Source organism: Mobula birostris, chromosome 13, assembly GCF_030028105.1.
Source record: "Mobula birostris isolate sMobBir1 chromosome 13, sMobBir1.hap1, whole genome shotgun sequence".
NCBI lineage: Eukaryota > Metazoa > Chordata > Chondrichthyes > Myliobatiformes > Myliobatidae > Mobula > Mobula birostris.
The window spans coordinates 75,438,593-75,510,681 of NC_092382.1; the positions used below are offsets into that span (position 1 = coordinate 75,438,593).

The 72,089-nt window shown below is 46.2% G+C and overlaps 1 long non-coding RNA gene across 1 annotated transcript; it reads left to right on the plus strand.

Annotated features, from left to right (window-relative positions):
• The first annotated feature begins 5,449 nt into the window (after positions 1 to 5,449).
• On the plus strand, positions 5,450 to 16,626 carry LOC140207008 (uncharacterized). The gene is made up of 3 exons (XR_011888453.1): positions 5,450 to 5,549; positions 8,157 to 8,293; positions 16,538 to 16,626. It is a non-coding gene; the product is annotated as an uncharacterized lncRNA (long non-coding RNA).
• The last annotated feature ends 55,463 nt before the right edge of the window (positions 16,627 to 72,089 follow it).

The following is a 72,089-nucleotide window of genomic DNA, read 5'->3' on the forward strand; positions in this document are numbered from 1 at the left end:
GTCTTATTCAGCCTGGAGAAAAACATGAAGGGAATTCATGCAGGTGTACAAGATGATGAGAGTCATTGATCGTGTGGATAGCCAGAGGCTTTTTCCCAGGACGGAAATGGCTAACAGGAGGGGGTGTGGTTTTAAGGTGCTTGGAAGTAGGTACAGAGGAGATGTCAGAGCTAAGTTTTTTAAACAAAGCGTGGTGTGTGGAATGCACTGCCGGTGACGGTGGCGGAGGCGAATACAACAGGGTATTTTAAGAGTTTCTTAGATTGCTAAATGCAGCCGGTAAAAAATAGAGGTCTCTGAGGTAGGGTAATTCTGGACAGAGTCCAGAGTAGGTTACATGGTTGGCACAACATTGTGGGCCGAAGGGCCTGTAATGTGTTGTAGATTATATGATTCTATGAAGTTCAAGGGAAATCTCTTCTCCAACGGAATGGTGACTAGTTGCAACCTGTCATCACAGGGAGACTGAGAGCGGAGCGGCAGAGATTGGTTTTAAAATACTGATATGGAACAGAAACATGGGCAGGGACCAGATGGGCCGAGTGACCTCTATAGTGTACATTGTGAATGTGGCAGAGACAGGAAGTACCTGAGACACAGGATTTGATACAGAACTGATTTATCTTTCACAGATCCAGAATATTAAACACCAGTCTAGTTTAAGGCTAACATCAGCAGAACGGACTCCTCCAATGCTCAGTGACCAGGGTTCAGTCCTGGGTGCGATGAGCAGCCACAAGAACTGCAGAATCTGACAGTAACAGTCCCTCATGAACCTGCAGCTGCCTTCAGTCACCGCGATGATTAAACATTTGACACAGAGCTGATTTGAACTTCCTCCCTGATGTGAAGTTGCTGGTGTTGCAGCAGCTGGGATAGTTTAGTAAAACTCTTTGCTCACTCCGGACAGAAATGTAGCCTCTATTTATTGTGAACTCACCGGAGCATCACAAGGTGGGTTAACTGAATGAGTGTCTTCGCACACACGGAGCAGGTGAACGGCCGCTTCCCAGTGCGAAGCTGTTGGTGTATCTGCGATGGCCGACTGAATCCCTTCCAAAATGAGAGCCAGTGAATGACGTCACACTGCTAGAACGTCATGGCAATGTATCCAATCAGATCACGGACATGGACACGTGATTGGGCTCTCCTTGTAGCGAGTGGGGCGCTGTCTTCTCCAGCATCTCCGCCTCCACATTCAAGGATCGGCGGCATTCAAGCGCTGGTGAACTGACAGACACAGCGGAACTAACGTGATGTTGTGTTTGAGATTCCTATACACAAGTCCTTTGAATTTTCTGCACTGTTAAAAGTTTACAAACCACGTCAGTGGGTGAAGGACAACATTTTAACTCAGATAATTTTAGTCCCCATGGTGCCTTCCGATAAAAACACTGTCACAACTCAAAACAATTGGAGGAGCAAGAGTTCATTTTCTGACTGGCTACAGTGTCGGCATCAGGCACAATATCAAACTCTCCGTTTCTCTCACTGTATGAAAATGGATCATTCCTCCCCTTCATCCGTCTGTGACTTGGCTCAGTTTGTCTGTCTCCTTCGCATTCTGAGCATGCGCCACACACCCACTACGATCACAGTTTATTTACACGGCTGCGACTAGAGACCTACGGCTGTGGCTCAAAAGAGGGGAGCCATGGAGTCATCAGTAGCTAGCCATCTGGACACAAGCTGGGGTCTGATCAGCCCCGGCTGGATCACCTGGAGGAGGATGTATGATGTTGAAAGACCCGAAACACCCGATGATTCCAGGAACATCACTGAAGATGTGTCCAGAAACATCGGTAGATGTATGTACACAGCAGATTATTATGACCCTCCTGGAGTTGATGGTGGTATATTCAGAGTCAGTAATGTTATTGAATCTCAGGAGCAGGTGATTAAGCTTTCCCGTTGCAGATCGATAAACGGCCGGTGGTGCGTGGCTGGATGAGTAGGTCGTTTTCAGACTGGAAGGGGGTAGCGTTTGGAGTACCCCAGAGATCAGTCCCTGACCACAGTTGTTCACAGTTTAAAGGCCTGGTGGAGGCAGCGAGATGTGAGATGTCCCAGCCTGCTGGTGACACAGAAAGAGTGGAGGTGGGGGAGGGGATGCTATTCACATGCAATTTCGTAGCTTTGCAATCAGTACGTAGTGCACTGTGGGGCTGCAGTGGCGGGATCCATTGCTGGGATCAGTTTACAGTCACTGTGGTCTGTGAGGATTTTGTGAATAAAGCGCCATTCTCCAATTTAGAATCTCAGGCCGGGGAGCAAGGGCTGTCGTTTGTATATGACGCCCCCACTGTTGATGTAGACAGGAGCATTACATCATAGACAACCCTGCGTTGATGTAGACAGGAGCATTACATCATAGACAACCCCGCGTTGATGTGGACAGGAGCATTATATCACAGACCCTGCGCCCCCACCCTCGACTGGTGTTGTAGACAGGAGCATTGTATATGTAAGTTGTATTTATGGCATTGTGATATCTAGACACTATAGCCCTCCACGACCTCTCTATCCAGGCCTTTCAATATTCGACTTCATTCGTAAATTTGGCCACAGGGCCATCAATACTGTCATCCGATGCATTGGCATAGAACGTAAACAGAAACGTTGCCAACACAGACCCCTGTGGATTTCTGGGGTAGTAATCTCAGGATTACTGCCTGCGCCACGTGCTAGCGATGTAAGAATAGCGTGATCAGGCGTATTAATGTGTGGCTGAGAGACTTGTGTAGGGGGCAGGGCTTCATATTCCTGGATCATTGGGGCCTCTTCCGGGGCAGGTACGACCGGTACAAAAAGGACGGGTTACACCTGAACCCAAAGGGATCCAATATCCTAGCGGGCACATTTAATAAACCTGTTAGTGAGGGTTTAAACGAATTTGGCACGGTGAGTGGGTTTGCAGCAAGAATGTCCAGGTTCTGAGGTTCTTTGAGTGCATGGCCTGCTTTTCCGACGCAGGGAAAGTGTAGGAAGTGTCCATGGAGGGGAGGCTTGTTTCTCTGATGTTCTCCGCTCTCCAACGTTCTCTGCAGTTCCTTGCAGTCATGGGCAGAGCGGTAGCCATACGAAGGCGTGAAGTATCGACAAGAAGCTCAGAGACCTCGGCCTTCACCCTGCCTTGTGTAGCTGGATCCTGGACTTCCTGTCAGATCGCCGGCAGGTGGTAAGAGTGGGCTCCCTCACCTCTGTCTCTCTGACCCTCAGCAGTCATACGTGCAGGGTTGTCTCCTTGGCCCCTTCCTTTACTCACTGTGCACCCATGACTGTGTCGCCACCCACAGCTCCAAACTGCTAATCAAATTCGATGACGACACTACATTGATTGGCCCAATCTCAAATAGTAACGAGGCAGCCTACAGAGAAGAAGTCATCACCCCGACACAGTGGTGTCAAGAAAACAACCTCTCCCTCATGGTGACAAAAACAAAGGAGCTGGTTGTGGACTGCAGGAGGAATGGAGACACTGACCAAATTCAACATTTCCAAGTCTGTTATTGACACAAAATTCACATTTTAATATTGATCCTGACACAATGTATTTTATATATTGTTAATGACATAAAACGTATTTATAGATCGTGACTGACAGAGAATCGTATAATCTGTGTTCCGTGTGTTATCTGAATGTACTTGCCTGTGATGCTGCCACAAGTCAGTGTTTCTCTGTACCTGTACCTTCCCGTACTTGTGCACTTGGCAATAAATTCAACAGGACCTGAGAAAACTCAGTGAGATTTGATTAGTGATGATCATCTTGGCAGCTTGGTAGGTCGAATGTATGAGACAGTACACTGTTAAATGCAAAACCCTGAACAGTGTTGATGATCAGAGGAATTTAGACTAAAAGTTCATCGGTCCCTGAAAGAGACTGCACAGATTGATTGAGTGGTTAAGAAGGCAAATGGCGTGGTTGTCTTTATTAGTTGAAGCACTGAGTTGAAAAGTCGGGAGGTTGTGTTGCGGCTGTTACGAGCCTGCGGTCGGACTGTGACTGTGTCTTTAAGAGCGCCGGAGTGAGGAGGCGGGACTATGACGTCAGTCACAGGCTGACGGCGCTAACTGTGGATTTAACCATAAGAGAGAGAGAGCGATCTGCAGACAAGCAGTCGGCCGGTCTAAACAGAGAGAGAGAGACTGGAAAAGCTGATAGCTTCAGTTTGTCGCAGCTGAGGCTTGGAACTCTCCTATGCCCACAAGAGTGAGTTGATCATCGGTACACGGAACCACAACGAATGTGTGTGGCTATCACTTCCTATAATCCACAGGAGATCAATCCAGTGTGAACTCTGTTACTGCTGGTTTGTTTCTAAAACGTTACAGTTCGTAACACAGCTTTATAAAACTAGTTAGACCACATCTGGAATGTTTCATACATTTCTGGTCGTCCCCATTCTCGGAAGGATGTCGGAGTTTGGGGAAGGTGCAGAAGAGGTTTACCAGCATACTGCCTGGATTGGAGGGCATGAGCTATAACGAGAGGTTAGACAAATTTGGATTGTTTACTCCAGAGCGGAGCAGTCTGGGGTGGGACTAGATAGACGTTTATAAGATGATGAGAGGAATAGTCATATTCATAGTCATACGTTATTGATTCCGAGGGAAATTGGGTTTCGTTACAGTTGCACCAACCAAGAATAGAATATAAATATAGCAATATAAAACCATTAATAATTAAATAATAATATGTAGTTTATGCCAGATGGATATTAGTCCAGGACCAGCCTATTGGCTCAGGGTGTCTGACCCTCCAAGGGAGGAGTTGTAAAGTTTGATGGCCACAGGCAGGAATGACTTCCTATGACGCTCTGTGTTGCACATCGGTGGAATGAGTCTCTGGCTGAATGTACTCCTGTGTCCACCCAGTACATTATGTAGTGGATGGGAGACATTGTCCAAGATGGCATGCAACTTGGACAGCGTCCTCTTTTCAGACACCACCGTCAGAGAGTCCAGATCCATCCCCACAACATCAGTGGCCTTACGAATTAGTTTGTTGATTCTGATGGTGTCTGCTACCCTCAGCCTGCTGCCCCAGCACACAACAGCAAACATGATAGCACTGGCCACCACAGACTCGTAGAATATTCACAGCATCTTCCGACAGATGTTAAAGGACCTCAGTCTCCTCGGGAAATAGAGTGGACAAACGATATATTTTTCCTGGGGGTTGAAATGTGCAATACGTTTAATGTGAGAGGAGATGTGAGCGGCAAGTTTGTTTCTTTCTATAGAGTAGTGGGAAGCTGGAGTCTCTGCCTCGGGTGGGAGACCCCACCGGTCACATAATCCCTTTTGCCCCTCCCGCTTAACCGCAGATGGGCAGCATCTGCGCGTCTGTTTCCGAGGCCCCGCCCTCCCGATGATGCAACAATCACTTCGCGCATGCCCTCTGTCTCCGAGTGATTGGTGTTTTCCTTTCCGCTCAGTGCTGAAGGGGATCTTCTATGTGATCGGCAAGGGGTCCTCGCCTCCTGGGTCGTGGAGCCGGGGGTCGAGATCACTGTCTGCGGGCCGAAGATATCACTTTCCCAACGGTGAGTATCGAGACCGATCCCGAGTGGGAAGATCTGATGTTGGCCATGAGCCCCGAACTGAGGGCCGATTACTCGTTTAATTTCCAGTTATCTGGGCTCGTCGGAAATGCGTAGACTTCACTTAATCTGCATTGAACGATCCAAACCAGGGGCCCAAGCTGTCTATTTCCGCAGAATTGAAATGGAAGACCTGCCAACAGGTCACGTGAGGCTGTGTCCCGCAGGTCTGCCCCGCCCTCCTCTTTATGATGCAAGATGATGTGGTGTCTGCTATAATACCCGAATGGGTGGTGATGCTTCCTCCACATTGTGTTGGGAAATCTGATGTTGGGCACTGAGTCCCGTTAACTTTCCCCAACTCGCCTCACTTCCTGAGGCTCCTCGCATTTGTCCTGAAGCTTTATGGCTCTTGTGCCTTCACCACGACTGGGGTGAGTGAGAAAGGAGAATGTCTCAGGTTTTGGGGATCTTTGATTTCATGGCCTGGTTTACCAAGGGACTGGGAAGTCCAGGGGGGAGAATGGTTTCTGTGATGTCCACGTGGCCAAGTAGTTAAGCAGTTGAATTAGCAATCTGAAGGTTGTGAGTTCATCCCTCAGTCCAGGCAGCGTGTTGTGTCCGTGAGCAAGGCACTTAACCACACATTGCTTCTGCATGTTAAGAGCCCAGCGACGGCAGTTGGTGCAGTATGCAGGTAAAATGGACCCGGGATTCGAGCTGCTTGGGCTTATGAGGTGCTGAGTGAGTATTTCTGGTCTGGGATCTGATGTTTGTTTCTGGAGTTCCTTTGGATGCAATGACTACTAATCTGAGGAGAGGATGAGTTCCCATTCCATCCTCACAAGGAGAGGCTATGAGTAAATGGGCTGTTCCATGTTTACAACAGTAGAAATAGACCCGTGAGTTTGGTGTTCAAACTGTGTTTGCAAACCCCCCCCCCCAACTCACTGTCACCTGTCTGTCACATGGTGGAAATCAAGCAGAATCTCAAGTTGCTGGAGATCTGCAGGTAGAACAGAAAATGTTTGCAGTCATTCTGACAAAACGTTATTAACCTGAATTGTAAAGTTTGTTGCTCTCCCCACACCTATTCCTCACCAGCTGTGTGTTTCTGGAAATTCCAGTTTCTTTTTATTACATTCACCCTGGCTTGGTTTATATTTCCTGAAATGGACCTGTTTTAACCTGGGAATGGAAATAGCTCGTTCTGTGATTGTAGAACAGTAAAGAAAGCTCAAATTTTCCCTGTAAGTTATCCTGGTACCAATCTATCTGTTATTCCTGGAAACTTGTTCAGTTGCTGCTGACGAGGATTACAAGAATAATCTCAAGAATGATCAGCTTTATGTATGAGGAGAATTTGATGGTTCTGGACCTGTGATCAATGGAGTTCAGAGGGACAGTGGGGGTGGAGGGATGTATGGTTAAGTAAACCTACCGAATGCTGAAAAGCCTGGATACAGTGGACATTGGAGAGGATGTTTCCGTAAGATGGAGGGTCAGTGATCTGACAGCACAGTTTCAGAATAAAGATGCCTCCCTTTCTTTCTTTTTTTTGTTTTTCTTTCTTTTGTTACATTTAAAATGGGAATTTTGTTATGTTAGTCTGAGGAATGCGGCTTTGTTGTGCTTTAACACTGAAGAGAGTTTGCGCTAACAGTTTGTTTACTTTAAAATGAGATAACGGGGTTCTATTAGCCAATGGGTGGTTATGTATTGTTTTGTTTTCGGATGCCATTCTGTATGATATGACTGTGGACTGAGTTTTGGCGGGTAGTCGGAGGAGAGACGAGGAGGACCGCGGACGTGCGGAGAGGCTCCGGTCAATCACTCAGGGTGGTCCCGAGCCGTGAGTCGACAGGATCCGGGTGGTCGTCTGACGTCGAATTGAGCTCCAACGGTAGCGCGCGAAGAACTTGGACTTTGATAAATGTTGGCGCCTTTTTTTTCCATTACTTTCCTCTCTGTATCAAATGTATATTAATGCCCTAGAATTAGTAATATCTATAAAGTGTATGTGTTAAAATTTACTGGGTGTGCTGGCTGACGATTGATGTTTGTGATTGATTCGAGCGGTGACTGTTCCTGAGGGGAGTGTTGAAGCAGGTGCTGGGCGGGATTTCCCCTAGACATACACGAGCCAATATAACGGAACGTTACACTGAGATGAGAAAAAAATTTTGGCCAAAATATCTCTGATCTGTGGAAGTTGTTGCCACAGAGGTTGGTTCAGGCTGCTATTTGGGTATATTTATGACAGAGATTAATATATTCATGATTACTAAGTACCTTCAGGGTTACAGGAGGAAGGCAGGAGTATGGTGTTGGAATAAAACTCAGCCATGGTTGAATGGTGGAGCAGACCAGAGGGGTCAAATCACCTAATTCTGTTCCTGTGTCTTATGTCTCACCATGACTGAATGATGGCTCCTTCTTATTCCATATTGTTTTGTGACATGTGAGGAACAATAAAAGATTGTTCACTGAGATCATTATATCTGCTTTCAATGTTTAAATTTCAGTCAGTTTTGTTCTTAGTAATATCAAGCAGAAATGTTTGGTTCTCCTTTGTACTGTTAAAGTGCTTCATTGTCTTTAATGTTAAAGTTAGACCTGTGGTAAGAGATTTATTGGAAGAATACAAGGGAACAGCAACAAGTGAACCAGCCCGAAGATTGGGAGCATCAACTGGAGAGGACCCATCTGACTTGGAGAATCCAGTGATTCGGTCAGGGGAAAGTTTGGTGAGTGTCATTCACTCAAACACTGTTCATTTTGACATTACATTACATACATGTACAAAGGAAGTGGGAAATAGTTGGAGTGAGACTGAATGTGCCCAGAAGAACCAGTTATGCCTCTGTCAGACCCAGTTGCAATCACTCCAGGTCTGGTAATGTGCTTCCAGCAGCCCTGCTATTTAAAACCATTCCTATTCTGTGGAAGTCGAATCTGAACAAAGTCACTCAGAGACAGTAAAAGTACAAACTCTTTATTCCAATTACCCGGGGCTTACTCAGTTAGTCGCTCAAACAGAAACAGTCAATGACTATTCCGGGTCAATCCACTAACTGACTAACAATTCCCCTTACACCACAGGTATATCCGTCCAGATACCCCCCACACAAGACAGGCTGGAGCCAAAGTTATTTACAACATGACAACCCCTAAAGACAAATTACAAAGTAGTCATCATGGCTTACACACACAGAACAGACTGAAGCTGTCCTATCTCTATGCATGAGTGCACAGGGAGATAAGCATCCTGAAACCCTAGCTAGCTACCCTCAAGAAGAAATATGGCTCAGCATGGCTCAGCACATCTGTTGATCATCAGCAGTTTCTTTCAGAAAAGCAGGCTGCTATTGTTTAATGAAGTGTTAACCCTTTTACATACTTTATCATTCCCTCCTTTAGATCATTATATGATCAACAAAGCTGTAATAATTTACAGAGAAAGCAATTGAGTACAGCATTGACTTATCAGTGAGTAAAAACAGTGTACATCAGTAATTATAACAATGATATGTGCAAGTATTAGGTCATAATGCAATAACACGCCCCAGATATTACCGAACAGGCCTTCGAAGACCACCATTTCGACCCTTCGGTGAACCCGTGTAAACCCTGCCCTACTTTCTTGATGCTGTCAGTCTCCTTGGCAGTGTGCTCGGCGAGGGATGTAATGTTAGTAGAGTCATCAGGGATATAGGTGCAGCATTCTGTGTCAATAATAGCACAGGTTCCCCCTTTTCTCAGCCAGGATAAAATCTGAAGCCATACGATTCTGTACGACTGTTTGCCAGATTGCAATCATTTCAGTGGATATTTCTGTTACTTGGGCCTGTGTTTCTGTCAGAGCCCCTGCAGTATTGTGGCCAGCTCCTCAAGTGCTGTAGCCAAATTGATTATCTCTTGTGAATTGCTGGCTACTCCATAGGAGAGAAAAGCGATCATCCAAAATCGCTCAGTCTCAGTTATTCCTCTCGGCTGCTAGGCACCTGCAAGTATGGCCAGGATGCATGTTTCCCAGTACAGGAAGTTCTGTTTGGTGGGGGCCTGAGATACCATCCCTCAAAACACCGATAGCCACAGTCATCTCTGACTGAACCACAGTTTCTCACCTCACTGCCCCACATGTTATTTGAGAAAACCCAGGCTGAGCGTGATTACTGACATTGGAATCATAGTTTTACCATGCTGGGGAATTTCACCACAAACCCAGCAGGTCCCTAGTTCCACCTGTTTGGCATAGGTGTGACAGAAAGGTGTTAACATGGGAGCCCCAGATGCTTGGGTGAGCCTTCTCAAAGTCACAAACACGAACACCACTATCAGCCAATACATTTTCCTTTAGTCTGAGAGAGTCCTTCTACTCAGTTCCTGCAGTAACACGTTTGTTGTCTGTTCGATGTATCCACCGAGATTGCCTCTTCAGTTTCACAGCCATGGGAGTGGTCAGCAACACCTGATGCGATCCTCTCCACCGAGGTCTGAGTTTCCCTCAATCCCAGTTCTTGATCAGGACAAAATCCCCAGGTTCTGTGGTGGGATAGTCACTCCTCTCTGCGGGGTAGTTCTCTTCCTTGTAAGCCTGTCGTACCTGTGAATGTAATGCTTGGAGAATTTTAGTTAGTTGGCCCGTTGTCATGTACAATTCCAAATGTATAACAGGAGTCGGTGTAAATGTTCACACTTTTGTCTGTTGCACAGTCCAGTAATGCACTGCCCTCTCTTCCTTTAACCTCTCCAAACACCGTGAATGGGAAATTCTGTCCCTCGAAGGGTGCATAATATTGGCTTTCCTCAGTTGAGCACCCCATAGGCTCATAGCACAGAGTCACATGGGGATGAACCACTGGCAGAGGGGCTTCAAACGAAGTAGGGTCCAAATTAAGTGCCCACCACAGCGGGAGTGGGGGGGTGGAGGACAGTAACTGGGGAGGATGTCAGTTATTAACTCGTCCCAGGTTGATATCCTTGTCTGTGCATAGAATCTTGACTTCCAATGGACACAGCAAGTCTCTCCCTGCAAGATTACACCCCGAATGGTGGATAGTGTGAATGAAACCTCACACTGGTTCCCCTGGAAATCCACCTGCAGTGGCTGGGTACGTGAATACATACATTCTGTGCCTTCGAACCCAGACAGACTGATTGTAGTGTCTGATAGCTGAAATTCCTTTTCCGATACTATTTCCTGATCGAGAGTGGTTGTGGTTGCCCCCATATCAATCATAAACAGAAGTGGAATTCCAGCAACTTGCATTACCACATTGGGCTCTTCCTGAGGGGTGGTAATCACGGTAGGAAGCATCCTTGCTTGTCAATTTCTGAACACGTTGTTGTCCCCACCTGTCCCTTGGTAGGTTTTTGTTCTCATTTCTGTTCCCCAGATATAGTCCGCTCGCGTCCTGCTTCCCGCTAAACATATTCACCTTTAATATTAGTTCCCTTCGGGGTTGATCGGGATTCGAAAGCTGGGTCCCAATAATATGTCAAAGCTTGTTGCATTTGATTTCGATCATGTAGGCCAATCGATATTATTTGTTTTAATCATATTGGCTAACTTAATTGGTAAGCATTGGAGCAGTAAGACATCAAACTGTGGGGATGGATTACCACCATTAAAGGCTTGGTGTCCTGTGAAGGTGCCTTAGCAGGCCACAAATCGCTCCCAATAGTCTGGTCCCGATTCCCCAGGCTGAGGTTTCCATTCTTGTACTTTAGTGATGTTTACGAGTTGCTGGAGAGCCCTTTCCAAGGCTTGAATTATCTGGTCTGTCTGTTCATTCTCATTATGGTTTCCTGCCTGAAACTCCTGATAGGTGTGGTATCTCAATTCTGCCTTCCATTTCCACCCCTCATCGGCTGACAGAATCATGCAGCAGAGACTGAATAAATCTTGCGGTGTCACTTTAAACATTTGTGTAGTACTGCGGACATACTGAGCAAACTGTGCTGGTTTTTCTTCTCTATCTGGGGCCTGATTCATGATCATTATCATTTCCTGAGGCTTCCAGGGTGCATACACAGGAATCACTGAAGGCAGTCCTGCTTGTGGATTGGGCAGCATTTGGGTGGGCAATTGTCTTTGTGGAGCCATTAACTCTGGGGTTTTATTGGATTCTTCCCTCCCTGTCTCAGAATAATGCACGATATTCCCTTTCTGGATCTTAGGGTATCGGGACCTCCCCTTCCCTGATACCACTGTTTTACCTGAGCGGCCACCGTATCTGAGTACTGGGAGGATTGGGATTCAGAAGCACTGGGTGCACTTGGCCCCTGGTAAGGTGGGGGAGGAGTTACGGTGGGTGCCCACTCCTCATCATGGTCACTGTCCTCAAACAGGGTCGGTCTGCCAGATATGGGTTCGGGATCCTTGTTTCCCTATCAGTTCGAACTTTAGACCAATGTTCCTGCCCTTCTCTCCTATGTAGGCCGGCCTTGGTTTGCTTACGTTGTTTTTCCTGCTCTTGTTTTCAGCGCCCATCCACCATTTACACTCCGGTTTTAGCGTCTCCCAACCTTTGGCGTTCCTTCTGTAGTGCATACCTCTGTCCCTTTGTCACATGCATTATTCCTCCAACTTGCTAATAATATACTGTTCCACTTTACATCTGCCTTTTCCTTCCATTCCCTTTTCAACAATTTTCACTTGTTCCCACAGTTCTTTTTCCATATTAAATTTACTGCTTTTTCTCATGAGGTAATATCCCACCAGAGTCTGCTTGGCACTCCCGATATTGGGATCCTGTTTGTGATGCCAAATGTTAAAGTTGAATCTGAATAAAACTCAGGAGACCAGCTTCTTATCATCACCACAGTTTATTGTGCATTCTCCTGCAGGAGTTTGACACCCATGTTGTCAAAGGAAAGGCACGTAAGCACTGCCACCAACTGACAAGTAAATACCTTAGTCAGGTTACAGCCTTATATTTATACATAGTAAGCCCCATACATTACTATTGGTAGATGTTATTAGAACTGATACAGCCACCATGTCTGTTGGTGCAAAACTTAATTAATTAGATAAGCGAGTTCACTAAATCAAGGTTTTAGTTACAGATGGATGTACTTTCCAGTCCTTGTCAGTTGTTCCCTTTGCAAGGCCCTGACTTAATTACAGACAGATGTTCATTCCTGTCCTTATCAGTGAGTCCTCCTCCCTTTACTCAAACGACGGTACAATGTATTATGTTATCAACTAATGAGAGTACAATGTATAATGCTTTCCGCTCTCAGTGTGTCTCTCTGCAAGCCGCAGAGAACTGGTAATGAGTCTGTCTTAGCTAACCGCTGAAGACAGAGTTTACTTCAGTTCAAAAATTCCTGTTCAGTCCCAATTATTCTTTTAGCCAGAGGTTACATAGGTTCGAAATGATTTTTTAATATATCCTCAATTCCTCAGGAGGATTCAGGGAAAATATTTATGTCCAATACAGAAACTAGTGTTACCTGTGTGTTTGTGGTGATACAGAAGTCGCTGGAGAATTCACAAGTGGGAAGAAGTGGAATGATATTTGGAAATCTGACTTTTTAAAGCGTAATGTAGCAAGCAAACCACATATGGACAATGTGCAAAAGCTCTGGTGAGAAAATACTTCGTTACCCATTACAGTCCTGCTACATAGTTTATGTGAGAGTGCAGATGAACTCGATCGAACCCAGAGGAGATCAAAGTTCTTAACGACAGTGATTTGCTAGCTGTTAAAATGAATATCTCTATATATAAAATTCACTGTGCACATTTTGTCACTGGGTTAAAAAATGCACAGTACAAGATTTATGTGCACAGTGGTCATTACAAATTATAGGGGACATTGGTGGGAAGGTGGGGAGACCTCCAGTGTCCCTGATGCCCTCACTTACAAGTAGTGTATCCAGCTGCAGCTTGTAACCCTGTATGTTAAGGAGTTGGAACTTGAAATGGATGAATTCCAGATCATCCAGGAGTTGGAGGGGGTGATAAATATGACATGAAGAGAGGTGAATTGCACCCAAAGTGCAGGACACAGGAAACTGGGTGAGAATCGCGAAGGGGAATGAGGTTAAACAACCATCACAGAGTACTCTTGCTGCTATCCCACACACTTTTGAAGCTGTTGGAGATATTACCTAGCAGAAAAATATTCAAAGGGATGACAGCAGATTCGTTAGTTCGGAGAACAGAACGAGAGCGGACTAATACCCTCGTGGCAAAGCTTGCTAGTGCTCGCGTGGGGGGAGGGGGTGATGTGGTTAAAATAAGTTGTAGGGGGGATGGGAGCCCGAATGACAGAACAGATAGTGGAGAGGGTGAATTGAATTGAATTGACTTTATTACATACATCCTTCATATACATGAGGAGTAGAAATCTTTACGTTACATCTCCGTCTGAATGTGCAATGTGTAATTTATAGTAATATATAATAGATAGTTTGTACATGGGACAGTCAATATAACATAGAAATCAATTAATCACTCTGATGGCCTGGTAGAAGATGATGTCCCGGAGACTGTTGGTCCTTCTGCTGTGGTATCATTTCCTGGATGGTAGCAGCAGGAACAGATTGTGGTTGTGGTGATTTGGATCACCAATGATCCTTCGGGCCCTTTCTGCGCACCTGTCTCTGTACATGTCTTGAATAGTGGGAAGTTCACATCTACAGATGCGCTGGGCTGTCCGCACCACTCTTTGCAGGTTCCTACGATTATGGGAAGTACAGTTCCCATACCAGGTGGTGATGCAGCCAGTCAGGATGCTCTCAACTGTGTCCCTGTAGAAAGTTCTTAGGATTTGGGGCCCCATCCCAGACTTTTTCAACCATCTGATGTGAAAGAGCCATGTGAGATCCTCGGTCAAAACACAGCCATGTGAGATCCTCGGTGATGTTTATGCCGAGGAATTTAAAGCTGTTCACCGTCTCAACCCCAGATCCATTGATGTCAATAGGGGTTAGCCTGTCTCCAGTCCTCCTGTCGTCCACAAGCAGCTCCTTTGTTTCTGTGACAATGAGGGAGAGTTTGTTTTCTTGACACCAGTCAGATGTTGTTCAGATCTCAGACAGAGTCAGCAATCAAATGGCTGAGCATGGTGCGATGAATGTGCTGAGCTGTGTATATCACAATGCAAGAAGCATCGTAGGAAAGCCAGATGAGCTCAGGACAGGGAATTATGAAATTTTGGCCATTACTGGGAGTTTGTTGCACCCAACAGTCTGATGGATTTCGAGGAACAAATGTGTAGAGAGATTGCAGACCATGCCAAGAAGCAAAGCTGATTCAGTAACTGATTTTGACTTTCCATATATTGACTGGGACTCCATACTGTAAAAGGACTAGATGGGGTAGAGTTTGTCAAATGTGCCCTTAAACAGTACGTAGAAGTCCTGACGTAAAAGTGTCCAATAATTTGTTAGGAAATGATCCAGGGCTGGTGACAGAAATTAGTGATCATAATGCCATGAGTTTCAAAGTAAATATGGAAAAAGAGAGGTCTGGACCATGGTTTGAGATTCTAAATTGGAGAAAGGTCAATTTTGATGATATCAGAAAGCATTTGACAAATGTAGTTTGGGACAGGTGGTCTTCTGGCAAAGGAGAACCTGGTAAGTGGGAGGCCTTCAGAAGTGAAAATTTGAATATGTAGAGTTTGTATGTGCCTGCCAAAGTAAAAGTTGAAACGCAGCTGGTGCAGGGAACCTTTGTTTTCAAGAGATATTGAGGCCCTGGCTATTTTGTTCCTCTAAATGCCTCAGACCGTTGAGTGCTACCAAGACTCATTAGTGACTACAATATCATAATTCCATGCCCTGAGCTCATCTTACTTTTTTTTCAGTCATCTTCTATTGGTTTCTAAAAGATTCCCAATAGTTTTTGCTCTTTTGTTTGTCCTCTCTTTGGCTTTTATGTTGGCTTTGGCTTCTCATTTCAGCCACGGTTGTGTCCTCCTGCCTTTCCAATGCTTCCACTTCTTTGGGATGTATCAATCACTCACCTCCCGAGTTACTCCCAGAAACTCCAGCCATTGTTGCTTCGTTCTTACTCCTACCCTTTCCCTTCCAAACAAGTTTGGCCAGCTTCTCTGTCATAGAAACATAAGGAAGTTCAGTATGGAAACAGGCCACTTGGCCCAACTAGTCAATGCTGAAAAAACATTTAAGCTGTCTAAATCAACTACCTGCCTCGGGACCATCACCCTCCATACCCCCACCATCCAGGCTCCTGTCCAAACTTCTTTTAAATGTTGAAATCTGGCTCATATTCACCACTTGTGCTGACATCTCATTCCACACTCTCACGACCATTTCAGTAAAGAGTTTTCCCAAATGTTCCCATTAAATTTTCACCTTCCCCACTTACCCATGACCTCTGGTTGTCGTCCCACCCAACCTCAGTAGAAAAAGCTGCTTTCATTTACCCTATCTATACCCTCATAATTTTGTATACTTCTAACAAATCCTCAAAGTAATGTGTAAATTCCCTTTTTAGGTGTATATGATGATGAGGGGCATTGATTGTGTGGATAGTCAGAGGTTTTTTTCCCAGGGCTGAAATGGCTAACACAAGGGGGCACAGTTTTAAGGTGTTTGGAAACAGATACCGAGGGGGTGTCAGGGGTAAGTTTTTTACCCAGAGAGTGGTGGATACATGGAATACACTGCCAGCTATTTCTGTGAGAGTGTTTCAGTTACTGTGGGGCCAGGCACCCATGCAGCTCAGTGGGAACAGGGAATAATAGCAATAGAGAGAGTAAGACTGAGCAAGGTCACAGATTGGAGATGGCAGAAATGCCCCATTCTTATAGAGACAGGAAGAGCATCAGAGAATTTGATGGTCATTTCAGATACCAGCACTGTGCCCAGTTAGAAGATGATATCTCTCTCCAACTTGGGTTGAAGTTCACTGTAACAGTGTGATGTCAGATCACACCTTGACAACTCAAGTGATCTCATCTGAAATGTTGTCCGACACCCACTGATGGATTTTCTAAATCTTTTTGCAGCTTAAAAGTGACAAAGAATTTGTCTACGAGAATCCTGAACACAACACACTAGTTTTCCTGTCTCTGTCCAGATATTTAAGAAGTGGAGGAAGGGATTCACTTGATCATTCTTCCTGCTCAGACTGTGAGGAGGGATTCACTCGGTCATCTGACTGACTGGCACACCCGACACTTTACACAGGGGGGAAGCCATTCATCTGTTCAGACATTGGGAATAGATTCCGTCAGCAAGTTCACTCTGGGACGAGGCCATTCACCTGTTCTGTTGGTGAGAAGGGATTCAGTTGATCTTCCCATCTGTGGACACACCATTGAGTTCACACTGGGCAGAGGCTGGTCATCTGCTGAATTTGTGGGAAGGATACACTCGGTCATCTGACCTTGAGCACATCAGAGAGTTCACACTGGGGAGAGGCCGTTCACCTGCTCAGACTGTGGGAAGGCATTCACCTGCTCATTTAAACTGAAGGCACATCGGAGATTTCACAGCGGGGAGAGGCCGTTCACCTGCTCGGACTGTGGGAAGGGATTCACTGGCTCATATGAACTGAAGGTACATCAGTGAGTTCACACTGGGGAGAGGCTGTTCACCTGTTCAGACAGTGGGAAGGGATTCACTTTGTCATCTCAGCTGAAGGTACATCAGAGTTCACACTGGGGAGAGGATATGCAGCTGCTCAGACTGTTGGAAGTGATCCACACAGTTAGTTAGGGCTTACAAGCGCACCAGTCAGTTCTCAGTCAAATGTGCATCATTGAGTTCACACTGGGGAGAGACTGTTCACCTGCTGTGAATGTGGGAAGTGATTCACTCAGTCATCTAACCTTATGTAACTCTCGCTTTGGCTAGCAGCCTAATATAGGGGGTGATAACACCCCCCCCACCCCCAGCCGGGCCAAACTTAAGAAATCCTGTTTGGGTGGATACTGCGCAATGTGTTTCCTGTTACAAATCAGTACCCCGAAATAACAAACAGTACACAATATGTAATTAAACGATTGAGCCTTATAATTCTTACTTCGACAATAGGGTTAAGTAAAGAATACAAAAAAGAGAAAAGGGGCCTACTCTCTCCATTCATGTTTTCTCATCTCTCCCCAGCAAAAGGCTGTGAAAATCTCTCTTGCAGACTCACAAGAAAGAATAACATTTCTCTCAGTGGATATCCCCACATTCCAAAACCCTGTTATCTCTAGTCGTAGCCTACAAAGAAACCATTACCACAGCAGTGAAACATTAATGAGCACTGAAATTTTACAGCATGTTACATTTTTGACACACTGCCGGGTTCACACTGGGGAGAAAGTTTCAATAAGCTGCTTGCCGGATATTTGTCCATCTCCATTGCTGATGCAATTTTGAGAGTGACTGTCGGTGCTGAACTCTGCAATTATTGCTGCTGCTCACCACACCCAGTTCTGCACCCTGGTCACTGGGCATGGGAGGAGTTTCTTCTGCTGCATATTCACCTTCAATGTGACTGGAGTTTAATATTCTGGATCTGAGATAAATAAATCAGTTCTATTTTAAATTCTGTCTTTGGTACTTACTGAATTTATAACACAACTAGTGTACAGTAGAGAGTCAGCTCAGGCCGGCTGGACCCTGCCAGTGATTCAGTTCCATGACAGTCCTTTTCAATCCTCCCCTGTCGTTCCCCTCTCGCTCTCCCTGTGGTGATGGGTTCCAAACAGTTACCACTCTGTGGGTGAAGAGGTTTCCCTTAAATTTCCTGCAGACTGAAGAAGTCGAGCTGACTGCAGTCAACACACACAAAATGCTGGTGGAATGCAGTAGGCCAGGAAGAAATACACTCGACGTTTTGGGCCGAGACCCGATGTAGATTGGGAGACGGTTTTATCAAGCACATTCGTTCCGTCCGCAATGAAATGTATTCCCCGATGACCAACCATTTATAATCCACTCTTCATCCCAATGTGACATGCCGGTTCATTGTTCTACTAACAAGATGAGGCCACTCTCTGGTTGGAGGATCAACACCTTATATTGCATCTGAGTCACCTCCAAGTTGACGTCATGAGCATCGATTTCTTTAACTTCCACCTCAACCTTCTCTTTTCCCTCTCCCATTCTGTCCTCCCTTCTCGCTTCTCCTCCACTGCCTCATATTTCTCTCTGGTGCCTCCTCTCCTGCTCTTTCTCCCATGATCCACTCTCCCATGCTGTCAGATTCCTACTTTTCAGCTTATTGCCTTTTCCAAACAATTGTGTGCTTGTCAGCGTCCAGAACAGAATTTTTTATCAGTTTTAGCTGAGATAAAAAAAAATAAAAATAAACATGTGATTCTACTGGAGTGAATGTAGAAGAGAGTCAACACGCAATTTGATCGGACGGGCGTTTATTAGAAATCAGGAAGTGAGATGTCATTATTTTCCTTGAAGCAGAGCAGACATTGGAGGTTTCCGTAACAACTTGCGCAATTGGGAATGAGTGCTGTGGTGTTAAACTTTCCTCCAAACATTTTTGTCTAATGCGACAGACGAGTACAAGCTTTACTGTAAGTTTGTATTAACTTTTTTTTTCCAATTTAATTTTTATGCAAAAGACTAAAGTAGGAAATGAGCGGCATTTTTGCCGATTTGGTCTTGAATGTCCCCAGAACCTGTCTGGCTTTCTCAGACCGAAAAGGGTCTGGCGGTGACGAGTGCGGGAATATGGTGGAAAGCTGAAAATAAAAGGTAGGATGAGCTTAATAATTGGTAGGAGTGGAGCCGCGGGGTGTCGGAGAATCTGTTCCTGGGCTGTGTTTCTCTCGGGCTCAAAACCAGATTTACTCTCCCCGCTGCCAATTCCTCCGATGATCATTGGTTCTGTAGAGTCAAGATCGAAAACATTGCAACCGCCGCCGAGAAGAGCTTAGTTATTTTGTTCATTAATTAGTTGAATAATTGACCTGAGCGGATATTTCGTTACGCTGATGAACTGCTCTCTGAACTTGGACTGAGTTACCTCAAAAATAAAAGTGTTTGTGCAGCAACTTAATATCATCAGCATGTCTCCTGACTGTTCAAATATGTATTCCGAATAGTCGTAATTACTTGGATCCAATCGGGCAATGGTGAAGTAATGAAATTCGGCAACACTCACCGACCACAGGGTGATGAAGCTTCCGGAGGTGGTGAGAAGTAAGATCACAGACCTCCTCCTGCTCTCCAACTCCGGGTCATTGCGGTTCTCCGCCTTGCTCTGACCCCTCAGCCCCTTACGGACACGACTAGTCACTAAAATGTGTCTGACTGTCAGGGCGTTGAACAGTATTAACACGAACAGGAGTAATGGCGTTAGGACGGTAGAAAGCCGATTATATCCCACCCCCCCGGGATCCGTATAGTAGCCCGGTATTTCAATACAGTCCCAGGGTGTATTGTCAACCACTCTCACAGGACGATATGTAAAGAATTCGGGCACATTATTAAATCAGAGCAGAACGCCGGTTGTTGTCACAACCACAGCCGCAGTTTTCCCGGTGCAATATTTTATTTTCCACTTCTGGCAACAAATGGCAACAAACCGATCAAATGTAGAAGTGCCGGTGAACCAGACAAAACCTTCTGTTGCTGCCTCTCCCAGGACAGAGATCACGCTGCACACGGGGGTGATGTGCAGGAAAGTCTCGGGGAAGTAATAATAACCGACCCGCCACAATATCACCACAAACACGATGGTCAGTCGATCCGCCGCTGCCGTGGCCACCAGGTAGCGAGTGGTGCGGGTGGAGAGGCCGCACTTTCCCCGGGACAGGATCACCATCGCCACTAAATTCACTGGGAAACAACTGAGAGAGCGAGCGAGTTACTGTCTGTCCGCTCCGTGGGTCCCGGGGCAGGGAGATGATGGAAATAGAGAGCAGCTGATTCCCGGCGGTTTAAAACGCGGAAGGCGGGGATCGCCGGCGCCTCAAAGGTGCCGATGCCGGGAGAAACGTTCCGGTCCGGGGCGCTGCACGGAGAGCAGGGTTTGGGAAGGAGACCGGGAGCGCTTTGGAAAATCAGTGTAAATCTCTGTCCATCAGGTTTCTGACTGATATGCAAAGCCGAGAAAGCCTCGGCAACTTTCTCAGTGGCAGTGATTCCCGCGATCTGGTCACATCTGTTCACACTGTCCGGTACCGCTCAGCCCCGCTGTCTCCGACTTTGTCCACGCACAGTTTCCAAAGCTCGTTGCAGATTTACTTCCCCCGTTCGCAGGCATCGATCTCCTCCTCGGCTTCCGTCCACACTGGCCCGGCTCGGTTCGCTTATTTTAAATTCCGCAACCATTCTTCGCCGCGGCTCCTTCACACTCTATCAGGGGATCGGATCAGAAAGTTCCCATGTTGGTTTTATTTAATATTCTCCCAGACCTGCTCAAAATTACTGCGGCGTTACTCTAAATGCTTCGGTGCTGATGGTCCCGGAGCGGAGTGTCGCCCGTAACCTACCCCGTCTGACCTGTATCGGACCCTGCTTGTGTCGGCTCTGAACTCCGGCTTCACTCCATCGATATCAGGGCGTGGAAACAAACCCCGGGAAACAAAAACCCACAGGCACCCTTATTTATTTTTTTCCAAACTCCCGAAACTCTCGGGATCTAATATATAGCTGGTGGCATTTTCAGGATATAAATCTACTTTTTTTTTGTCAATAGCAGACTGAGGAATATTGATTTAGTCCCTCAGCCAAACTGTTGACACAGTTTGGGAACAACTGGGCTCCAAGCACCGGTCCCTACAACACCGACTGAGACATCCTGCAGGCCCGGGAAGAGTCTTGTTATTCCAGTGGCCACACATTTTAATTCCACGTCCCATTCCCATTCTGATATGTCTATCCCTCCTCTACTGTCAAGCGAAGCCATACTCAGGTTGCAGGAACAACACTTTATATTCCGTCTAGGGAGCCTCCAACACTATGGCATGTATATTGACCACTTTAACTTCCGTTCATGCTCCTCTTCCCCTTCACACCCCACCTCTTATTTATTTTTTAAAATATATTTGTTATTTTCCCCATTTTTTCTCTCTCTTTTTTCTCCCTCTGTCCCTCTCACTATGACTCCTTGCCCGTTCTCCACCCTCTGGGCTCCCCTCCCGCCTTCTCTCTCCCCAGGCTTCCCCTCCCATGATCCTCTCCCTTTTCCAGCCTCGTATCCCTTTTGCCAATCAACTTTCCAGATCTTTGATCCACCCCTCCCCTCCTGTCTTCTCCTGTCATTTCGGATCTCCCCCTCCCCCTCCCACTTTTAAATATCTTACTATCTCTTCTTTCAGTTAGTCCTGACGAAGGGTCTCGGCCCGAAACGTCGACTGTACCTCTTCCTATAGATGCTGCCTGGCCTGCTGCGTTCCACCAGCATTTTTTGTGTGTGTTTCTGGTTCCTCCAAATTGTTTTGAGCTGTGAAATTGTTTTTATCAGAAGAAACCATGGAGGCTGAAATTTTCTAAGTTGAAATGTTGTACTTCACCCACTGACGTGCTTTGTAAACTTTTAACAGTGTAGAAAAGTCAAAGGATTTGTGTATGGTAATCACAAATACAACAGCACGTTAGTTCCGCTGTATCTGTCAGTTCACCAGCGCTTGAATGCCGCCGATCCTTGAATGTGGAGGCGGAGATGCTGGAGAAGACAGCGCCCCACTCGCTACAAGGAGAGCCCGATCACGTGTCCATGTCCGTGATCTGATTGGATATATTGCCATGACGTTGATAGCAGTGTGACGTCATTCACTGGCTCTCAGTTTGGAAGGTATTCAGTCGGTCATCGCAGATACACCAACAGCTTCGCACTGGGAAGCGGCCGTTCACCTGCTCCGTGTGTGCGAAGAGACTCATTCAGTTAACCCACCTTGTGATGCTCCAGTGAGTTCACAATAAGTAGAGGCGTAGAGGTCACATTTCTGTCCGGAGTGAGCAAAGAGTTTTACTAAACCATCCTAGCTGCTGTAGCACCAGCAACTTCTCATCAGGAAGGAAAATCAGTCCTGGGAAAAGCCTCTGGCTATCCACACGACCAATGCCTCTCATCATCTTGTACATCTGTATCAATTTCCTGCATGATTTTCTCCAGACGGAAAAAGACGATGAGCTCACCGTGGTTTTCACGTTCTTCAGGGCTCCGGACTAAGGCGGTTAAACTCCTCCTTCCCTGCTCTTTTCAACTTTTGGTGTCATTTTCACTAATTTCAAAGGACTGTGCCTCAGACAGTTGGGTTGTTGCAACGCGCCTCTAAAGTCATACAGCAGACGAACGAGTGAATCTTCGATGGAGGGGAGTCAGAAATCAAAGAGTTACCAGCCTGAGTCAGGACCTTGGGGTTCCAGAAAGAGATGGGAACTAGAATTTACAAGAAGGAGGAAGAAGAGGAATCAGAACAGCAGGATGCGGCTAAAAATGAAAGATCAGAAACATTTGGAAACTGATTGATCGAAAAAAAAGTGTTTAATTTCTGCGAAATACTGGTGGAAATCAACAGATCAGGCAGTCAATGCGGAGAAGAATAAATGGACAGCGTTCAGGCCGAGCCCCTTCAGCATGCATTGGCTGTGTACTCCTCTGCTTAGTTGCTGCCTGAACTGCAGAGTTCCTCCAGCATTTTATGTGTATATGTCTGCATTTCCAGCAACAGCAGAATCTCTTGTGTTTTATATCTGCATTTGTAAGAACGTTCTACTTTGGCATTAAACACGAGGAAAGTTTGCTGATATTAAGTGTATTGTTTTATTAGAGCTGCTTTCTGCGTTAAAAGAGGTGCTCAGTTTTCCACACACAAACACTGAGGTATGTACTTGAACCGGTGCTTGCGGAAACTTTCAATGGCACCGTGATTACCCAGAAAGCTCTGCGTAACAATTCTCGCCGTCTCTGAAGCACCGATCGAATGCGCAGGCGTCAGGGTTTCGGAAATTCCCGAATATCACGCATGCGTAGTCCATAAAAGGCCTCGGATGTCGCTGCCGGTAAGTGTTTCTCCGTGCGCCCGTTTTCACTACCGACTGAGGGGCAATTGCTGTGACTCCCGGAAACTGTGACCCGCGCTCCCGGGACAGTCCTGTTCTCTTCCCCCTCTCTCAGCCCCACGATCCCTGCACGGATCCCGGGGAGATTCCGGCTGATGAGGGAATGGAAACCGATGGATCTCTCAGACAGAGCTGAGCTCCAGCTATCTAAATGCAATGATTAGGAACTCGGAGAAAGGGAACAAAATCTTTTACATCACCAGTTGAGAAAATCACCTTTGTTCTACCTCCGATCACAAACAAGAGACATTCTGCAGATGCTGGAAATCCAAGCAACACACACAAAATGCCGGAATTCAGCATTAGTACACTTTTCCATAGATGCTGCCTGGCCTGCTGAGTTCTTCCAGCATTTTGTGTGTGTTGCTTGTTCTACCTCCTCTTGTTCTGGACCTTTCTACCCGTGAGGACATGTATTGACCCATTCACTCTGTATACATAATGATATCAAACACCTTTGCCCTGGGCAAGAAATAGCTTTCACATCACAAATGTGCCAGACTCCAATAAGACAGAATACTGTGCTTCCCTTTATATTCATTGGCATTACCATCAACGAGTTTACCACCATCAGTCATTTGGGGGAGGGTTCAGGGGAAATATTTATGCACAATACAGAAACTGGTGGTATTGTGGTGATGCAAAAGTTGCTGGAGAATTTGCAGTTTTTGCAGTGATATTTTGAAATCTGACTTTTTAAAGTGTAATTTAGCAAGTAAACCACATATGGACAATGTGCAAAAGCTCTGCTGAGAAAATCCTTCATTACCTGTTACAGCCTGCTACATAGGTTGTGTGAGAGTGCAGATGAACTCGATCATACCCAGAGGAGATTAAAGTTCCTATCTACAGTTATTTGCTAGCTGTTAATATGACTACCTCCCAAAATAAAATTCACTGTGCACTTTTTGTCACTGGGTAAAAAAATGCACAATACAAGTTTTATGTTCACACTGGTTATTACAAATTAGAGGGGACATTGGTGGGGAGACCTCCAGTGTCCCTGATGCCCTCACCTACAAGATATGCATCCAGCTGCAGCTTGTAACCCTGCACTTTAAGGAGTTGGAACTTGAAATGGAGAATTCCGGATCATCCAGGAGTTGGAGGGGGTGATAGATATGACATGAAGAGAGGTGAGTTACACCAAAGGTGCAGGACACAGGAAACTGGGTGAGAGTCAGGAAGGGAAATGAGGTTAAATAGCCATCGCAGAGTACTCTTGTTGCTATCCCACACAACAAGAGGTGGACCACTTTAGAAACTCTTGGCGGGGGGGGGGGGGTGATGGAGATTACCTGGCAGAGGAAAGTCAAGGGGGTGATAGGGGATTCGTTCGTTAGGGGAACAGAACAAGAGGGGACTAATATCCTAATGGTAAGGCTTGTTGGAGCTGGTGTGGGTGGGGGGTGGTTGATGTGGTTAAAATAAGTTGTAGGGGGAATGGGAACCAGAATGACAGAACAGATAGTGGATAGTGAATTGAATTGAATTGACTTTATCACATACATCCTTCATATACATGAGGAGTAGAAATCTTTACGTTACGTCTCTGTCTAAATGTGCAATGTGTAATTTATTATAAATAGTTTGTACATAGAACAGTCAATATAACACAGAAGTGCAATTGTATCAGCATGAATTAATCAGTCTGATGGCCTGGTGGAAGATGATGTCCCGGAGCCTGTTGGTCCTTTTGCTGTGGTACTGTTTCTTGGCTGGTAGCAGCAGGAACAGTTTGTGATTGTGGTGATTCAGGTCCCTAATATCCTTTGGGCCTTTTCTACACTCCTGTCACTGCACATGTCCTGAATAGTGGGAAGTTCACACCTACAGATGCGCTGGGCTGTCTGCACCGCTCTCTGCAGGTTCCTGTGATTGTGGGAAGTACAGTTCCCATACCAGGCAGCGATGCAGCCAGTCAGGATGCTCTCAATTGTGTCCCTGTAGAAAGTTTTTAGGATTTGGGACACCATCCCAAACTTCTTCAACCATCTGAGGTGAAAGAGGTGCTGTTGTGCTCTTTTCACAACACAGCTGGTGCTTACAGACCATGTGAAATCCTCGGTGAAGTTTATGCCGAGGAACTTAAAGTTGTTCACCCTCTCAACCCCAGATCCATTGATGTCAATAGGGGTTAGCCTGTCTCCATTCCTCCTGTCGTCCACAATCAGCTCCTTTGTTTTTGTGACAATGAGGGAGAGTTTGTTTTCATGACACCAGTCAGATGTTCAGACCTCAGGTAGGGCCAGCAATCAAAAGGTTGAGCATGGTGCGATGAATGTGCTGAGCTGTGTATATCGCAATGCAAGAAGCATTGTAGGAAAGCTGTACTGTGGTCAGGACAAGGAATTATGTTATTGTAGCCATTATTGTAACTTGGTTGCACCCAACTGTCTGAGGGATTTGGAGGAACAAATTTGTAGAGAGATTGCAGACCATGCCAAGAAACAAAGTTTGATTCAGTAAGTGATTTTAACTTTCCATACACTGACTGGGACTCACATACTTTAAAAGGACTAGGTGGGGTAGAGTTTATCAAATGTGCCCTTAATCAGAACATAGAATTCCTGATGTAGAAGTGGGCAATAAGCTGTTGGAAAATGATCCAGGGCTGGTGACAGAAATTACACAGATCCCTGAAAGTTGCTTCACAGGTAGATAGGGTAGTTAAGAAAGCTTATGGAGTATTAGCTTTCATAAGTCGATGGATAGAGTTTAAGAGTCATGGTGTAATGATGCGGCTCTATAAAACTCTGGTGAGGCCATACTTGGAGTACTGTGTCCAGTTCTGGTCACCTCACTATACGAAGGATGTGGAAGCATTGGAAAAGGTACAGAGGAGATTTACCAGGATGCTGCCTGGTTTAGAGAGTATGCATTATGATCAGAGATTTAGGGAGCTGGGGCTTTACTCTCTGGAGAGAAGGAGAATGAGAGGAGACATGATAGAGGTGTACAAGACATTAAGAGGAATAGATAGATTGGACAGCCAGTGTCTCTTCCCCAGGGCACCACTGCTCAATATAAGAGGACATGGCTTTAAAGTAAGGGGTGGGAAGTTCAAAGGGGATATTAGAGGAAGGTTTTTTTATTCACAGAGTGGTTGGTGAGTGGAACGCAATACCTGAGTCAGTGGTGGAGGCAGATACACTAGTGAAGTTTAAGAGACTACCAGACAGGTATATGGAGGAATCTAAGGTGGGGGCTTTTATGGGAGGCAGGGTTTGAGGGTCGGCACAACACTGTGGGCCGAAGGGCCTGTACTGTGCTGTACTATTCTATGTTCTATTATGCCATGAGATTCAAAGTAAATACGGAAAACGAGAGGTCTGGATCATGGGTTGAGATTCTAAATTGGAGAAAGGTTAATATTAATGGTATCAGAAAGGATCTGACACCTTTTTATCTGCCTGCCAAAATAAAAGTTGGAAGGTAACTGGTACAGGGAACCTGGGTTTTCAAGAGACATTGAGGCCCGGGATATTTTGTTCCTCTAAATGCCTCAGTCTGTTGGGTGTGACCAAGATTCATTAATGACTACAATATCATGATTCCATGCTCTGAGATCGTCTGACTTTTTTTTTAGTCATCTTCTGTTGGTTTCTAAAAGCTTTCCAGTAGTTTTTGCTCTATTATTTGCCCTCTCTTTGGCTTTTATGTTGGCTTTGGCTTCTCATTTCAGACACGGTTGTGTCCTCCTGCCTTTCCAATGCTTCCACTTCTTTGGGATGTATCGATCACTCAGCTTCCAAATTGCTCTCAGAAACTGCAGCCATTGCTGCTTTGTTGTCACTCCCACCGTATCCCTTCCAAACAAGTTTGGCCAGCTTCTTTGTCATAGAAACATGGAGAAGTTCAGTACAGAGACAGGCTATTTGGCCCATCTAGTCAATGCCGAAAAAACATTTAGGCTGTCTAATGTAACTACCTGCACTGGGACCATTGCCCTCCATACCCCTACCATCCAGGCTCCCATCCAAACTTTTTTTTAAATGGTGAAACCGAGCTCATGTTCACCACTTCTGCTGGCATCTCATTCCACACTCTCACGCCAATTTCAGTAATGAGCTTTTCCAAATACTCCTGTTAAATTTTCACCTTCCCCACTTACCCATGAGATCTGGTTGTAATCCCACCCAACCGCAGTGGAAAAAGCTGCTTGCATCTACCCCATGTGTACCCTCATAATTTTGTATACAGTACTTCTAACAAATCCTCAAAGCAATGTATAATTTCATTGTATATGTTTAGAGCTTTTTGTTAGGTGTATAAGATGATGAGGGGCATTGATCGTGTGGATAGCCAGAGGTTTTTTTTTTCCCCAGGGCTGAAATGGCGAAGACAAGGTAGCGTAGTTTTAAGGTGCTTGGAAATAGATACCGAGGGGATGTCAGGAGTAAGTTTTTTACACAGAGAGTGGTGGGTGCGTGGAATACACTGCCAGCTATTTGTGTGAGAGTGTTTCAGTTACTGTGGGGCCAGGAACCCATGCAGCTCAGTGGGAACAGGGAATAATACCAATGGAGAGAGTCAAACTGAGCCAGGTCACAGATTGGAGATGGCAGAAATACCCCATTCTCATAGAGACAGGAAGAGGGTCAGAGAATTTGATGGTCATTCCAGATACCAGCACTGTGCCCATTTAGAAGATTTCTCTATCCAACTTGTGTTGAACCTCACTGTAACAGTGTGATGTCAGTTCACACCTTGACAACTGAAGTGATCTCAGCAGAAATGTTGTCCTACACCCACTGATAGATCTTGTAAATGTTTTTACAGGTTAAAAATGACAAGGAATTTGTCTACGGGAATCTCGAGAACAACACGCCAGTTTTGCGGTCCCTGTCCAGATATTTAAGAAGTGGAGCAAGGGATTCACTCGATCATCCTTCCTGCTCAGACTGTGGGGAAGGATTCACTTGATCATCTGACCGACTGGCAAGTCCGTCATTTTACACAGGGGAGAGGCTGTTCAGCTGCTCAGACTGTAGGGGTGGATTCACTCGGTCATTTCAACTTAAGGTATATCAGGTAGTTCACATTGGACAAGGCCAATCTGTTCTGTGTGTGAGAAGTGATTCAGTTGATCATCCCACCTGTGGACACACCAGTCAGTTCACACAAGGCAGAGGCTGGTCATCTGCTGAATTTGTGGGGAAGGATTCACTTGGTCATTTGACCTAATGGCTCCCCAGCGAGTTCATACCAGGGAGCAGCAGTTCACCTGCTCGGACTGTGGGAAGGGATTCATTAAATTATCTCAACTGAAGGTACATCAGCGAGTTCACACCGGAGAGAGGCCGTTCACCTGCTCAGATTGTGGAAAGGGATTCACTCTATCATCCAGCCTACTAATACACCAGCGATTTCACACTGGGGACAGGCCATTCACCTGCTCTGTCTGTGGGAAGGGATTCCATCGACCAGCTGACCTTCATAGACACCACCAATTTCACATAGGGGAGAAGCCGTTCACCTGCCCAGACTGTGGAAAAGGATTCACTTTACTATCTCACCTGCAGAGACACCAGTCAGTTCACACCAGGGAGAGGCCGTTCACCTGCTCAGTCTGTGGAAAGACATTCACCCAGTCATCCCACCTACAGCGACACCAGTCAGTTCACACAGGGGAGAGGCCGTTCACCTGCTCTGACTGTGGGAAGGGATTCACTCAGACAACTAGCCTACTGAGACACCAGCGAGTTCACACTGGGGAGAAGCTGTTCACCCGCTCAGAACGTGGGAAGGGATTCACTCGGTCATCTGATCTGCTGGCACACCAGCGAGTTCACAATGGGGAGAGGCCATTCACCTGCTCAGAATGTGGGAAGGGATTCACTTGCTCATCTCAACTGAAGGTACATCAGCGAGTTCACACTGGAGAGAGGCTGTTCACTTGCTCAGACTGTGGGAAGACCTTCACTCAATCATCCAACCTTCAGATGCACCAGCGAATTCACACTGGGGAGAAGCCGTTCACCTGCCCAATCTGTGGGAAGGGATTCATTCAGGCAGCTAGCCTACTGAAACACCAGCGAGTTCACATTGGGGAGAGGCCATTCACCTGCTCAGAATGTGGGAAAGGATTCACTCAGTCATCTGATCTGCTGGCACACCAGCGAGTTCACACTGGGGAGAGGCTGTTCACCCGCTCAGAACGTGGGAAGAGATTCTCTCAGTCATCTGATCCGCTGGCACACCAGCGGGTTCACAGTGGGAAGAGGCCATTCACCTGCTCAGACTGTGGGAAGGGATTCACTTGCTCATCTCAACTGAAGGTACATCAGCGAGTTCACACTGGAGAGAGGCCGTTCACTTGCTCAGACTGTGGGAAGACCTTCACTCAATCATCCAACCTTCAGATGCACCAGCGAATTCACACTGGGGAGAAGCCATTCACCTGCCCAGACTGTGGGAAGGGATTCACTCAGGCAGCTAGCCTACTAAAACACCAGCGAATTCACACTGGGTAGTGGCGGTTCACGTGCTCAGACATTAGGAAGAGGTTCTCTCAGACAAATCAACCAAATGTGCATCATTGAGTTCACACTGGGGAGAGGCCATTCACCTGTGGTGAATGTGGGAAGGGATTCACTCAGTAATCTAACCTTGTGACACACTACCGGGTTCACACTGGGCAGAAAGTTTCAATAAGCTGCATGTCGGATATTTGTCCATCACAGTTGCTGATGCTATTTTGAGAGTGACTGTCGGTGCTGAACTCTGCAATTATTGCTGCTGCTCACCACACCCAGTTCTGCACCCTGGTCACTGGGCATGGGAGGAGTTTCTTCTGCTGCACATTCATTTTTAATGGGACTGGAGTTTAATATTCTGGATCTGAGACAAATAAAACAGTTCTATTTTAAACTCTGTCTCCGGTACTTGGTGAATTTATAACATACCTAGTGTACAGTAGAGAGTCGACTCAGGCCGGCTGGACCCTACCAGTGATTCTGTTCCACGACAGTCTTTTAAAATCCACCCCTGTTGTTCATCTCTCGCTCTCCCTGTGGTGATGGGTTCCAAACAGTCACTACTCTGTGGGTGAAGAGGATTCCCTTGAATTTTCTGCAGACTGACAAAATTGAGCTGACTGCAGTTCTGTCTGAGATGTTCTTTGGACCTCTAATCTCTCGGCTGAGGAAGAATGACATTGGTAGTTAACCTTATTGACAGCTCATTTCCACATTATGGGTCATTTTCCCTGCTTCTAAAGGCTTGTTAGAAAACACCACTCTCCTCTAAAGACTGAAAGCAGAATGGGAAACCATTAGTTAGATGTTCATCGGTGCAGGGTCAGAAACCAGAGGCAGGTCCGCACAGGGCAGAGTTTGGGGCTCTGGACGATGGTTAGGGTAAGAACGTATGATGAGGAGAAGGGAATGTATGATGAGGGGCGTGACATTGAATGACAGAGTAACAACATTTGGAAGCTGATTGACAGAGAAAATAATTTGGTTGTCTGACTGATGACACAAACAATGCCTGTGGTGAGGTGCTCCACTGGTCGAGGAATGTGTGTGTTGGGAATGGTTTTATCTATTGACAGAGTTGTTCCTGCTTGTTTATCCTGTATGGTTATTATGGTTTGTCCTATCTGAAATAATGTATTGATTATCATATAATTTGTAAGATTTTGACTCTAAAACTGGATCTGACTTGAACTTATTGGTCCTTTATGAAGTGATAGAGGGCTTTCATGAGTTTGTATTTTAAAGCAAGATTTTGGTGAATGGTATTTGTCACTTGATTGTACCTGAGTAATTAATCAGATTGAGTTAAACTGCTGCAGGGTCCCAGAATGTGTTGGATTGGGTCTGGTTTCTCTTGGCACTTTCTGCATTTGTTGCCTGGTTTATTTGTCTTTTATGCATTTTTGAGTTTTTAAAATGTTAACCACCTTGTCCTGTAGTTCCCCAAGGAACCCCTGTTTCTGGGAAGAGGTCTCCAACTCTGAGTCAGACGTACAATGCTTCCTTGTCACCGTCTAGTCTGCTCAGATCATTGGGATGTCTCCCATGGAGTGTCATCCTCATTCCACTCGTTAGCTTTTTGCCATAGTGATGAATAATTTTTCTGAGTTGGCCTCTCATTTAAGTTTCCTGGTCTGTATTTCTTATCCGAATTGCATATACCTGCATGGTGTGCTGAATCCTGTTTATATTGTATGAAGATATATACTTTAGAAAGCATATCAGATCGTTGGGTGGTAGCTCTTCCTCCTTCTGTCCTCGATAGTGTTAATCTAAGTGTGTTTGAGTGTAAATAGTCTTTTCTAAATTTGTCATTTCAGTTTTTTTGTAAAGTTTCCAGATTGGAATGGGACCAAGATATTTACCTAAAGAATAATACGATAATATGGGTACAGCGAAAGTGTTTATTGCCTTTGTTGTAAGTATTGATCCTGTGGATAAGACATTAATCACATGGACACCAGAGGATTTTTCCCAGAGTTGAAATGGCTAACACGTGAGGGCATAACTTTATGGTGCTTGGAAATGGGTACAAAGGGGATGTCATAGGTAATTTTTTCACAAAGAGCATGGTAGGTGCATGGAATGCACTGCAGGATAAGGGGGTAGTAGTGTATACTATACAATCTTTTAAGAGACTCTTAGACATGTACATGAAGCTTAGAAAAATAAAGGACATTACGGTAGGAAAATTCTAGGCAGCTTCTAGAGTAGGTTACATGGCAGGCAGAGTATAGTGGGACAAAGAGCCTGTAATGTGCTGTAGATTTCTATTTTCTCTGTTCTATTTGTTATACCATGGATGTCTGCTTGGTAAATGTTCTTAAGCCTTGAAGCAAACGTTGTTAGAAGTTTTCCTTTTTGCTCTATTTTTCTATTGTCATTGTTTTTTGGTATTCCAGATAGCTGGGTGTCAAGAGTCCTGATGAAGGGTCTTGGCCCAAAACATTGATTCGTGCTCGTGACAGCAGATGCAGATGCGGGGAGACCATGGGTGACGTCAGGCGCGTGCAGAGGGGCTGCTGGGTGACGTCAGGTGCGTGGGGGGGGGCTGCTGTGTGACGTCACGTGAGGGGGAGCGCTTCAGTTTTAAACACCTTTTGTTGGGTCCGATCTGGAACAACAAAATTAAATTCGGGTTTCATCGGGAGCGGATCCGGTGTTGTGAGATGTGTCCGGCTGTGCCGTGTTGTTGGTGGAGTGGGCAGCGGGGTGTTTGTCTCCGGGCTCTCCTCAGCCCCGGTTTTCACTTTGCGACCGAGCCCGGGCCGTGGATCAATTCCTTGTGGTTCTGCAGGGGGTTTGGGGCGAAGGGACAGTCTGTCTGTCTGTCTGTCTGTGTGGGTCGGGGTTATGAGTGGGTCCTGGGACAAATTAACTTGTAAACACCGGACCATCTGGTGAATTGGATCAGACAGCTTCGCTCGCCTGTCCTTTCAGGAAACAACAATTCTCTCTTCATATTAATGACTGTCTAAACTTGCTGTGAACAAGATTCTGTGTTACAAGATTGTGAGTTACAGAGTCTAGGACAGCTGTCACCGTCATGGGCTGCGAGTGCAGACAGGGATTGGGGTCACTGAGCTGTGCATCAGAGAAGGACACGGGTTTGTACAGCCTCCTGTGGGGTAGAAATGTCCACACGGTGAATTCGGATCTGCTGGCACATCGGGAGTCTGAAAGGGAAAGGGAATAGGGAAGGGGCTGAGCAGAGAGTTTTAACAGGGGTGAAGGGGTACAGGAGCTGTCTGATAGATCGTTTTAATTGTTTTTTATAATCTGACAGATGGTGACTGAGGAAGAAGCTTGTTGACGGAGGATATCCGGAGGCGAGCAGGTCAGACAGGGAATCAGGAATTGAATTGAGTTTATTTCTTACATCCATCAGGAGTAAACATCTTTATGTTACGTCTCCATCTAAATGTGCAACGTGCAATCATAGTAATTTATAATAGTTTATAATAAATAAAGCAGACAATGTAATATAGAGTACACTCAAATCAGCGTGAGTTCATCAGTCTGACGGCCTGGTGGAAGAAGCTGTCCCGGAGCCTGTTGGTCCTGGCTTTTATGTTGCGGTACCGCTTCCCGGATGGTATCAGGAGAGTGATAGTGTTGTGATTTCCTGTGTCACGGGTACAGACAGTCATCTCAAGTGAGGAGTTTGTGTGGAGATGCAGCTTCCCTGGAGGTGGAGGAAAGAGGACACACCAACAGGTGGAACCAGCTGTGGGAAGACATGGTTTGTCAGGTCTGACGATGAGCTGAATGTACCACAACCTTCAGACTGAATCAGAAAACCATTCTGAGGGTATTTGAAATGTCAGAATCAGGGGAGATGTGATCACATGTGCAGAGGGCAGGGGTTGTGTCTCCATCAGAACCTCAGTGAGATGGTTCAAGTTACAATGTGCAGAGATGAAAGCACAGTGTTTGGGGCCGGATTTAATCATTGATTCTGACACTGTGAGAGGGTTAGTTCTGCTGTAAGGAAACAACATTAATGGAAGACGACACAGGAACTTCATCAATTGCCAGTTGTTTAGCAGAAGTGACCAATTTGTATGTTACCTCGACAGAAACAGATTTTCACAGTGATGACAAACGGGTTCAGTCTGGTTTATTTCAAGTTGGAGAGGGGTGTGGAGTTTTGAAATCAATGCCTTGCGGTGCCACCATCGTTAATTTGTCATGTCCGGAGTGGTGGATCACACAGCACGGAAACAGGCCTTTGGCCGGCCATACCTGTTCTGACCATCCACTCACTGTCCACACTGGTCCCATTTATCAGCACTCGGTTCATAGACGACTGTATCTCGGCAGTTTCAATGCTCATCCACTTCGTAATGTTGTGAAGGGACCTGCCTCCACCACCACCTCGGGCAGTGTGTTCCAGATTTCAGCCACCCTCTGAGTGAAAAATCACTTCCTCAGATCCCTCTAAACCTCTTTGTCCTTTGTTTAAATCTGTGCCCTCTGATCAGTGACACCTCTGTCCCAGGATCGTGGCCGACATGGGCATCAGTGAGACCTTTGACAAGGTTCAACATGGTAAGTTGCTGTGGAAAGTTAGATCACATGGGATCCAGGGAGAGCTGGCTAACTGGATGCACAGTTGTCTTGATGGTAGGAAGCAGAGAGTGATGGTGGGAGGCTGTTTATTGGACTCAAGGCCCGGCCTTGGTGCGTTCCCCAGGGTTACACCCCATTGCTTTTGTTATTTATTGATATTTAATTATATTTCCTTTGACACAGTTTGTTGAATTCTCTGCTCTACTTGATCTTTCATTGATCCTGTTTCTATTCTATAGATTTGCTAAGTGTTCCTGTCGGAAAAAGTATCTCAGGGTTGTATGTGGTGACATATGTACTCTGATAATAAAATTTACTTTGAACTTTGAACATTGCTACTTGTCATCTCGATCAATAATTTGGTTGAGAATGTACAGGGTATGGATAGTAGGTTTGCAGCAAGTAAGTTTAAACAAGTACTTTTTCTGAAAGATATTAGGTATAAACTCTCCATTCTGTTTCCCTCTCCACACTGGACCACCCCCCCCCCCCTTACTGTCCTCCCTCTCACCCCCATATTGGACATAAGTTCAGGGTGAAAGTGAATTCTTTGAGGGGAGTCTGAAGGGGAATTCTTCACTCAGAGGTTGGTTGAAGTGTGGAATGAGCTGCCAGTGGAACTGGTGGATGTGGGTCCAATTGAGACACTAAAGAGAAATTTGGGTGATGACATGGATGGAGGGTGTATGGAGGCTATGGTGCAGGTAGTTGGAACGAGGCAGTAAAAACAAAAGGTCAGCATTGACTAGAAGGGCTGAAGGGCCTGTTTCAGTGCTGCTGGGCTCTGTGACTCTAATAATATTCTGATTTGTAATTTCCACAGTCAGTGCTTTGCTGCTAATGACTGAACCCAGAAATTTACCCAAGCAAGAATTGAAAGACTCTTAGCTGGCTACAAAAAGCGTTTACAAGCTGTGATCCTTGCCAAGGGGGTGTTACTAAGTACTGACCATGCAGGTTGCCCAAACTTTTGCTTTGGGCCTTTTTCCTTTTTCATTATTTTGAAACTGTAAAAGATGAAAATAAAAATGTAACCTTGCTTAAATTATTAAAGAAATGTGTCATGTTTGACTTTCTGCCTTTTGGAAATCAGGTCATCTCTTACTTGCTTAGCTATTCACAGTAACAGAAATTTAACCAGGGGTGCCCACACATTTGCATGCCACTTTATATATCCTTTGCCTTCCAAATTGCTTCCAGAAATTCCTGCCATTGCTGCTCTGTTTTCATCCCTGCCCGTGTTCTTTTCAAATCAATTTCGACCAATTTTTCTTTCATACCTCTCTAATTCTCTTTATTCCACATCTGACTTTAGCTTCTCCTTCTGCAATGTCAGGGTGAATTTGATCATATTAATATCACTTGCCTCTAAGGGTTCTTTGAATTTAAGTGACCCAATTAATTCTGGTTCATTACAAGACCCAATTAATTCTGGTTCATTACAACACCCAATCCAGAATAATTGATCCCCAAGTGGTCTCAACCATGAACTGCTCTAAAAAAAGCATCTTGTAGGCATTCTAGGAATTCTTCCTCTCGAGACCAACACCATCCTAATTTTCCTAATCACCTGCATGACAATCCCCCATGACTATTGTAACATTGCCCTTTTGGCATGCATTTCCTATCTCCCATTGTAATTTGTGGACCACATACTTACTACTGTTTGGGGGTCTCTATACAATTCCCATCAGGGATTTTTTTTACATTTGCTGTTCCTTAATTCTACCCACAGGTTCTACACCTTCCAACCCTATGCCACCTCTTTCTAATGATTTTATTTAATATTTTACAAACACAGCCACAGAAAGCCACTACCAGCTTGTTCTTTCAAGAAGCATGTAAGTATCTGGAAAACACGTGGACCTGCAGATGCTAGAAATCTAGAGAACTACACACAAAGTGCTGGAGCAGCTCAGCATGTCAGGCAGCATCTATGGATGGGAATCAACATTTCAGGCCAAGACCCTTCATCGGGACTCTTGATATCCATGTATCTGGAATATCAACAAGCAAAGAAAATAGAAAGTAGTGCGAAATAGGGAAAACCTTTGACAAAATTTCATTCAAGGCTTTAAAAAACCTGCCAAACAGAGTTCAAAGTTAACAAATACAACAAAGGCAATAAACACTTGTATCAATACCGACATTGACTTTTTTATATAAAAATATCTTTGTCTCATTTCAATCAGTAAATTTTACAAAGATAAATAACTCTAGAAAACTTTAGAAAAGACTATTTACACTCAAACACACTTAGATTAACACTACCTTGGACAGAATAAGGTAGAGAAATAACACACTTGAAAAAAAATCACACAACAAAAAGTATATATTTTCATCAAAAATGTGTCTATGCAATCGTGATAAGAACTACAGACCAAAAAACTTAAATGAGAGGCCAACTCAGAAAAATGAATCACCACTATGGAAGAAAACATTAACCAGTGGAATGAGTATGACCCTCCATGAGGGGTTCTTTGCAGAATTACAGGACAAGGTGGTTAAAAAAAGGGGGGAAAAAAAATCGAAAATACAGGAAATAGAAACAAACAAGGCAGTAAGTGCAGAAAATGCCAAGAGAAACCAGACACAATCCAACACATTCCAGGATCCTGCAGCAGTTTAACTCAATGTGATGCAGACCTGCCTCTGGTTTCTGACCCTGCTTCATTGAACATCCAACTGATGGTTTCCCATTCTGTTCCCATGTCTTTAGAGGACTGTGGTGTTTTCTAACAACCCTTTACAAGCAGGGAAAATGACCGATAATGTGGAAATGAGTCATGATTAAGGAGGTTAACTACCAATGTCATTCTTCCTCAGCCCAGAGCTACGAGGGGCAAAGAATATCTCAGACAGAACTGCAGTCAGCTCGACTTCTTCAGTCTGCAGAAAATTCAAGGGAAACCTCTTAACTCACAGAGTGGTGACTGGAACCCATCCCACAGGGAGAGCGAGAGATGAACAACAGCAGAGGACTTAAAAGGACTGTCATGGAACAGAATCACTGGCAGGGTCCAGCCAGCCTGAGTTGACTCTCTACTGTACACTAGTCATGTTATGAATTCACTAAGTAGAATAGACAGAGTTTAGAATAGACAGAGTTTAAAATAGAACTGATTTATTTGTCTCAGATCCAGAATTTTAAACTCCAGTTCCACTAAAGGTGAATATGCAGCAGAAGAAACTCCTCCCATGCCCAGTGACCAGGGTGCAGAACTGGGTGTGGTGAGCAGCAGCAATAATTGCAGAGTTCAGCACTGACAGTCACTCTCGAAATCACATTCAGCAACCGTGATGGCCAAACATCCAGCATGCAGCTTATTGAAACTTTCTCCCCAGTGTGAACCCGGTAGTGCGTCACAAACTGTAAGGTTTCACTGCTAATGTAATGGCCTCTTTGCAATGTTTCACTGCTGAGGTAATGGTTTCTCAGTCGCAGCAATGTTTAGGTTACGACTAGAGACAACAGGGTTTTGGAGTGCGGGGCTATCCAATGACAGAAATGTTCTTCCTTGTGCGTCTAGAAGAGAGATTTTCATGGTCTTTTGTCGGGGAGAGATGAGAAGACACGAATGGAGAGAGTGGGCCCTTTTATCTTCTTTTGTTTACATCACTAACCATATAGTCAAAGTAAGAATTATAAAGCTCAATCATTTAATCACATATAGTTTACTGTTTGTTATTTTGGGGTACTGATTTGTAACAGGGAACACATCACGCAGCATCCACCCAAACAAGATTTCTTAAGTTTGGCCAGGCTGAGGGACTATCACCCCCTATATTAAGCAGCTAGCCGAAGCGGGGGTTATATAAGGTTAGATGACTAAGTGAATCGCTTCCCACAGTCAGAGCAGGTGAATGGCCTCTCTCCACTGTGAACTCAATGATACACATTTGGTTCATTTGGCTGAGAGAATCTCCTCCCAAATCGTGAGCAGGTGAACAGCCTCTATCCAGTGTGAACTTGCTGGTGTCTCTGTAGTTGACATGACTGTGTGAATCCCTTCCCACAGACTGAGCAGAAGAACGGCCTCTCCCCAGTTTGAACTCGCTGATGTACCTTCAGATGAGATGACATAGTAAATCCCTTCCCACAGTCTGAGCAGGTGAATGGCCTCCCCCCAGTGTGAAGTCTCTAATGTATCTTCAGTTTAGATGACGAACTGAATCCCTTCCCACAGACTGAGCAGGTGAATGGCCATTCCCCTGTGTGGGCTGACTGCTGTGTCACGAGGTGAGATGACCGATCAGTTATGACACCAGTTAGTTCATACCGGGGCGCGGCCATTCACCTGCTCAGACTGTGGGAAGGGATTCATTTCAGCATCTAAACTGAAGGTACATCAGCGAGTTCACACTAGGGAGCGGCCGTTCACCTGCTCAGACTGTGGGAAGGGATTCACGCGGTCATCTAAACTGAAGGTACATCAGAGACTTCACACTGGAGAGAGGCCATTCACCTGCCACAGACTGAGCAGGTGAACTGCCACTTCCCAGTGTGAACTGACTGGTGTCTCTGTAGGGAGGATAATTCAGTGAATCCTTTCCCACAGACTGAGCAGGTGAATGGCCACGCCCCGGTATGAACTAACTGGTGTCTTAGTTGGTGAGGTGACAAAGTGAATGTCTTCCCACAGACTGAGCAGGTGAACGACCTCTCTCCAGTGTGAACGTGCTGATGTACCTTCAGTTGAGATGAGGAAGTAAATCCCTTCCCACAGTCTGAGCAGGTGAATGGCCTCTCTCCAGTGTGAAGTCTCTGATGTACCTTCAGTTTAGATGACCGCGTGAATCCCTTCCCACAGTCTGAGCAGGTGAATGGCCGCTCCCCAGTGTGAACTCGCTGGTGTCCCATTAGGTCAGATGACTGAGTGTATCTCTTCCCACAGTCCAAGCAGGTGAACGGCCACTCCCCTGTGTGAACTCGCTGATGTACCTTCAGTTTAGATGACGAAATGAATCCCTTCCCACAGTCTCAGCAGGTGAACGGCCTTTCTCCGATGTGAACTCGCTGGTGTACCTTCAGATTAGATAACCAAGTGAATCCCTTCCCACAGTCCGAGCAGATGAATGGCCGCTCCCTGGTGTGAACTCGCTGGTGAGCCATTAGGTCAGATGACCGAGTGAATCCTTCCCCACAAATTCAGCAGATGACCAGCCTCTGCCCAGTGTGAACTGACTGGTGTGTCCACAGGTGGGAAGACTGACTGAATCCCTTCTCACCCACAGAACAGGTGAATGGCCTTGCCCAGTGTGAACTTGCTGATGTACCTTCAGTTGAGATGACCAAGTGAATCCATTCCTGCTGTCTGAGCAGATGAATGGGTTCCCCCCTATGTAAAATGATGGGCGTGCCAGTCGCTCAGATGATCGAGTGAATCCCTCCCCACAGTCTGAGCCAGAAGGATGATCAAGTGAATCCCTTGCTCCACTTCTTAAATATCTGGACAGAGACAGCAAAACTGGTGTGTTGTGTTCAAGATTCCCGTAGACAAATTCCTTGTCATTTTTAACCTGTAAAAAGATTTACAAAATTCATCAGTGGGTGAAGGAAAACATTTCAGATGAGATCACTTGAGTTGTCAAGGTATGATCTGGCATCACACTGTTACAGTGAAGTTCAACCCAACTTGGAGAGAGAAATCATCTTCTATCTGGGCACAGTGCTGGTATCTGGAATGACCATCAAATTCTCTGATGTTCTTCCTGTCTCTATAAGAATGGGGCATTTCTGCCATCTCCAGTCTGTGACCTGGCTCAGTTTGACACTCTCCATTGGTATTATTCCCTGTTCCCAATGAGCTGCATGGGTTCCTGGCCCCACAGTAACTGAAACACTCTCACACAAATAGCCTTTGTTGACGTACTGCTGGGATTTTCTTTTATGTACTGTTAATTTAAAGTGCCACAGTTTTAACACCATGTAAATGACTCTGACTGAGATGTATGCCTGCACAGCTGTTAAAAGGAATTAGAGTGAATATTAGTATTATTTTAGGTTCTTGTCACAGTCATAGAAAAGTACAACACAGAAAGAGACCCTTCGGCCTATCAAGTTTGTGCTGAACTATTTAAACTTTCTACTCCCATATCCCTACCATCCAAGTACCTACACAAACCTCTTAAATGATGAAATTGAGCTTCCATTCACCACTTGTGCGGGCTGTTCATTCCACATGCGGATGTTCATCTGTGTGAAGAAGTTTCCCATCATGTTCCCCTTAAAATTTCACCTTTCACACTTCATCCATGGCCTCTGGTTGTAGTCTCATCCAATCTCAGTGGAAAAAGGCAGCTTGCATTTACCCCATCTATAACCCTCACAATTTTAAAACACCTCCATCAAACCTCCCGTCAATCATTTATATTCCAAGGAACAAATATCAGCAACAAATATCTTGTTCTGAATGCTGTTGAGGGGATGATCTGACAGGGGACGCCCATGGTGACCGGGGTCTCTGGCACTGAGCCTGGCGCTGTTGTGCAGGAGAGAAGGAGGGAGAAGAGAAATGCGGTAGTTGTCGGGGATTCCATAGTCAGGGTAACGGACAGGAGATTCTGTGAGCCTGACAGAGATACCCGCATGGTGCGTTGCCTCCCAGGTGCCAGGGTACGGGATGTCTCGGATCGGGTACTGAATATTCTGAAGGGGGAGGGTGAGCAGCCAGTTGTCTTGGTACATGTTGGTACCAATGACATAGATAGGACAAAGGAGGAGGTCCTGAAGAGAGATTTCCACGAGTTAAGAAGGAAGCTGAGAAGCAGAACCTCCAGGGTAGTAATCCAGGGTGCCCAAACATTTGGATGCCACTGTATATATCCTGTGCCTTCTGAATTGCTTCCAAAAATTCCTGCCATTGCTGCTCTGTTTTCATCCCTGCCTGTGTTCTTTTCAAATCAATTTTGACCAATTTTCCTCTCATGCCTCTCTAATAATCTTTATTCCACATCTGACTTTAGCTTCTCCTTCTCCAATGTCAGGGAGAATTTGATCATATTAAGATCACTTGCCCATAAGGGTTCTTTGAACTTAAGTGATCTAATTAATTCTGCATCATTACAACATCCAATCCAGAATAGCTGATCCCCAAGTGGGCTCAACCACGAGCTGCTCTAAAAATGCATCTTATAGGCATTCTAGGAATAACACCACTTGAGACCAACACTGTCCTAATTTTCCTAATCACCTGCATGACAATCCCCCATGACTATTGTAACATTGCCCTTTTGGCACGCACTTTCTATCTCCCATTGTAATTTGTGGACCACAAACTTACTACTGTTTGGAGGTCTCTACACAATTCCCATCAGGGATTTTTTTTTTGACATTTGCTCTTCCTTAATCCTACACACAGATTCTACACCTTCCAACCCTATGCCACCTCTTTATAATGATTTTATTTAATATTTTACTAATAGAGCCACACAACCCCACCTCCAGCTTGTTCTTTCAAGAAGCATATAAGTATCTGGGAAACAAGAGGACCTGCAGATGCTAGAAATCTAGAGAACTACACACAAAGTGCTGGAGGAGCTCAGCATGTCAGGCAGCATCTATGGATGGGAATCAACATTTCAGGCCAAGACCCTTCATCGGGACTCTTGATATCCATGTATCTGGAATATCAACAAGCAAAGAAAATAGAGAGTAGTGCGAAATAGGGAAAACCTTTGACAAAATTTAGTTCAAGGCTTAAAAAAACCTGCCAAACAGTTCAATAGTTAACAAATACAACAAAGACAATAAACACTTTCATCAATACCAACATTGACTTTTTTTAATATAAAAATACCTTGGTCCCATTTCAATCAGTAAAATTTAAAGATAAATAAGAACTGAAATGATATTTACGCTCAAACCCACTTAGATTAACACTACCTTGGACAGGAGGAAGAGAAGTAACACACATGAAAAAAAAATCACACAACAGTATAAAACTTCTAAGTATACACTTTCATCAAAAATGAACAGGATTCAGAACTCCATGTGTGTCTATGCCATCGTGATAAGAAATACAGACCAGAAAACTTCAATGAGAGGACAACTCAGAAAAATGAATCACCACTATGGAAGAAAACATTAACCAGTGGAATGAGTATGACCCTCCATGGGAGACATCCCAACGATCTGAGCAGACCAGATGGTGACAGGGAAGCATCGAGCACCTGACTGAGAGTTGGAGACCTCTTCCCAGAAACAGAGGGGTTCTTTGCAGAAATACAGGACAAGGTGTTTAACAAAAGGAAAAAAAATTGAAAGTACATGAAATACACACAAACACGGCGGGAGGAGAAGATGGCGGCACGCCGGCGTGTGCGCAGCCCTCCGGTGAAAAATGATATTGTATCTGTTAAATAGGGGCCGTGGACAACTCTGATTTGATGGAGAGGAACGTGAAAGCACAGAGGAACATCTGGAGAAATTTATGAAATGCCCATTCGCTGCTGTCATTACCGTGTGGTCGTGAAACTTTCAGAGGGTAGGCCTCAAAATCCCCGGCCTTGCCTGCTTTTGGTGACCGAGAGGAGGTCGAATCGTTCAGACAGAGATGGTGCTCAGTACTCGGTGTCGGAGAGCTGATCAGAGCTCGAAGTTTTCGGTTGACTCAGAGTCAGATTGTGGTCGGCATAGCAGGGAGAGTTTTTCTTCCTTCTCTCGTCTGCGTGAGATGTGGGACATTTGAGAAACTTTGAACTTTACTGTGCTCACAGATTTCTTCATCAAGTTATGGTATTGTTACACTCTTTGTAACTATATGTTATAATTATGTGGTTTTGTCAGTTTTTTCAGTCTTGGTTTGTCCTGTGTTTTGTGATCTCACACCGGAGGAAATAATGTATCATTTCTTAATGCATGCATTACTAAATGACAATAAAAGAGGACTACGTGTCTTAATAATCATATAAAAACAAGGCAGTAAGTGCAGGAAATGCCAAGAGAAACCAGACACAATCCAACACATTCCAGGATCCTGCAGGAGTTTAACTCAATCTGATTACTTGCAAAGGTACAATCAAATGGCAAATAATATTCACAAAAATCTTGCTTTAAAATACAAACTCATGAAGGCCCTCCATCACTTCATAAAGGCATCAGATTTCAAGCCTGATCCAGTTCAAAATATTACAAATTATATGATAATCAATACATTATTTCAGATAGGACAATCCATAATAACCATCCGGATATAATATTACAGGATAAACAAGCAGGAACAACTCCCTCAATAGATAAAACCATTCCCCACACACACGTTCCTCAACCAGTGGAGCACCTCACCACAGGCATTGTTTGTGTGATCAGTCAGACAACTGAAAGATTTTCTCTCTCAGTCAGTTTCCAAATGTTGTTACTCTGTCATGCGTTGCCATGCCCCACTGCTGATTCCCTTCTCCTCATCATACGTTCTTACCCCGACCGTCGTCAAGATCCCCAAACTCTGCCCTGTGCAGACCTGCCTCTGGTTTCTGACCCTGCTTCATTGAACATCCAATGGATGGTTTCCCATTCTGCTTTCAGTCTTTAGAGGACAGTGGTGTTTTCTAACAACCCTTTAGAAGCAGGAAAAATGACCCACAATGTGGAAATGAGTCGTCATTACGGAGGTTAACGACCAATGTCATTCTTCCTTAGCCCAGAGATTTCAGGGCGAAGAACATCTCAGACAGAACTGCAGTCAGCTCGGCTTCTTCAGTCTGCAGAAAATTCAAGGGAAACCTCTTCACCCACAGAGTGGTGACTGTTCGGAACCCATAAGCACAGGGAGAGCGAGAGATGAACAACAGGGCAGGATTTAAATTGACCGTCATGGAACTGAATCACTGGCAGGGTCCAGCTGGCCTGAGTTGATTCTCTACTGTACACTAGGTGTGTTATAAATTCACCAAGTACCAGAGACAGAGTTTAAAATAAACTGATTTATTTGTCTCAGATCCAGAATATTAAACTTCAGTTCCACTAAAGGTGAATATGCAGCAGAAGAAACTCCTCCCATGCCCAGTGACCAGGGTGCAGAACTGGGTGTGGTGAGCAGCAGCAATAATTGCAGAGTTCAGCACCGACAGTCACTCTCGAAATTGCATTCAGCAATGGTGATGGACAAATATCCAGCATGCAGCTTATTGAAACTTTCTCCCCAGTGTGAACCCGGCAGTGTGTCACAAGTGTAACATACTGTAAGGTTCCACTGCTAATGTAATGGCCTCTGTGCAGTGTTTCACTGCTGAGGTAAAGGTTTCTCTGTAGCAGCAATGTTTAGGTTATGACTGGAGATAACAGGGTTTTGGAGTGCGGGGCTATCCAATGAGAGAAATGTTCTTTCTTGTGAGTCTGGAAGAGGGATTTTCGTGTTCTTTTGTTGGGGAGAAATGAGAAGATGCGAATGGAGAGAGTGGGCCCTTTTTTTTTGTTTACTTCACTAACCATATAGAACCATAGAACACTACCACACAGAATCAGGCCTTTTGGCCCTTCTTGGCTCTGCCGAACCATTTTTCTGCCTAGTCCCACTGACCTGCACCTGGACCAATTTACCACATTATCATCCAGGTCATTGATATAGATGACAAATAACAATGGACCCAGCACTGATCCCTGTGGCACACCACTAGTCACAGGCCTCCACTCAGAGAAGCAATCCTCTCCTACCACTCTCTGGCTTCTTCCATTGAGCTAATGTCTAATCCAATTTACCACCTCTCCATGTATACCTAGCAACTGAATTTTCCTAACTAACCTCCCATGTGGGATCTTGTCAAAGGCCTTACTGGAGTCCATGTACACAATACCCACTGCCTTCCCTTCATCCACTTTCCTGGTAACCTCCTCGAAAAACTCTAACAGATTGGTTAAACATGACCTACCACGCACAAAGCCATGTTGACTCTCCCTAATAAGTCCCTGTCTATCCAAATACTTGTAGATCCTATCTTTTAGTACTCCTTCCAATAACTTACCTACTACCGACGTCAAACTTACCGGCCTATAACTTTCCAGATTACTTTTAGATCCTTTTTTAAACAACGGAACAACATGAGCCATCCTCCAATCCTCCGGCACCTCACCCGTAGATACCGACATTTTAAATACATCTGCCAGGGCCCCTGCAATTTCAACACTAGTCTCCTTCAAGATCAGAGGGAACACCCTGTCAGGTTCTGGGGATTTATCCACTCTAATTTGCCTCAAGATAGCAAGCACCTCCTCCTTTTCAATCTGTACAGTTTCCATGATCTCACTACTTGTTTCCCTTAATTCGATAGACTTCATGCCAGTTTTCTTAGTAAATACAGACGCAAAAAACCCATTTAAGATCTCCCCCATTTCTTTTGGCTTCACACATAGCTGACTACTCTGATCTTCAAGAGGACCAATTTTATCCCTTACAATCCTTTCACTCTTAATATACCTGTAAAAGCTCTTTGGATTATCCTTCACCTTGACTGCCAAGGCAACCTCATGTCTTCTTTTAGCCCTCCTGATTTCTTTCTTAAGTTTTTTTCGCACTTTTTATACTCCTCTAGCACCTTATTTGCTCCCTGTTTCCTATACGTGTCATACAACTCTCTCTTCTTCTTTATCAGAGCTCCAATATCCCTTGAGAACCAAGGTTCCTTATTCCTATTCACTTTGCCTTTAATCCTGACAGGAACATATAAACTCTGCACTCTCAAAACTTTCTCCTTTGAAGGCTTCCCACTTACCAATCACATCCTTGCCAGAGAACAAACTGTCCCAATCCATGCTTTTTGGATCCTTTCTCATTTCTTCAAATTTCGCCTTTTTCCAGTTTAGAACCTCAAACCGAGTACCAGATCTATCTTTATCAATGATCAAGTTGAAACTAATGGTGTTATGATCACTGGAACCAAAGTGCTCCCCTACACACTTCCGTCGCCAGTCCTAACTCATTTCCGAATGGGAGATCTAATATTGCATCCTCTCTAGTTGGTACCTCCATATATTGATTTAGAAAACTTTCCAGAACACATATTACAAGCTCTAACCTGTCTAGACCTTTAACAGTATGGGAGACCCAATCAGTATGTGGAAAATTAAAATCCCCTACTATCACTAATTTTTGCTTCCTGTAGTTGTCTATCTCTCTGCAGATATGCTTCTCCAATTCTCGTTGACTACTGGGTGGTCTATAATACAATCCCACTAATGTGGCCATACCTTTCCTGTTTTTCAGTTCCACCCATATGGACTCAGTAGACAAGCCCTCTAATCTGTCCTGTCTGAGCACTGCTGTAACATTTTCCTGACTAGCAATGCTACCACCTGCACCCCCCACCACCTTTCATTCCTCTGCCTCTGTCACGTCTGAAACATCAGAACCCTGGAACATTAAGCTGCCAGTCCGATCCCTCCTGCAGCCAAGTTTCACTAATTGCTATAATGTCGTCATTCCATGTGTCAATCCATGCCCTCAGCTCGTCTGCCTTCCACACAATACTCCTTGCATTGAAATAGACACACCTCAGAAGATTGTTTCCACCATTCACAACCCTTCTAATTGTGGCTTTGCACGAGCTTTTAACATCATTTATTTTCACCCCCGCTCCACTATCTGCTCTGGCACTCTGGTTCCCATCCCCCTGCAAACCTAGCTTAAACCCTCCCCAATAGCACTAACAAACCTCCCCGCAAGGATACCGGTCCCCTTGTAGTTCAGGTGTAACCCGTCTCTCTTGTACAGGTCCCACCTGCCCCAGAAGAGATCCCAATGATCCTGAAATCTGAAACCCTGCCCCCTACACCAGTTCCTCAGCCTCAGTCAAAGTAAGAATTATAAAGCTCAATCGTTTAATCAGATATTGTCTACTGTTTATTATTTCCGGGTACTGATTTGTAACAGGGGACACATCACGCAGCATCCACCCAAACGAGATTTCTTAAGTTTGGCCGGGCAGGGGGGCTATCACCCCCTATATTAATCTGCTAGCTGAAGCGAGAGTTACATAAGGTTAGATGACTGAGTGAATCGCTTCCCACATTCACAGCAGGGGAACGGCCTCTCCCCAGTGTGAACTCAGTCATGCACATTTGGTTGATTTGGCTGAGAGAATCTCTTCCCAATGTCTGAACAGGTGAACGGCCTCTCCCCAGTGTGAAGTCGCTGGTGTCTCAGTAGGTGGAATGACCAAGTGAACCCCTTCCCACATTCTGAGCAGGTGAATGGCCTCTCCCCAGTGTGAACTGACTGGTGTCCCTTCAGTTGAGATGACTGAGTGAATCCCTTCCCACACACTGAGCAGGTGAACGGCCTCTCCCCAGTGTGAACTAACTTGTGTACAAGTAGGTGGGATGACCGACTGAATCCCTTCCCACAGTCTGAGCAGGTGAACGGCCTCTCCCCAGTGTGAACTCGCTGATGTCCCTTCAGATGAGATGAGTAAGTGAATCCCCTCCCACAGTCCAAGCAGGTGAACGGCAGCTCCCCTGTGTGAACTCGCTGATGTCCCTTCAGATGAGATGAGTAAGTGAATCCCTTCCCACAGTCCAAGCAGGTGAACGGCAGCTCCCCTGTGTGAACTCGCTGGTGTGCCTTTAGGTTGGATGACCAAGTGAATCCCTTCCCACAGTCTGAGCAGGTGAACGGCCTCTCCCCAGTGTGAAATCGCTGATGTCCCTTCAGATGAGATGAGTATGTGAATCCCTTCCCACAGTCTGAGCAGGTGAACGGCAGCTCCCCTGTGTGAACTCGCTGGTGTGCCTTTAGGTTGGATGACCAAGTGAACCCCTTCCCACACACTGAGCAGGTGAATGGCCTCTCCCCAGTGTGAACTCTCTGATGTACCTTCAGTTTAGATGACTGAGTGAATCCCTTCCCACAGTCTGAGCATTTGAACGGCCTCTCCCCAGTATGAACTGACGTGTGTACCAGTAGGTCGGATGACCGAGTGAATCCCTTCCCACAGTCTGAGCAGGTGAACGGCTTCTCACCGGTGTGAAATCGCTGATGTCCCTTCAGTTCAGATGACGAAGTGAATCCCTTCCCACAGTCCGAGCAGGTGAACGGCCGCTCCCCAGTGTGAAATCGCTGATGTATCTTCAGTTGAGATGACGAACTGAATCCCTTCCCACAGTCTGAGCAAGTGAATGGCCTCTCTCCAGTGTGAACTCTCTGATGTAGCTTCAGTTTAGATGAGCAAGTAAATCCCTTCCCACAGTCCGGGCAGGTGAACGGCCGCTCCCCGGTGTGAACTGACTGGTGTCTCAGTAGGGCGGATGACCGAGTGAATCCCTTCCCACAGTCTGAGCAGGTGAACAGCTGCTCTCCAGTGTGAACTCGCTGGTGAGCCATTAGGTCAGATGACCTAGTGAATCCTTCCCCACAAATTCAGCAGATTACCAACATCTGCCCAGTGTGAACTGACTGGTGTGTCCACAGGTGGGAAGACCGACTGAATCCCTTCTCACTCACAGAACAGGTGAAGGGCCTCGTCCCAGTGTGAACTTGCTAATGTACCTTCAGTTGAGATGACCGACTGAATCCATTCCCACAGTCTGAGCCCTGTGTAAAATGACGAGCGTGCCAGTCAGTCAGATGATCGAGTGAATCCCTTGCTCCACTTCTTAAATATCTGGACAGAGACAGCAAAACTAGCGTGTTGTGTTCAAGATTCCCGTAGACAAATTCCCTTTCATTTTTAACCTGTAAAAAGATTTACAAAATCCATCAATGGGTGCAGGACAACATTTCAGATGAGATCACTTGAGCTGTCAAGGTGTGATCTGGCATCACACTGTTACAGTGAAGTTCAACCCAAGTTAGAGCAAGGAATCATCTTCTAACTGCGCACAGTGATGGTATCTGGAATGACCATCAAATTCTCTGATGTTCTTCCTGTCTCTATGAGAATGGGTTCAGAGGAGATCTGAGGGGTAAGTTTTGTTACGCAGAGAGTGCTGAGTGTGTGGAATGGGCTGCCGGCAACGGTGGCAGAGGTGGATACAATAGGGCCTTTTAAGAGACCCCTGGACAGGTATATGGAGCTCAGAAAATTAGAGGTAATTTCTCAGGTATGGACATATTCGGCACAGCTTTGTGGGCCAGAGAGCCCGTGTTATGGGGTAGTTTTTTTTTCTATGTTTCTACCATCCCCAATCTGTGACCTGGCTCAGTTTGACTCTCTCCATTGGTATTATTCCCTGTTCCCACTGAGCTGCATGGGTGCCTGGCCCCACAGTAACTGAAACACTCTCACACGAATAGCCTTTGTTAACATGCAGCTGGAATTTTCTTTTATGTATTATTAACTTTTCTTTTATGTATTATTAACTTAAAGTGCCACAGTTTTAACACCATATAAACAATTCCTGCTGAGATGAATGGTTGGTCCGCACAGCTAGTAAAAGGACTTAAAGTGAGTTTTTGTATTATTTCAGGTTCTTGTCACAGTCATAGAATAATACAATACAGAAACAGGCCCTTTGGCCCACCTGGTTGGTGCCGAGCTACTTAAACTTTCTACTGCCATACCCCTACCATCCAGGTACCTGTACAAACCTCTGAAATGTTCAACTTGAGCTTGCAGGCACCGGGTGTGCTGGCTGCTCATTCCACACCTGGATGACGGTCTGTGTGAAGACGTTTCCCCTCATGTTCCCCTACCCTTTCACCTTTCACCCTTGACCCATGGCCTCTGGTTGTAGCCCACCCAATCCCAGTGGAGAAAGCCAGCTTGCATTTACCCTATCTATGCCCCTCTGTCACAATCAAATCTCCCCTCAATCTTCCACATTCCAAGCAATAAAGTCCTGATCTGTTCAATCTTTCCTAATAACCCAAGTCCTCCAGACCTGGCAACATGCTTGTGAATTTTTTCTGAACTCTTTCAACCTCTTTTACATCTTTCCTGTAGGTAGGTGACCACAACTGCAAACAAGACTCCAAATTAGGCCTCACCAATGTCTTCTACAAGTCAACATAACATCCATAGGATCGGAAGAAGCTGCAGAAGATCGTGAACACGGCGCAGCGCATCACACAAACCAATCTTCCGTCCTTGGACTCACTTTACACCGCACGCTGTCGGAGCAGTGCTGCCGGGATAATCAAGGACATGACCCACCCAGCCAACACACTTTTCGCCCTCTTCCCTCCAGGAGAAGGTTCAGGAGCTTGAAGACTCGTACGGCCAGATTTGGGAACAGTTTCTTTCCAACTGTGTTTAACCAACACCCCCGACTCCCCACACTCGCACAAGCCAAACTTACCACTAGAATATTAGACCTCTGCTAGTTTAAATTCCTGAACTAACAAATCCCTTGTCACCGCTTTGACTTTCCTCTGCCAGGTAATTTCCCGACCCCGAGCAGTTTCTAAAGTGGCCCACCTGTTGTTGTGCAGGATAGCATCAAGAGAACTCTGCGATGGCTATTTAACCTCATTCCCCTTCCTGACTCTCACCCAGTTTCCTGTGTCCTGCACCTTGGGTGTAACTCACCTCTCTTCATGTTATATCTATCAACCTCTCCAACTCCTGGATGATCCGGAATTCATCCATCTCAAGTTCCAACTCCTTAAAGTGCAGGGTTACAAGCTGCAGCTGGATGCACATCTTGTAGGTCAGTGGTCCCCAGCCACCGGGCCATGGACCGGTACCGGGCCGCGAGGCAACGATATGATTTGGTGATATGAGTCAGCTGCACCCTTCCTCATTCTCTATCATGCCCACTGCTCTGCTGAACTTGAACGCATGAGAGGTCAAACCGCACACGTCATCCATGTCAGCACGGGAAGAAGATCGACTCCTCGAGCTTGCAAATGACGGTGGGCTGAAAAGTACGTTTGACATAACATCTCTGCCGGCATTCCGGATCAAAGTCAAGGCTGAATATCTTGGGATAGCCACGAAAGCACGAAAAACGTTGATTCCATTTCCAACATATCTCTGCAAAGAGGGGTTTTCTGCAATGAATGCAATGAAAACTAAATTGTGGAATAGACTGGACATAAGGAACCCCCTTCGAATATCGCTGTCTCCCATCACCCCTCGATGGCACCGTCTTGTTGCAGGGAAACAAGCCCAGGGCTCCCATTGATTCAGCGATATTGGTGTGTTGCAATGATTTTATATGTTCATACGGGGAAAATATGTGCTGTGTGTTTAATATCCAAACGTTACTTAAAATGTTATGATGACTTACAAGTGACTTATAATTGACTTATCACTATATAACAGTAATATAAAGTAAAAGCTGGAATGATACGATAAATACCCAGCCTATGTAAAGTAGAAATAATGTATGTACAGCGTAGTTTCACTGAACAGAATCGCCAAAAACAATTTGTAGAAAAAAAATCGGTACGTACACGCATGCACACACAAGTGCCCGTGCAAGGCTTCGTGGTCATTGTAGTCTTTCTCAGAGTAAACACAACTTATTTGACTGCTATCCTTGTCCCTTGGTAACTCTACCCCACCCCACCCCCAGTCGGCCGGTCCACAAGAGTATTGTCAATAATAAACCAGTCTGCGGTGCAAAAAAGATTGGGAACCCCTGTTGCAGGTGAGGGCATCAAGGACACTGGAGGTCTCCCCACCTTCCCACCAATGTCCCTTCTAATTGGTAATGACCAGTGTGCACAAAAATCTTGTACTGTGCATTTTTTCCACCCAGTGACAAAATGTGCACAGTGAATTTTATATAGAGAGGTATTCATTCTTACAGCTAGCAAATCACTGGCACTAAGAACTTTGATCTCCTTTGGGTTCGATTGGGTTCATCTGCACTCTCACACAACCTATCTCGTAGGCCTGTTAACGGGTAATGAAGGATTTTCTCACAAGAGCCTTTGCACACTGTCCAAGTGCACCCAGTGCTCCTGAACGCCAATCCTCCCAGTGCTCAGATACGGCGGCTGCTCGGGTAAAAGAGATCCACACAGGGAATACTGAGGATTATTCCGAGACAGGGAGGGAAGAATCCAATAAAACCCCAGAGTTAATGGCTCCACAAAGACCATTGCCCACCCAAATGCTGCCCAATCCACGAGCAGGAGGAGGGACAGCCCTCAGTGATTCCTCTGTATGCACCCTGGAAGCCTTAAGAAATGATAATGATCATGAATCAGGCCCCAGATAGAAAAGAAAAACCAGTGCAGTTTGTTCAGTATGTCCACAGTACTACACAAATGTATAAAGTGACACCGCAAGATTTATTCTGTCTCTGCTGCACGATTCTCTGAGCTGAGGAGGGGGAAATGAAAGGCAGAATTGAGATACCAAACCTATCAGGAGTTACCAGTGGGAAACCATAATGAGAATGAACAGACAGACCGGATTATTCAAGCCTTGGAAACAGCTCTACACCAACCTGTAAACATCACTAAAGTACTTGAATGCAAACCTAAGCCTGGGGAATCGGGACCAGACTATTGGGAGCGATTTGTGGCCTGCTACGGCACTTTCACAGGAGACCAAGCCTTTAATGATGGGAATCCGTCTGCCCAGTTTGATGTCTTACTGCTCCAATGCTTACCAACTAAGTTAGCCAACATGATTAAAACAAATAATATGGATTGGCCTGACAGTGAACAAAATCCAATGCGACGAGCTTTGACATACTATTGCGAGCCGACTTTCGAATCCTGATCAACCCCGAAGGGCACTAATATTAAAGGTGAATATGTTCAGCAGGGTGAAGGACGCGAGCAAGCTATATCTGGGGATCAGAAATGGGAACAAAAACCTACCAAGGGACAGGTGGGGACAACAATCCATATAGAAATTGACAAGCAAGGATGCTTCCTACCATGAGTACCACTCCTCGGGAAAAGCCCAATGTAATATTGCAAGTTGCTGGAATTCCAATTCTGTTTATGATTGATATGGGGGCAACCACAACCACTCTCAACCAGGTATCGGAAAATAGTATTGGAAAAGGGATTCCAGCTATCAGATTCTACAATCACTCTGTCTGGGTTTGAAGGCACAGAACGTACTTATTCACGTACCCAGCCACTGAAGGTGGAATTCCAGGGGGACCCAGTGTGTGGTTTCATTTACAGTCACCACCAGTCTGAGGTGTAATCTAGCAGGGAGAGACTTGCTCTAACCATTGTAAGTCAAGATTCTCTGCACAGACAAGGATAGCACTCTGGGACCTCTCCGAGGGAAGAAACTGGAGTTCCTTGCCTACACCCTGACAAAACAAGTCCCCAGCACCAAGGGAGACTGGCAAGACTCTGCCGCGGGCCAACTCCGATACTGGAAGGAGTCTGAGGTGAAGACGGGACATCTGGTAAGGCACACTTTTAATATTGACCGAACCCAAGATGTTATACCCCATCTCTGGGCAATTTCAGGCCATGAAGTCGGCCACACCAACTGCTCCCTATCCGGATCACCGTGAGAGAAGGACAGACTCTCCCACCCATTTCGCAACATCCCCTCAATCCCGAGGCAATATTTTATGAGGATGGAAGCTCTTTGTGAATCCAGCACGATATTCTGGCTATGCGATAGTGACGGACAGTGAAATAGTTGAGCAAGCCTCTTTTGAGGCAGCTGTCTCCACCCAGAAGGCTGAGCTGCTTGCTCCGACTCGTGCCTGTATCCTTGCAACAGACAAAAGTGCGAACGTTTACACAGATTCCCGTTATGCATTTGGAGTTGTACATAAATAATCTTCCGGAAATTGTACATGACTACGGGCCAACTAACCAAAATTCTCCAAGCATTACATTCGCAGGTATGGCAGGCTTACAAGGAAGAGAACTACCCCACAGAGAGGAGTGACTATTCCACCATAGAACTTGGGAATTTTGTCCTGATCAAGAACTGGAATTGAGGGAAACTCGGACCTCAGTGGAGAGGACCACATCAGGAGTTACTGACCACTCCCACGCTGTGAAACTGAAGGGGCAATCTCAGTGGATACATCAAACAGACTACAAATGTGTTACTGAAGGAACTGAGTAGACGGACTCTCTTGGACTAAAGGAAAATGTATTGGTTAATAGTGGTGTTCGTGTTTACATCTTTGAGAGGGCTCACCCCAGAATCCGGGGGCCCCCATGTTAACACCTTTCTGTCACACCTATGCCAAACAGGTAGAAGTAGGGGCCTGCTGGGTTTGTACTGAAATTTCCCAGCATGGTAAAACTATGATTCCAATGTCAGTAATCCCGCTCAACCAGACTGAGGAACTCCCAGCCTGGGCTTTCTCAAATATCACCCGGGGAAGTGAGGTGAGGAACTGTGGTTCACTCAGAGATGACTGTGGCTGTCAGTGTCTTGAGGGATGGTATCTCAGGCCCCCACCAAACAGAACTTCCTATACTGGGAAACATGCATCCTGGCCATACTTGCAGGTGCCCAACAGCGGAGAGGAATAACTGAGACTGAGCGATTTTGGATGATCGCTTTTCTCTCCTATGGAGTAGCCAGGAATTCATGAGAGAGAATCAATTTGGCTACAGCACTTGAGGAGCTGGCCACAATACTGCAGGGGCCCTGACAGAAACACAGGCCCAAGTAACAGAAATATCCACTGAAATGATTGCAATCCGGCAAACAGTCCTATAGAATCGTAAGGCTTTAGGTTTTATCCTGGCTGAGAAAGGGGGAACCTGTGCTATTACTGACACAGAATGCTGCACCTATATCCCTGATGACTCTACTAACATTACATCCCTCTCCGAGCACACTGCCAAGGAGATTGACAGCATCAAGAAAGTAGGGCAGGATTTACACGGGTTCACCAAAGGGTCGAAATGGTGGTCTTCGAAGGCCTGTTCGGTAATATGTGGGGCATGATATTGCATTATGGCCTAATAGTTGTACATATGATTGTTATCATTACCATTGTTGCTTTCTCTGTAAAAAATTACTGCTTTGTAGATCAAGTAATAATCAAAAGGAGGGAATGATAAAGTATGTAAAAGGGTTAACACTTCGTTAAACAATAGCAGCCTGTTTTTCTGAAAGAAACTGCTGATGATCAACAGATGTGCTGAGCCATGCTGAGCCATATTTCTTCTTGAGGGTAGCTAGCTAGGGTTTCAGGATGCTTATCTCCCTGTGCACTCATGCATAGAGATAGGACAGCTTCAGTCTGTTCTGTGTGTGTAAGCCATGATGACTACTTTGTAATTTGTCTTTAGGGGCTGTCATGTTGTAAATAACTTTGGCTCCAGCCTGTCTTGTGTGGGGGGTATCTGGACAGATATACCTGTGGTGTAAGGGGAATTGTTAGTCAGTTACTGGATAGGGCAGGTACAGTCATAGACTGTTCCTGTTTGAGCGACGAACTGAGTAAGCTCCGGGTGCTTGGAAAAACGAGTTTGTACTTATACAGTCTCTGAGTGACTTTATCCGGATTCAACTTCCACAGAATGTGAGTGGTTTTAAAGGGCTGGGCTGCTGGAAACACATTACCAGACCTGGAGTGATTGCAACTGGGTCTGACAGAGGCATAACTGGTACTTCTGGGCACATTCAGTCTCACTCCAACTATTTCCTACCTTCCTTTGTGCAGGTATGTAATGCCTAAAGGACCAGTGTTTGAGTAAATGAGACTCACCAAACTTTCTCCTGATGAATCACTGGATCCTCCAAATCAGATGGGTTCTCTCCAGTTAATGCTCAAAATCCTCGGGCTGGTTCAGATGTTGTTGTTCCCTCATTTGAGTCGTGGTTTGCTTCCAGTTGGGGTTTTCTTCCAATGAATCTCTCACTGCAGGTCTAACTGTAACACGAAAGGTAATGAAGCACATTAACAATAAAAAGGAGAACCAAACATTTCTGCTTAATGTTACTAAGAACAAAACTCAGAAAGCTAAACATTGAAGGCAGGTATAATGATCTCAGTGAACAATCTTTTATTGTCCCTCACACGTCACAAAACGATATGGCATAAGACATGGTGAGACATAAGAGACAGGAACAGAATTAGGTGATTCAATCCATCTTGTCTGCCCCACCACTCAACCATGGCTGAGTTTTATTCCAACCCCATATTCCTGCCTTCCTCCTGTAACCCTGAAGCTACTTAGCAATCATGAATATATTAATCTCTGTTATAAAATTACTCAAATGGCAGCCTCAACCAACCTCTGTGGCAACAAATTCCACAGATCAGATATCTTTAGGCCAAAAAATTTTCCTCATCTCAGTTTTAAAGGGAAGCATTTTTATTCTGAGACTGTGCTGTCAGATCAGACTCTCTGTCTAATGGGGACATCCTCTCCATATCCACTGTGTCCAGGCTTTTCAGCATTCAGTAGGTTTACTTAACCATACATCCCTCCTCCAGCTGCTCGAAATTTCTGCTTCATTGCAGAAGGACGACCATCCAGCCCCATCTGTAGAAGCACTAACCAAAGTCAAAGCCAAAACACCAACAGTTCCATATGCCTGGAATGTAGATCACAGGATTATAGCCGAAGCACCAACTCTCCCAGTACTCTTTGCTGCCAGTAAAATGCTGCAGTGTGTCAGCCAGTCACAGTTCAATAACTAGCATCTCCACACCAATGCACAACAGAACTGGAACCTGATGACCCTCTGGCATTCCAGCTAACAAAAACTGATTCTGGAAATAACTCAGCAAGGCCAAATGTGCAAAAGAACACTTCACAATGAAGACAAAGGGTAAAAGAAAGATTGCTGATATATAACATTGAGGTGGTGGGATACAGGGTGGACCGAGGTTGACCCAGATGGTTGATGCATACCACTGAAGCGGGTGGCAGGAGACTAAACAGAGGTTGAACAAGATGGGCAGGGATGAGCAGAAGGAACCAGGTGGGAGAAGGGATCAAGGACGATCACTGATACACAGATACTGAATTAATCGCACATAATAAAAGCTCATAAAATGACATAGTTAGAACAAACAATAAGAATTTTGGCATATGCCCTTTGACCCTCACCAAATTTTTATCAACACACCATAGAAAGTTTCCCACCCAGACTCTTCACACTTTGTATGGTAACTACTCTGCCTGTGACTGCGAGGAACAGCAGAGAACTTTGGATACAGATCAGCACATCACAGAAACCATTCTCTCCCCCTAGACTTCCCAGTCCCTCGGTAAAGTAGGCAGTGAAATCAAAGATCCCCAAAACCTGGGACGTTCTCCTTTCTCACCCACTCTAGTCGGGGAGAAGACACAAGATCCATAAAGCTTCAGGACAAATGCGAGGAGCCTCAGGAAATGAGGCGAGTTGGGGGAAGTTAACAGGACTCGGTGGCCAACATCAGATTTCCCCAACGCAACATGGAGGAAGCATCACCACCCATCCGGTGACGGAGGGACACACGACATGAATTTGCATCGCAAAGCGGAGGGTGGGGCAGATCTGTGGCACACAGCCTCACTGAAGCTGTTGGCGGGAATTCTGCGGAAATAGGCAGCCTGGGCTCCTGGTTTGGATCGTTCAATGCAGATTAAGTGAAGTCGACACATTTTTTGAAGAGCCCAGATAACTGGGTACTAAATGAGTAATTGGCTTTCGGTTCAGGGCTCACGGCCAACATCAGATCTCCCCGCTCGGGATCGGTCTCAATACACACCGATGGGAAAGTGATATCTTTGGCCCACAGACAGTGATCCCAACCCCTGGCACCCCGACCCAGGAGGCGAAGACACTTTCCCAATCCTGCAGATGATCCAATCCAGTCCAGCACTGAGCGGAAAGGAAAACACGGCTCACCCGGAGACTGTGAGCATGCACAAAGGGCTTGTTACATCTGTGGTTAAATGCGACGGGCAAATGGGATCACGTGACTGGTGGGGGTCTCCCATCAACCCAAGCAGAGCATTCCAGCTACTCACTACTCTGTGGAAAGAAACAAACTTGCCGCTCACATCTCCTCTCACCTTAAATGTGTTAGACATTTCAACCCCCGGGAAAAATATATTGTCTGTCCACTCTATCTATTCCTCTCGTAATCTTATAAACGTTCATCTAGTCTCAGCCCAGCCTGCGCCGCTCTGGAGAAAACAACACAAGTTTGTCCAACCTCTCGTTATAGCTCATGCCCTCTAATCTAGACAATATCCTGGTAAGCCTCTTTTACACCCTCTACTATTATTCTGATATTTCACATTCTTAAAATAAAGTACTGATCCTAACTGACCTAAGACAGGGAATGTTTTCTTGGATTAAATGTCAGGAATTGTGTAAAACTGAGTGGTGTATGGTGTATGTAAACTTCTGACTTCAACAGTAGCCATTAATATGAAAAAGAAAATTTGCTAGCATATCAAACAGAAAAAATGGCAAATTTTCTGTTCTCATTGATCAATCAACAAGCCTGAGCATTAAGACCACCGAAATAGTTTATTTGAAACGTGATAAGGAAGGTGATCCCCATTTTATGTTTTTAGATCTAATTGAACTGCCTGATCAGAAAGCTGCAACTATTGTTAAGCATCTTCTGAATTGTCTCATGAACCATGGGTTTGATGACTCTTACTTGAAACAGAACCTTGTAGCATTTGCTAGTGATCGGGCGAACGTAATGCCTGCTGTCAAATCTGGTGTTGCTACAATTCTCAAGGAACATTACCCTGTGACAAATTGGCACGGTCTTAGTCACAGATTAGAACTTGCAGTAGGTGATTCAGTGAGAGAAGTTCACGGAATTAATCATTTTCAATCATTTATGGACAAATTCTACTCTGTTTACAGTAGATCACCTCCAAATCAAAAGGAACTGTCTGAATGTGCCTCTCAACTAGAACAACAAATTTGCAAAATAGGCCGTGTTCTGGGCACCAGGTGCGTGGCTAGCTCATTTCGAACAGTTTCAGCAGTGTGACAAAATTATGAAGCACTGTGTTTTCACTTTGAAAAAGCAATGAAGAATGAAACAGGATCTGGGAGTGACAGAAAAACCTATGAAGGTCTGTTGAAAAGATTCTTCAGGACAGTTTCTATTGGACTTCGCTCTAACGTATGACACGTTGCATGAACTTGGTTTACTGTCAGAGTGTTTACAGAAACACACTACTACGACTGTTTATGCAGACAAACTGACCCAATGGATCAGAAGATCACTGCATGGACTGAAAGACCAACCTGGTACAAAAACTCTAGAAGCTCAAGAGGCAGTTGAAAAGGGGAAGTTTGGAGAAATTACCTTAACAAGCAACAACAAAATTGTCTCCATTAACTATCGACAATTTCTTGCTCGTCTTATAAACAATCTGCAGCACCTTATGTTCACGGCAACATCCTTGAAAAGTTCTCAAACTTCTAAACCTCAAGGTATGTATTAATTCCCAGCCAAATGAAATGTGTGTCCTTGATAAAGATAACTGGCCTGCTAAAATACTGCTTAATTTTTTTTTCCAAGTCAAGTCGTATTTTATCATCATTTCGACCATAAACTGCTGGTACAGTACACAGTAAAAACGAGACAACGTTTCTCCAGGATTCTGGTGCTACATAAAACAACACAAAACTACACTAGACTATGTGAGACTGCACAAGGCTACCCTAGACTACATAAAAACAACATTAAAAAACTGCACTAGACTACAGACCTGCACAGGACAACATAAAGTGTGCAAAAACAGTGCAGGGCAGTACAATAATTTATAAACAAGACAATAGGCACAGTAGCGGACAAATAACAATATAATAATAAATGATGTGGATGTCAGTCTAGACTCTGGGTATTGAGGAGTCTGATGGCTTGGGAGAAGAAGCTGTTACGCAGTCTTGTTGTGTGAGCCCGGATGCTTCGGTACCTTCTGCCTGATGGAGAATGATGGAGAAGCTGCAATATCATCTCTCTGTAAGAGGCTTAAGCTTTCTTCTTCCTCTGTAATAAATGCCTTCAGAGATTATGTGGAGGATCGTGGACGCTGCATCCCCCAAGATTTACGCCCATTACTGAGCTGTTCACAAGTTATTCCTATTAGTACTGCTGAGTGTGAGAGAGGATTCAGTCACATCAACTTGATAATAACAACAACACACTCAAGGACTCTCATAGATCATGTATCAGCACTTATGTTTGTTAAACTACACAGACCTCCTCTCGTTCAGTGGAATCCTGAGCCGTATGTCACAACATGGCTGCAGTACCACAGATCAGCAGATGATACCAGGACAAGAGTTGCTTCAGACCCACGAATACATATTACACCTGACCCTTTGTGGAAATTATTGTGAAACTTCTCATTGGTGGCATTTGGTAAGTAGGTAATTATTTTTAAATTGGTAAAATACATGATTACTGTCTTTTTCTTTACTTGCTTGATAATTATATTTTATGATAATTAGTGAGTACAACCATGTAATACTTTGTCATATTATTAAATTATTATATGTTTTATTGTACCAGTTATACACTGAAATGTACTGATAGGCTATACTATTGTTAATGTTTTAACTATCACTATATTTCTGTGGAGCTCTGGAATTGATATATTTCTTTCATCTTGGTTTACCATTATACCAGCGCCAAAGAAGAAGAATGTGGGCTGCCTTAAGGACTATTGCCCGGTAGCACTTACATCGACAGTGATGAAATGCTTTGGGAGGTTGGTTATGACTGAAATGAACTCCCGCCTCAGCAAGGACCTGAACCCACTGCAATTTGCCTATCGTCACAATAGGTCAATGGCAGATGCAATCTCCATGGCTCTTCACACGGTTTTAGACCACCTGGACAACACAAGCATCTATGTCAGGCTGCTGTTCATCGACTACAGCTCCGCATTTAATACCATCACTCCCACTATCCTAATTGAGAAGTTGCAGAACCTGGGCCTCTGTAATTGTATTCTCATCTTCCTAACCAGAAGAACATAGTTTGTGCAGATTGGTAATAACATATCCTCTTTGCTGACGATCAACACTGGCGCACCTCAGGGGTGTGTGCTTAGCCCACCGCTCTACTCTCTGTATACACATGACTGTGTGGCTGGGCATAGCTCAAACACCATTTACAAATTTACCGACAATACAACCATTGTTGGTCGAATTTCAGGTGGTGACGAGGGGGCGTACAGGAGTGAGATATGCCAGCTAGTGGAATGGTGCCACAGCAACAACCTGGCACTCAATGTCAGTAAGACGAAAGCGCTGATCATGGACTTCAGGAAGAGTAAGACGGGGGAACACGTACCAATCATCATAAGAGTGATCATAAGTGGAGAGAGTGAGTAGCTTTAAATTCCTGGGCATCAAGATCCCTGAGGATCTAACGTGGTCCCAGCATATCGATGTAGTCATAAAGAAGGTAAGACAGCAGCTGTACTTTATTAGGAGTTTGAAGCGATTTGGCATGACAACAAACAAGCTCAAAATCTTCTATAGCTGCACTGTGGGGAGCATTTGGACAGGCTGCATCACTGTCTGGTATGGAGGGGCTACTGCACAGGACCGTGAGAAGCTGCAGAAGGTTGTAAATCTAGTCAGCTCCATCTTGGGTACTAGCCTACAAAGTATCCAGGACATCTTCAGGGAGCGGTGTCTCAGAAAGGCAGCATCCATTACAAAGGACCTTCAGCACCCAGGGCATGCCCTTTTCTCACTGTTACCATCAGTCAGGAGATACAGAAGCCTGAAGGCACACACTCAGCGATTCAGGAACAGCTTCTTCCCCTCTGTCATCTGATTCCTGAATGGACTTTGAAAGCTTTGGACACTACCTCACTTTTTAATATACATCATTTCTGTTTTTACACATTTTTAACAATCTATTCATTATGCATAATGATTTACTTTTTTATTTATTATGTTTTAATTTATTTCTTATCTATGCCAGAATATGTATCGCATTGAACTCCTGTTGCTAAGTCAACAAATTTCACGTCAATTGACTGTGATAATAAAACCGATTCTGACATTATAAGAAGCCCTATATGTATATATATACCACACTCAATTTGTTTACCTGTTCATTACTCGAATGGGGCAAGGAGGTTGCCCAGTACATGAAATCAGCAGATACACAAACTGGGTGAGAGAGGGGATATAGGAAATGGCAAGCATTTTGTCAGCTCCGGCACCTAAAACAATTAGCACTGCACCCCTGCTGAAAGGACATCCCACTTTCTAACAACCGCCCCCTTTCAGGCCTAGGGTCCCACATCTTTCCGACCACTCACCCCACACCCACAGTCCACCCGTAACCTCTACCCACACACAGACAGATCCCCTTCACCCCAAACCCCTTCCCAGCCTGGGAACCACAACTGACTGATCCCACAGCCCGGGCTCGGGCGCAAAGCTAAAACCGGGGCTGCGGGACCGGACAGCCCGGAGTCTGCAGCCGTCCGGCAGAACTCGGTCCCGGCCCTTTCCAACTGCAGCAAACCCCCGATTTACACAAACTCCATTACTCACCTCCTCGATAGCAGAACCGCCGGCGACAACTGTGCTGGGCACCGGGCCGACGTTCAGCAGGATATTCGCCGCAGCACCACCCGTGGACGGAGGTCAATGCAGCGCCACCAGTGGCCGGAGGTCCGTGCAGCGCCACCGGTGGCCGGAGGTCCGTGCAGCGCCACCGGTGGCCGGAGGTCCGTGCAGCGCCACCGGTGGCCGGAGGTCCGTGCAGCGCCACCGGTGGCCGGAGGTCCGTGCAGCGCCATCGGTGGCCGGAGGTCCTTGCAGCGCCACTAGTGGCCGGAGGCGTGAGTGACAGCGGAGATGTAAATCACAAACACAACAAAGTCTGCTGATGCTGGAAATCCAGAGCAACACCAACAAAATGCTGGCGGAACTCAGCAGGCCGGGCAGCTCCTATCGAAAAGAGTTAACAGTCGACGTTTCCAGTTGAACTGAGGACTGAGATGGAATGAAGGAAATATCTGAATAAAATCGGGGCGGGCGAGGAAATGCCGAGCTGGGGGGTGATAGGTGAAGCCAGGTAGGTGGGAAAGCTCAAGAGCAGAAGAAAATAGAATCTAATAGGAGAGGAGAGTGGAGAATAGGAGAAAGGGATGGAGCAGTGGATCCAGAGAGAAGTGATCAGCAGGTGAGTGGACGTGAAAAGTCAGAGAGGAAGAGAGGGAGTGGGAGGGAGAGGTGAGGGGGAGATTTGTTCGGCGGAAGGAGAAATCGATATTCATGCCATCAGTTTGGAGGGTAACCAGACGGAATATAAGGTGCTGATCCTGGACCCTGAGGGTGGCCTCATCTTGGCACAAGAGGAGGCAATGGGTTGACACGTCGCAACGGGAATGGGAATCGGAATGAAAATGTTTGGACACCGGGAAATCCCGCTCGGAGCAGATAGTTCAAAGGTTAATTAATTATCAAAGCAGATCTCCATAAACAGCTCTGAGTTTTTGTTTTCTTCTCCAGTGAGCCACGGAACAAAGAACATGAAAGTCGTTCAGAGAGAAACATCAAACTCCCACCCAACCCCCGCATAAAACGGAACGGCATCCCGATCATCAACCCCCAAAACCCCACTCCTCCCGCAAATGGGAAAAATAACATCGATCCCCCCGAAAAAACAACCCGACCCCGCACAACTGCGGAGGAGCCGGTGTCACCGGTGTAGAGGAGCCGCATCGGGAGCAGCGGACACAACGGGCGACCCCGGAAGATTCACAGGTGAAGGGTCGCCTCACCTGGAAGGATGTTTGGACAACGGGGAGAGTTCAGCCGTCCGGCCCTTTCACTGTGACCCCCGAACTCCACATCAAATCCGTCCAAACGAATCTGGGTGAACTTTAATGACCAATAAATATAATTCCTCTCTTTGATCAGCTGTCTGAATGATCCCCTGACTCTGAGAGGAAGGGGTATCTATGGTCCACATTGTCAGGGTGTTGAGTTTACCAGGAGACAGAGACTGCAGGGACGGGAGGTTTTCTGGTCACTAATACACTGTGTGTGGACCCCGCTGGCAATTCTGGTGTTGTGACCCGAATCGAGACAAACACCACGCTGCCCACTCCACCAACAACACGGCACAGCCGGACACATAACAGGGACTTTACATCTCACAACACTGGATTCAGTGATGAAACCCGAGATTAATGATGTTGTCCCACTGAAATCATAAGAAATGTCCATTGAGGTGGTTTTGAATAAGAGCGCTCCCCCACAGGTGACGTCACACAGACGCACTCACGTGCCTGACGTCACACATGGGCTCCCCACACCGGCATCTGCCCTCACGTGCGCGGTGTCTTACGTCACCCATGCGCTGGAGAGCTCGAGCTTTATCGGTTTAACGGCTGGGCTACTAATCACGTGACGAGCCCCTTCCCCACCCTCACCGCTGTCAACAGAGGATTCAGGAGCTGCGCTATTCCCATTGGTGCGAACGGATGTCAATCATTGGTTACAACCAGTCGTGGAGGCGGACCGGCCGAGAGGGCGTTACCCCCACTCACACCGTCGCTCGCACAAGTGTCAAACTCCTCATTAAAGCGGAACAAATCCCAAAGTAAATGTCCGCTTTCTGATTTATTTCCATTTCCCTCCGAGGGAAGTTGGGGCGTTTGTGAAGCGTCTCCTGCGGCCGGAGTCTGATGTATCGCTGAGAGGTAGGAGGAGACCGCTCGGCCCGTCGGTTTGATGCCGGTTCCCCGGGGAGGGAGAGGATGAAGACGGTGAGAGAGGGGGCGGACAGGATGTTTGTCCCGGTGGGGACAGGAGGGGCTCATCTGTGGAAATGTCTGAGCCCACGGTGGTGGCGATTCACCACATTGGGGGGCAAACACCGGCAGACTGTTGCCCTGCGAGCGGGGCCAATGGTCCGGGCAAAGTGACAATTATTTGTGTTTTGTTGAGATTGTACCGGGAATATGGTGTAAAATCCCGCTCCCCACACTAACACGGGTTATACAGACCAAAGAACAAACTGCCGGAGGAACTCAGTGGGTCGGGCAGCATCTGTGGAGGGAAATGGACCGTCAACATTTCGGGCCGAGACCCTCCCTCTGGACTGAGAGTGGACGGGAAATAGTCCGAGAAAAGAGGTGAGGGGTGGGGATGGGGCAAGAGCTGGGGAGTGAGAGGTGGGTCCAGGTGAGGGGGAGGTGGGAAGGTGGAAATAGTGACAGGGGTGGGAGGTGAGTGGTTGGGGCAACACGGGGCTGCAGAAGATGGAAATTAATTCCATAGAGGATTAACAAAGAGTTAGAGAGTATTTGTTATAGAGAGTGCAATGAAGATTCACCAGACTGATCCCTGGAGTGGTGGGTCATCATATGAAGAAAGATCAAATGTGATAACCCTTTCATTTGGAGAATCGAGGACCGAGGGGTGAACACATTGAAATGCACAACATCATTACCGGTTGAACCAGGGATCCCAGTCTCTGAAAAAGGGGGTGGACTGTCCGGGACTGAGATGAGGGGAAATGTCTCCACTCCGAAGGTGGTGAATGTCCGTAAATCCCCACCACAGAGGGCGGTGAAGACTCAGTGATCGTCCTCACATAAAACAGAGGCCGGCAGATGTGTGGAGACTGAAGGGATCGAGGAAATGAGGATCAGGCAGAAACATGTGGCTGAGATGGGAGAGCAGCCGCCATCTTGTTGATGGTTAGAGGGGCTGAATGGCCACCTCCTGCTGTTTCTCACTTGGTGTTTCAGTGTTCCTGTCCAGTGAGGCCGGAGGAATGTGAATAGAAATTAGTGTTTATAAACACAGACTGATTTAAATGAAACCTGCACATTTCCAGTTTGTGTCTGAAAAGTGTGTTTGATCGGGATGGGAATCGACTCTGTAACTCTGTGACCTGGAGGTGGAGGGAAAGGGACAGGGAAGATATGGAGGGATACGTAACTATGCAATAATATGGGAAATGCAGCGGATGGGTTGGGCAGCGGGTGAGGGGCGAGGAGCAGAGTCACCTGTTCAGGTGGGAGACCCTCCACCCGTCACCTGATCCCGTTTCCTGTTCACATTTCCCCGCAGATCTGCAGCATCTGTCGGTCACTGCTCTACGTGTCCGTGTAGCTTCATCTTCTGCCCATTCAAACAAGGCAGTGAGATCCAGATCTGTCACGTCCTCTCGTCGTGGGTGGACAATATGTTTTTATCTGCAATATTTTCAGCATGTTTCATTCCACTGTTTTTACCTGCTGAAGTGCAGCCAATGTTTCTGGATCTATGACCCATTTATGTGAGAATTTAGCCTTTTCTATTTATCTGAGCTTCTCATAAATGTGTAGTTTAGTTAAGCTTCACTCCAGAATTTGCAATACAACAACCCAGTCAGTCAAATAGTTCCACACAATTAAAATAGTTTATTTTTATGTTGTACTACGTACATAATTTAACTGTTTAATATGTATATTCTTATTTTAAATCACAATTGTTAAAATCTATTGTTATGAATTAGGTTCTACTGCTGCTGCAGAGACAATGAATTTCATGATATATGCTGGTGCTATTAAACCTGATTCTGATATTGATATGGGAGACCCACACCGGTCACCTGATCCCAGTCACCGCAGATCGTAATGCGAGATTGAAGCCTTTTCCATTTATCTGCATTCCTCAGAAATGACAACAGTTAAGTTTCCTTCTGTGGTTCCAGAGCAGAAGCTCAGTCTGTCTAATATTTCCACACAATTAAAATGGGAATTTGTTTATTATCATCACGTACTGAGCTACAGTGAAAATCTTGCCTGACGTACCATCCACACAGATCGATACATTACTACAGTGCATTGAGCTGATATACGACAAAACAATAACTGTAACAAAGCATTATGGCTGCAGAGAAAGTGCAGTGCAGATAAACATATGGTACAGGGTCACGTTGATTTACATTGTGAGGTCGAGCCCATTTTATCGGACTGGAGACCATTCATTTGGCTTATAACCGCAGACAGGAAGCCGTCCGTGAGCCTGGTGATACGCGCTTTAAGGCTTTTGTATCTCTTCCCCGATGGGGGAGCGGGTTTGCAGCAAGAATGTCCGGGTTGTGAGGATCTTTGAGTACATGGCCGGCTTTTCCGACGCAGGGGAAGTGCAGGAAGAGTCCATGGAGGGGAGGCTTGTTTCTCTGATGTTCCCATGTGAGACCAAAGTTCTCTGCAGTTCCTTGCAGTCATGGGCAGAGCAGTAGCCATACGAAGGCGTGAAGTATCGACAAGAAGCTCAGAGACCTCGGCCCTCACCCTGCCTTGTGTAGCTGGATCCTGGACCTCCTGTCAGATTGCCGGCAGGTGGTAAGAGTGGGCCCCCTCACCTCTGTCTCTCTGACCCTCAGTACACAAACCCCACAGGGTTGTCTCCTTGCCCCCTCCTTACTCTCTGCACCCATGACTTGTGTAGCCACCCACAGCTCCAATCTGCTAATTAAATTCACTGACGACCCTACATTGATTGGCCTAATCTCAAATAATAACTTTCAATCGATCAAATGCATCCTGACAAGGCTCGGTCCAGACAAACTTTTCAACCTTCTTTGTGTAAGTGAAAAGGGGGTTGGAGTACGGGATAGGAAGGGTTAAATGGTGTATGTGACCTGGAAAATATAGCAGGGGCGGGAACTAGACAACAGAACCGGGCACGGTTAGGATGTTGCAACTGCATGCTTATCTCTCAGAACAGAAGCGCTGACTGACCTGTACCTCTGCACCTGAAGCTGTTGTGACCCTGATGAAATTGCTGACCACTAAACCGTCATAAGCGTGGACAGGGGAAACAGCTGCTGACTGAAACCTTTCTTTTGGATATAAATGTAACCTTGTACTCGTGCTAGGCAGAGCTGACTGCCAGACACTGTAGAAGCGTATGGTGGTTACCTCTGCTCGGATCAGGTTGAATAAAGAATTGATCGTGGTCTCTGAGTGAATAGTGAATTGATAAAGACAACTTGGCGAGCCAGCCAGGAGTCCCAACGGGAGCCTCCAGCGGCCCTGGTGTTAGTGAACTAGCGATCCACTGGACGCCGCTGAGACGGACGGGCCCACGGGGTGACTTTCCCCCGGTCCTCTCACGGTCTCCTTTGGTTGCTTGTTCCCCTCAGGGTTCCTGCTGAGCTGCTCAGCGGACTCCACGGACCACAGTCGGTAGAGGCCACGAGGAGAAGTGGTTTTAACGTTGACGGATTTCTGTATGAGAATCTGTATGAGAAATAGTGTCTGAGAAACGGGGAGTCCGGGACTCCGAGACCAGGGGCCGACACGCAGTGAAATAGTGTCTGAGAAACGGGGAGTCCAGGACTCCGAGACCAGGGGCCGACACGCAGTGAAATAGTGTCTGAGAAACAGGGAGTCGGGGGCTCCGAGACCAGGGGCCGACAGGCAGTGAAATAGTGTCTGAGAAACAGGGAGTCCGGGACTCCGAGACCAGGGGCCGACACGCAGTGAAATAGTGTCTGAGAAACGGGGAGTCGGGGACTCCGAGACCAGGGGCCGTCACGTAGTGAAATAGTGTCTGAGAAACAAGGAGTCGGGACTCCGAGGCCAGGGGCCGACACGCAGTGAAATAGTGTCTGAGAAACGGGGAGTCGGGGACCAGGGGCCGACACGCAGTGAAAGAGTGTCTGAGAAACGGGGAGTTCGGGACTCCGAGACCAGGGGCCGACACGCAGTGAAATAGTGTCTGAGAAACGGGGAGTCCGGGACTCCGAGACCAGGGGCCGACACGCAGTGAAACAGTGTCTGAGAAACAGGGAGTCGGGACTCCGAGACCAGGGGCCGACACGCAGTGAAATAGTGTCTGAGAAACAGGGAGTCCGGGACTCCGAGACCAGGGGCCGACACGCAGTGAAATAGTGTCTGAGAAACGGGGAGTCCGGGACTCCGAGACCAGGGGCCGACACGCAGTGAAACAGTGTCTGAGAAACGGGGAGTCCGGGACTCCGGGACCAGGGGCCGACACGCAGTGAAATAGTGTCTGAGAAACAGGGAGTCGGGGACTCCGAGACCAGGGGCCGACACGCAGTGAAATAGTGTCTGAGAAACGGGGAGTCCGGGACTCCGAGACCAGGGGCCGACACGCAGTGAAACAGTGTCTGAGAAACGGGAAGTCCGGGACTCCGGGACCAGGGGCCATCACGTAGTGAAATAGTGTCTGAGAAACAGGGAGTCCGGGACTCCGGGGCCAGGGGCCGACACGCAGTGAAATAGTGTCTGAGAAACAGGGAGTCGGGGACTCCGAGACCAGGGGCCGACACGCAGTGAAACAGTGTCTGAGAAACAGGGAGTCGGGACTCCGAGACCAGGGGCCGACACGCAGGATTTGTTTTGGAGGTCCAGAACCTCAGTGAGGGGTAAGAATCCCCGACGAAGTGTTGTGAGTATGAAAGCCTGCCGGTGCTAATAAATTGGGCAGCGGATCATTGGTAGTGACCTATTACATTTTTCTTTGAGTGTGTTACAGCAAATTGGTCAGCGGGCTAGTGGCAATATCCTATTACATTTTGAAGCTGGTAACCATTCTAATTGGCGTAGGAGGGGATGGGGTGTGTAGATTAAATTGATCAGCACAGGGCAGAGCAGACGTTTGGGCAAACACAGGGGAAGTGGCTCTCCCCTGCAGTCCATCCGGATGCTGTAGCAACGTTTTAGGTACACTTGTGAACTAGTGGAAATCTCGCTTTTCTACGACTGACTGAGTTGGGGTCGCCTCGCACACGAGTACTGCAGTAAAAGATTCGGGGAGGGACGGGTGATATTTCACTGAAACTGCATCCAGCCTTAGACCGGTTGTCAAGAGGGGAAATCTCCCACGCGAAGGTCAGGACCTTGAAGTGGATTCGGGAGTAAAGTGATAAACATGGGTCAGACTGTGGATAAGGGGGACATTACCACGCCACTCGGAAAGATGTGTAAGGAAAATCCGGAGCTAGAAAAGAACCTAAGACGTCTTAGTGCGGGCTTAAATAAAAGATTGGTGGTGGGGGTGGAAATTGGCCGTTGGGGGGAACTTGGGACCTGGACAAATGCAAAAAAACAGAGACTGAAGTCTGGAAGCAAAATTGCTCTTAATAATGGAAAGATTTGATTACAATGTGGGTAAAAGTAGCGGACAGATTAAATGAGCGTTCCAGACAGACATCCTGGGAAGAAAATGCCAAAAAACGAAACATCCCTATTACCGATGATCAGGGCCAGGTCCGACCATATGTGGTTTTAAAGGCCTTATGTGAATTATTTGATAAACAACAAATTAAATCAACCGGGAAAGATGCACCTTTGGATATGTCAGGACTGCAGATTTCATTTGACACCGTCGAAGAAACCGACAATGAGGATGTAATAATTCCTTCAGCCCCTGCAGGAATCCCACTCCCTCCCCCACCCGGTTTACCAAATCCTTCAGGTCAGGTCTCGAAACCACTCCCTATTCTCCTACCCCCACATCAGCCCCCGTGATGGCCCCCGTCCCGGCATCCTCCGTACTTCCCAGGACTATTACTGATGGTGGATCAGGTACCCCACAATTTTCGGACTATATTGCTACCCGAACTCACTGGCGGACCACACAGCTTCCAGTCCCAAAGCCCCGGCCGAAGCGCAACGCGGTGGATCGCCCAACTGACGGACTGTTGGGCCATGGTCCCACCCGAGATCCCCAGGACCCTGATGATCCAGACCCCAACTCTAATTTTGATCATGTGTCCGAGAATGACTGGCCTCCGTGACCCGACAGTTCCCATTTAGGACTGTGCCTAATCCCCAGGCAGGCCAGCATAATCAGGGACCAACTATTGAGGTATACACTCCTTGGAAGCCTCGGGAAATGGCCATGATAATGCAAGGGGACCCCGACAAAAAGACCGATCCCGAAGGGTTCATAGATCACCTACTACGAGTAATCCGAATCTATCAGGCTGCTCCCCAGGACCTTTATTGCCTCTGTTACATGGCCCTTAATCCTGTGGAACAGGAGAAATGGCGTTAGGCCCAAGGGGGCCATGCAGATTGGGCGGCTTTTAGTGCCGCTTTCCCCCAGGGCCCGGACCAGATCCAACGCATTGGAGACACCCTGAGAAGGGCCTTGTCCCAACCAATGGATCTCATCAGAGTATTGAATTGTAAACCTCGGAAAGACGAGGACGGTCCCGAGTTTTTTGACAGGTTTGCTTCCATTTACGCCACGTATGCCGGGGATCCCAACTTTGGTCAGGGAAACGCTTCCCCCCACTTTAATGCCCTCCTTGTGCAGTGCCTGCCGGAGGAGGTCTGTCTGAATGATCTCCGGCCACCGGTGGCGCTGCAGGGACCTCCGGCGACTGGTGGCGCTGCATGGAACTCCGCCACCGGTGGCGCTGCATGGACCTCCGGCCACCGGTGGCGCTGCATGGACCTCCGGCCACCGGTGGCGCTGCATGGACCTCCGGCCACCGGTGGCGCTGCATGGACCTCCGGCCACCGGTGGCGCTGCATGGAACTCCGGCTACCGGTGGCGCTGCATGGACCTCCAGCCACTGGTGGGATGAGCAGACCTCCGGCCACCGGAGGTGCTGCGGAGAACCTCCCGTTAAACGCATGCGCAGTTGCCGGTGTGTGCCGTCCGGGCGGCGGTGAGTAAGATTTGCTCATGGTTGTGTAAATCTGGGTTAGGGCAT